Here is a 61,196-nt window from a genome sequence, read left to right as displayed (position 1 = left end):
TGAAATGGGTCACAAAGTTGGTACTGCACTGAAAACCTCCTGACTGCTTTGGTCACAAGCAGGTTGCAGGAGTCATCCGTTGTTTGCATGTAAGATGTCAACTTGCCTGCAAACACCCACTGAAACGTAAAAAGTGGAACTCAAACAAGAAACTGATACCGTTGGCCTTCAAAATAAAAGTTGCACATTTGCATTTGCCTGCTTTTTTTGACCACATACACTTATTCACAGAGACAATGTACATTACAATGTACCACATGTGAATGCGCCCCTGACTTCAAGCAGACTTCAAATAAGTGTAATAGGATGACTGCTCGGCCATGCGTCTCCAGCTGTCCGTGTCCATAATGGAGAAATATCTCTGTTTCTGGTTTGTCAGGTTTCCAGTCAATACTTGCTCAGCCAGTGATTGCAGCTTGCGAGTGATTGCAGATAACTTGGCATCTACCACGTAAACTACAGGCAAATGCAGCAATCTGCTAGAGAGCAGAGCAGTCTAAAAGAGGTTTTTTTGTGCAGCACCCTCTTCGTAGCAGCCATCAATCACTCATGAAGTGATGGGGGAATACACATATTTACCTACAACCACATGTTGCCAGTGGTTTGCAAACTGATTTATATTTACTTGCCTTTTAAGGTGTTCCAGTCATAGAAGGTATGTAAACAAAGGACATTGCCTCTGAGTCTGAAAGAGTGAAGTTTCTCAATAATTCTGCTAATAGCCAGCAGGGGGCAGCTGCTCTGGTTGCTTAAAAACTGACTGAACTGACACCTATGCCCAAACAAGCTTGCTGCTCACTTAGTCTAACCTTAGTAAACACTTTCCTGTTGGTTTTATATTTGAAATTGAAGGTTTCAGGATTGTTTAATAAAGCAAACTGTTCTTTTTATTAGGGTATAGTTTCATGTAGTGTGACTGTGATTCACAACTTGCTCTTTTGTGTTTTTAGGGCAGAACAAGAAAAATCTGTAAAAGAAGAAACAAAAACAGGGTGGTAATAGCTAAAGGCTTCAGAAAGGCATATATAAGCCAATGCATAACATCACAATGGCTACATCCATCTTTCCTATATAGTCTACAGCAGTAGCATCATTTATTTCCCAAGAATCTCGATGGAAATGAAGACATACAGCTACTTTTCACAGACGCTCTCTCAGTGTGAAAAAAATTAGTTATGAGGTGAGGAAAAATGAGGTGGCTAGAGCTTCTGTTTTGCTTGAGAGATAACTATGAGGAGCATAGTGAAGAGACTCCATAATGCAAGTTTGCAAGCTTTGTAAAAACAAATTTATTCCATTTTTCACCCACACGTTGCTCATTGTATCCTGCCAGATAAAAAATAGAGCCTTCCAGGAAACATCAGCGCATATCTCACATTTCTTTTCTGAGTTTTCACATTGCAAACTTCCTTCCTGCTTTTCGCTAAGCTGTTCAGGTCTCCCACAAGCTTACAATAGGCAGGTGTGACTCGCGACTGGTCTACATTATCTGGCAGCAGACAGCAATTTCAGGAGGGATGCTTAAGCAGCTTGGACAGATGTGCTGTATGGATTAGACCACCTTTGATCCGAGCGTGTCCAATCAATCATCATGATACTTTGCTTTATATAGTCTTCTGAATTATTATCAAGCTTAATATTATCTTTGTTAGACACTCACAGTGACTTCAGTTAAGCTGTAACAACTGTAAATTGTATTCCCTGGCTGTCACAACACCTCTTCAGAAACGTGCTAATTGGGAAGTCTCAGCTTATTCTCAGTACTCAAAGAAAAAGAAAAGAGAAAGATAAAGAAACGGAAAGTGTGAGACTCTTGACGTCCCATGCTCGGCTGTCATAGCGCAGCGTACCGCTGCTCCTCTGAGATTTGCTTCTGTGAAAAGCACACACAAAGGCTTGCAAACTCCTCAGTCGAGTTTTATCGTAGGTGTGAGGGAAGAGACAGTAATCAGGGCCATCAGAAGTGCATTCGCGAACCTCGTGTAGGTTCACATTAATTTGTTTGAGCAGTTTTAGGGTGACGTCAATGGAGTATTTTTGGAAGTCTCAGTTTTGGCTGTTAGGGTGATAACACCGATGCTTTATTTAACTCCATGACTTCATCATTATTTGTTGTGAAAAGACTGAAATAAGAAACATGTCACAAATGAGGTACAAGCGTCTCACATGGGAGACTATCAGAGTTCAGTGGCTGCTCAGAACATTTTTGATGTGACAGCATTGGAAATATTGCTGGCATCAAAGCTCCAAATTTTGGGGCAAACTCTTCCTAACGATGAATTCCAGCATTATGTTTTCATAATTCTCTTCAGCTTCATACAGCATTTGCGGACAGTGGGGGGACAAAAAGCACATGTGATTTTAAAAAAAAGTGCATCTCCTCATAACAAATTCATAAGCATGCATCTGTTTCAATTTACTCCCTAATTCCAGGAGCTCTAATCTGATCTTTAATCCAGTTGCATGTCCTCAGAGATCTGTTAGCAGCGGGTTTTTATAAAAGAAAGTACTGCAGAGTGTGACTTTGAAGAAGCCATTTGCCCCTGCAGTGAAAACACTACTATTTTTTTCCCCTTTTGCAGGAAATGTACTTTGTTGGAGGGGAGGAAAAGTTAGCATTTCATAACTTAGCTTGTATCTAATAAAGCAAGAATGAAAACCAAAAGAAAAGCCAGACTGATATAGTTGCTGGAGAACTGCCAGTCTTTCTCATATGTTTTATGAATGGGGTTAGAAGGTCTGGAAGGGGACATACCCTCAGAATGCACCAAGAAATATCCCCATTTTTGGACACGGAGCGAATGTTTTAAAACTTTTAATGTGAAATGAAATAATTGAAGACAACATGTCTGAACTCTCCACGCTGAAAGGAGCTGAAACTTTTATGAGCGCCATCCAGTTTTTTTGAAGCCTGACGTAGCAAGCTGAGCCTTCTCTGTGGCACACTTTTCAGACTTTATGAATAAAATATGACATTCACATGGGTGTGCTTAAGCAACAAAAAGAAATACTCTCTGGGTTGTTCTACAGTGATTTCAAGAAGATCTTTTGTGAGGGGGGTGGGGGGCGGTGAGAGGCACAAACAAACCCACTGTCACTTTCAAAGTATGTAGCCTTTTGATGATCAAAGCATCTGCAGGCATATTACCCTCATGTAAAGAAATGAATAAAAAGTGAAGATTTATATGGTTCTTGTGCTTTTGCATATTAGAGCCAGAGCAGTGGTTTAGGAAGACTTGATTCACTTGTTAGATTCGAGGCATGTGGTGATTTATAGGACATGAATTATGCTCATAGATATTTCGGTCATAGCGGCCTTCAGACATTATAATAATTGCATGACTAGCATGAGGCTAACTGAGTGCTGCTTAAGGACCAGTTTTTGTTAACTATGATTAAGATTAAATCCTGCTATCACAATCAAAGCTGACATGGTAAAACACTAAATGATAAACATCAGCACTACTGTGCCTAACAACAGCCTCACAGATCCATTAGCTCTAACGCATTATTCAAATGAAGGGACAATAGGTACACCCTGCTGAAACTGCTTGTCAGATAGTACCTCCCCTTTCCCTCCCTCTCTTTTTGAGACTTGTGGCGACCCAACATTCAGACCCGCTTCACGCAGTGATTAGTCAGCTGTGCAGAGGTGGAAAAAGAGCCAGGTTTTGATCGCTATTCTCATCCGGAGACACAATTACTTCTGTCACTTTTTATGTGAACAACGGAGTCTGATGCGATCAATCGGACCAGGAGAGAGTGTGTATGAGAGGATCTATTTAACCAATATCACATCTGCACTGCATCAGCTGGGTTTTTTTCACTCCTTCTTTTAAACAGGCACCAGTTAAACATCATCTCACAGAAGCTACTACTGCACCAGGCCTTAGTCTTGTTATGGACACATGACTGTTAAACACGATTGATTGAAAACCATCATTTTCGCTAACCTCAACTGAAGTACTTTTGTTGCGTAAACCCACATGCAAGCCATGTGCTGTGTTTGTGCCGCACAGCCACCACCCTGAGAGGAAGCTTTAACTGTGTTGGAAAATCTGTTGTGTGTAAACATGACTCAAATGCAGCGTGAACCGTTCTTAAAAACATGTTTAACCAAACAAAGTGGCTATAGGTATAAATTTAATTCTAGGAACCCTGCTTTTACAGACTTTTAGACTATGCTGAGTCCATGTAACATACGATTTACTCCACATAAGTTCATTGTTGAGGGCATTATCGTACATACCTCCACTGACCTTTTCCCCCCCACCTTTTCACCCAGTAGAGCTGTGTGGTGTTTGAGTACCACTGGGGATCCTGCAGAATATCTGTCAAGTTTTGATTGCCTCTGAGGAGCAGGGAGGAGACGTGCCTCGTTAAAAATGAATGTATCAGAGGAGAAAAATCGATGGTTACAACAACGGAATATATTTAGTGGAGACCCCACCATGACATCAGGGACATCTCAGTCTGCAATGATATGATGAACTCATTAAAATGATTGAAGCTGGTCTTCAAAGAGCCACCTTTCAAATCCCTGATCAGCAGGCTAACATGAATCAGAGCCAAGATACTGAAATCATGACCTTAATTCTTTCATTTAACAGTGTTCTTCTTTGATAACGGCAATGCTGAGCAGCAGCACCTGATATGGCTCCCAACCCTTGGTTATATTTCATGAACCTAAAGGACTTTAATTTAACCTGTTACATTAATTATGGTGAATTATAGGTTAACAAATATATCGTCTGGTTCTTGTAGGGTCTTTTTTCTTTTTCACTTTTCCTTTTTCTGGAGAGCTCCAAGCACAGAATGGCAAGGTGGAAGGCAAGCAGAGAGGCGAGGTAAATATAAAGTTTAATTCATTTCTGCAGCACCTTTCTAAGGATAGTCAATAAAAAAACAAGAGACACACTGCACACAGTGATGCACACAATGTCAATGAAAGTCCAGCTGGTACAAGCAGGGTTTCAAATGTCGATTAAAAAGTATTTACCCCGTTGACCAGCCCAATATCAATCCGAAAACCTGCTCAAGGTCTGAAACTTTCCCTTCTTTAAACCTGAACTTTAACCGCCTGTAGTATTTCTCATATCACAAATGAGGAAAAGAATCCAAGCAAGTGTTAAGTGGTTTGAAGGTATGGAAATTAGCAAATGTAAGAAAAGTTAATTTGTGTGGCACCTTTTGCTACAACCCAAGTGACATTTTGTTTTTAAAAAGAGGAAAACAGGGCTGAAAGCAGCGGCAAAAGAAAAGTAATTTAAAAATGGAGAGTTGGAGTGAGGCTCAGGCTTTCTGGAAGTTTATCCCAGTCTGTGATTCACAGAAACTAAACTCAGCTTCATGTTTTCTTTTCACTTTGGGAACTGTCAGCAGGCCTGGATGGTGCATAAAATATCAGCAGACCCGAAACTTATTTTGGCCCTAAACCATTTAGTGCTTTACAAAACCAGTAGCACTGTTTGAAAAATCAATTCACAGGAAGTCAGTACAAAGGAGCGAGAAGTGGAGTTAGAGTAAGTATTGCACTTGTCTTTTAAGACTCCAGCAGCAGCGTTTTGAACAAGCTGCAGCTGTGTGATCGACTTGTTTTTGAAAGACCTGTGGCAAAGCTATCCGACTTACAGCTTGTAGTTTTTGTTGAATGCGCTTGTACACCGAGCATCCCTAATTTAATAGTAGAATAAGCAGCAGATTTGTAGACATTCTCTTAAGTATAACAGTATAGCTGACAAATATTCACGACACACAGCAGTGCATACAGCCGGGACAGAATTTCATTACAAGTTGAAATGATGGAAAACAATTTTAAAAGTGTATTTTCTTCAAATACAATATCTGAAACACCGACATGCACAAAAAGACTGGTAATGTGCCGCAAGGCAGATAGGTGTTGTTAAAAGATGATTGAGCTTTGTGTGATAATGCACCTCAAACATCTATTCACAGTTGATTTAAATAGATTCTCTGTGTTTGGGGGGAAAAAAGTACCTCACGATATATTTTGCCACAGTAAAAATAACCTCATGTCCACTTCTTTATATTGTTTGAAAAGGCAGTTCTTTCACCTCAGCAGCTGCTTTGTGAATAATGAAAATCTCCCGAATATTGATATTGAATGGTTTCGCACTAGGTTTAACAAACCTTTCAAAAGTTGGGGGGGAAAAAAATCAAATTAAGCATGTTCTATATTTTCCACTCGAGTGTGAATACTGCGCAGCCAGAGATGAATTGTATCTGCAAATCTGAACTGTCAGTTAAGCCCGAGACTCTGGTTTTTGCTGCATTCTGCAATGATGGGCCTATTCTCTGCTCGAAAAAGTATACGACTCTCTCTTCCTCCTTTCATCATTAAAGTTTCATAAGCAATAACAGCACACTAGACAGTCAGTCAGCGGATCAAAAATTTCACTTTCCTACTGAAATATCTTTATTCAGTGAACATGATGGATTGGCACGCACTATTTTCTTAATTTAATTTAGTCTGGTAACTTTTCCTCTAAAGGCACAATTTGATTCACGTTTTAGTTTTTAATTAAATGTCAAATGTTGAATGGATCGGCCCTGAAATTTGGCAGATATTCATGCATCCTGCTGAGTAAATTCTAACTGTTAGTGCTAATTAAATGTTTGCACAAGCGCACGTGAAATTCAAATGAGAAACTTGGTGTAACTGCGTTGTGACCTAACGTGTTGGTTGCATTTACCTCAAAGAACCTCATAGAAAACTCTCACTAAATGCCAGAACAAGGGGTGGCGAAGCTAAAATTTAGATAAGCTTTATGTGCCTATGCTCCCTCACGAAATCCAAACTCTTCCAGTAATATTATTTCCTCTAGCACTGTTAAAAGCTTGAAGTATTCAATAACAATTAGATCGAGGGCCACGCTGGGATCAAGTTTAGGCGCAAATCACACGCACTGTGATTAGCTGGATGGTCTGAACTCCATCTTCAAGGACTTTGGAGAGAAAATAAGCAATTGCAGAGAGAAATGCGCTCGTGTCATTGCTTCTGCAAGAACTTTAATCTAATCTAAGAAGAACGGATGTGTTTATTTGAATCTTAGGAGAACTTTGTGCTCCAAAGAAGTCTAAAATATTCTTTTTTTTTCTCCCTGTCAGTCGAAACTCATCAAAAAGGATTTTTTTGATCTCTTAGATCTAAATCCAGATGACCGGGTTTGTTATATGAATAACACAGCATGGAATTTAAGATCACAAATACTTTTGTTCCTTTGAAAAAGCCCATGAAGATCAAACAAATAATCGAGCTCTCTGGGGATAGCGAAAAGGTAACAAATGATGCTGTCTGTGAGGGGGAAACCGGCTTTTCGCGTCCTAACATTAAATTTCTTTTTGACATTGTTTTACATTAGAAAGTTCTTGTACCACTCTTACGGCAAACTTATATAACATATAAGCTCTCACTCATTACAGCTCTCAGTGGACTCATCATCCACATCATCATCGCAGTCATTAAAAGTCAGTGAAAGTAACTTTTAATGACATGTTCCCCTGTTATTCTACAAGAAATAACCAGAAATAATTATGTTTTAAAAGCAAATGGTAGAAACTGACCTAGAAAATAGGCAATGTTTTTCAGCAAGTGCTCTCAAATCAACTCTCCCATCACCTGCGCTAACAAGGTTATGTCTTTGCCTCTTCTTATTACCATTATCATGTTCTGTCTGATATCTTAAAAGATATGAATGGATATATGTGATATTAGTTGGGGAGGTGAGCATTGAGCCAAAGAACAATTGATTACATCTTGGGAGTGCTCCAGGTCTGGGATTTCCATCATTAGACAGTTATTATTTTTAATCCATAACTATGCGTTTAAGGTAGATAGAGGATTGATTCCAAATTCAGAGGGTGTCAGGGTCAAAGAACCAATTTATAAACAATGTGATAGTACCGATGTCTTTAGCAGGCAGGTTTTGGCTTAGCTTCAGTCTTAAGTTTTATTGTGCTAAATCTGATGTTTCTGCAAACCTGGGCTTCAGCCAGGTTTAGAGAACCGCAGGACAAGAAAATGATGATCACAGGAGGGGATATGCCTTTAATGCTTTTCATTTTAATGAAGTTTGCTTTCCTTTCTTTACTTCTGTCTCCTTATTCTTTGCAGAAGTAGTAATTGCCTTACAGGGATTCTGAGGCAGCGCGGTACTCAGTAAGACGTTGTCTTAGATATCCATCTATGCCTCTGTTCCTGGGGTAATTAAGGTTTGGAGTCACCTAAGGAGATATTGTGGCTCCTCAAACTAGCTAGCACGGGCAATCTGTGTCACAGCGTGGGGAGTAATATATGCATGAGAATATGTGTGTGTGTGTGTGTGTGTGTGTGTGTGTGTGTGTGTGTGTGTGTGTGTGTGTGTGTGTGTGTGTGTTGTGAAGGTAAGGCCTTCTATTAAATGAGGGGAGTTTGAGGGCAGCTCCTGATGTGAAGTGGGTGATAAAATGAAGAGCCATTTTTACAAAGTTCAACGACAGGCTAAACCTGGAAGGCTAGACTGAGGTAAAGCGCCTCATTTCCCTTTGAGTGAGTCTGTTTGTGTCCTTTGCTATTGTTTGGCATGACTGAGACATAATTGTTTAACGAATGGAAACAGCACTGTCTTTATTATGGTGCTGTGGAAGGAAACAACTCTATATACTGAACAGCTTATAGCCTACTTTGGGTCACTTTAGTGGATCCCCCACTATTATATACATATTGATGTAATAAGCCTACCCATTGTCAAGCAAATTACCTGAATACAAACGTAATGAATCCCATTACACAAGTGACTGAAAGAGATTTTTGTTTTCCCAAATATTTCAGGATAATCATGAAAGAAGCAGCAAAAAAGAAAAAGAGGCTGAGCATTGTGCCACCAGTTATGATTATATCAATAAAGAATAAAATCCATCTATAATTAAGGAAGCAGCGCATCCCCAGTTGGCTCCATCACAACCACAGCAACAGTTAATTGCTTTGTGCCTGAGACAGCTTCTTCAAGTACTTGGGAATCTGGTCTGACAGCACCCTGTCCTTCTTCCAACATAAAGTGAAGCCCCAGCTGGGGCTTTGCCTTTAAGATCAGAGCTATTCTTCTTTGCCTCCGCGGTGAGCCAGGCAGGCACTGAGCTCTGGTTAGGAGGTGCAGAGAGCCAAGATCGGTCCACCCAATCGATACGGGGGAGTGTGCTTAACATTTTTATCCCGTCTGCATTTCCTTCGAAGGAGCTGTTGATGTAAATTACCAAAGCAAACTTTGTGGCGAGCGCTCGACTCGACTAGAGCGTAGAATGGCACGCTGCAAAGATTCTTGAATACAAAGACCCATAACTCCGTAGCCCCAAGAGAGAAGCTTTGATTTATTTCCAAACTGTTGGGCTCTGTGATAAGTAACAGCAGCTGAGTCAAAAACTGGTGGTGCACGCTCATGTTGGTGCCAAACTGAAAGCTCAGGAAACAACCAGAACTCTCATCTTTGATGTTTTATTTTTCTCTTGACACCAAACAGCTCATTTGTCCCAGACTTTTCCTGCCACTGCCATCAGATGATCATCCACTCACTGCTAGATCAAGGCTTTTCAAAGTGTGTGTGTGATTGGGTACATATTTTGAGGTGATGCCAAGGTTTCTGATGCCAGTGTTTCTGAAAAGTCAGAGTTACAAGTACAAATGTTTTCCTCTGTAAAGAATTTCCTAAAAAATACTGTCTTGCACTCGTCTGTTAACTCCTCCTTCCTTTCTTTTGTTTTAGTAATGCAGCACTGTGCATTTTGCCAGTAATAATACCTCAGTGCAGCATTATTCAGAAAAATCTCCTTTCCATTTAAAGCTTTGGGATTCAGCTTTATACCAGTCTGTTAACTAGAAACTGATTTAAACTTAAGGCACTTTTAACATTTCTTTCAGGCACGTCAGTGTCTGTGGGAGATGAAAACTATCTGGTTTTGTTTTTGCCATTCAGTCAGCGTACCTGACATGTGCAAGTATATCTCCATAATTTTCTGTTCTAGTTCATTTTTGTGATCATGTCACCACTTTTTCTGACCTGAAGACGATCCTTCAAATACTGAAGTCATGTTTACGCTGAAATACTCATGAATGTGATATTGAGTGAAAGGTTGCTGCAGAAAAAGCTTCCAGCTTCCTTTTTTATCAGCTAAATCAACCACCGTAATCACCTTTTTTTATATACACACACACACATACAAATATATATACATATATATCCTTTTTAAATTGGTCGCAATTTCTCGAGCAACCTCACAACACAAACACTGTTCTACAAACATCAAGGTGTTTCACCCAAATCTGAAGCACAAATCTCAGAGCCCAGAGCTACCAGCTACAGAGTGATGTTTTATTTTCTTCCACCGCTTTCAGTTTCTTGTTTTCTTGATTTTCCAGATAGCTGGTTTAACATGCACCAAAAAAAGAGCACGAGAGAGAGAGAGAAATACACCGTGTGTCACTAGAAAACAGGGGAGGAGAGGAGACGTATATTACTGTCATTATGTTTGCCAAGTCTTCACTAGATGGCAGTGTAGTGTAGCGATATTGCTTGACAAGTTTTATCACACATGGAATCATTTTAGAAACTTTCTAGGGCCTCCTTTCTCCCTTTTCCTTAGTCTCTCTGTTTCAGTGTCTCCATGAGTGTGTCTGTGCAGGTAGGATAGAAAATCAATGACTCCTCTGAAGGAACTTTCTGAGCCGCACAATATAGATGTTTATTTTAATAACTTGCTTACTTCATCCGACTGCGACCTTTGACTGGGGCCGTCCTGTGGGTGTGGCTCTGCGATTGCAGAAAGCTCAGGAAATTAATGTTTTATCAGCCTGCGCAAAGACAACAACAGCAGCGTAGTGGGTGGGAAAGAGAAACGTCTAAATTTAACTCATCAGCTGATGCCAAGCCAAATAAAATAAAAAGCGGACAGTTTCCTCTTGGTTTCTCTTCCAAAACATCTGGAATTTCATTGGGGCAGATCATATCAATGTTTGGTGGGAGTGTAAAAGTTATAAATGCCATGTTATTGCTATCACAGCAGAGGCTTGTTGACATTCTAGAAAATGGATTTTTGCACATGAAGTTAACATATTTCACGCTCCTTGTGTTTCGTGATGTGTTCCTAGTGTTCTTATCATTTTGATAAGATAAACTGTACCCAGACCCACAGATCACAGGCATGCATGGTTCGCTGTCTACCACATACGCTGTTTGATCGTCTGCCATCACGGTGCATTTGTTGCTCAGTCAAAACGGTTATTCGCAGTCTAAAGCTTGTAATTACCTTGCATTTCTACCTTCTTCACAGCGATAGAATGCACTCTTCAAATGCCTGATGTATTCAGGTGGTGGTGCAGTACAGAGGGAGAGCAACACATCCTACTCACTCACTGTGAGAGAGTATGTGGGAGGAGGTGAAAGCATGCAGGCAAGAATTCACTGTGTGCAATGCCCTCCTCGAAAGCAAAATTTAGAACATGAGGCACACTCAATATGCAGAGGAAAAATATGCCTGGCAGGAGATTGCTGCAGTTTTTCTCCATTTATGGTTAGATACAAATGCAACATGTAATTCCTGCATGATAAAAAAGCCTTTAAAAATAATGAAGAAAATCATACGTACTTTAGAGAAACTAGTTGGTGTAATATACAGATATAGATATATATCTATATATGTATGCCGGGGTGGAAGCTTGTCCCTCCCATTTTTTTTTTCAGTGCAGTCCAGTCCATTCAAAATGCTTGGTCAAGTTTTCTTCCATTCCTTTTGAGAATAGACAGCCGCTGTGACAAGAGGAGCCGAGGGAGTTCAGGAGATCAGAGGCAAAGCAGCAGTTTCCTCTCTTCTGGGAAACCAGATGACCTTCTTCAAAGTGATAATGTAAACAGCTATCCAACAACGGCTGGAATCGTGGGAGTTTGAAATAAAACGTGAAGAATTCTGCTGCAGGATAAGTGTAGAGACAGCAATCAATGTAAGTTGTGTTCATTTACTTTTTTTTTTTTTTTTTTTTTTTACCTTTTTATCCATGAGAGCAGGCATTTACTAGAGCTAAGATCAAAGCAAATAAGTTACATGGCAGGATGATTTTTTTTAATTATTTTTTTTCTATGCAAGCTTTGAAGCTTTTGGAAAGGAAAGTGTATGTTTTTAGTACACTAATAACAGATAAAGGACACCTTATGGCCCAGGAGAATGGGATTTCTTACAGCAACAGATTGTGATACATCCTTTGTGGAGTGATTTTTTTGTAAACACCATATGAAATTTCAGTTACAGCAAACCTGTAAATAGTTTCTGAGTTGCTGCTTTTTACAGAGAGACTGTGTTGCATCTCTATTTACTGCTTTTTCTAGATTTAACATGGTAGTCGTCTGTCACTGCCTAACTGGCCTGTTTGCTGCGGCAGGGTTACCTCCAGCTGCAGAGGCTTCAAACAGATGTTTTCAATTAGCATCACTCTCCAGAAACATTACTCCGAACAAGCATTTGTTGACTTTAGATGTGGAGCTAGGGCAGCACGGGATTTCATAATGTGTGTGCCTGGTGATGCGAGTTATAGACGGCCATAAAACCCAAAAGCAGGTCATGACCCAAACCCTATCAACCATGCAATCAATTGTTCCTGTTGCCGTTTACACTTAGACACAGTTTTCATTTTATGACGTTTTCACGTTAGATTAAGTTTTACGCTGTCATCATCTCCTTGCTAAATTAATTTGATAATAAATGGCTTTTACTGCACTGCATGTAGGTACTTTGTCAGTTTATAGTAAATGTCAGGTTTTTGCACAAATGTGAGAGGTTTATGGAAAATTTACCACATTACCACCTCATTTTTTCGTAGTTGTGATTTGAATGTGACAACATGCAAGGATCTGTTAGCCAGGCCACCACCTCAGCCTCAATTAAAGTGAACCACACAAAACCGCTAGATCTCCAACATGGAGGCCATCCAAAGACAACCGCAGTAGGGACTACAGCCAGCTCTTCCCCTTAGGTAAACAAAGTCTGTCTCTTTCCATAGTGCTGCGACGTGTGTGTGTTTGAATATGTCTCCGGCAGTGTGTGATCATGCGTGTGCCGACGCAGTTCTACACGTAAATGCAGTGAAGGCACCGATCCAACTATAACAATGTAAATTGTTTCAGGTTCAAAATGCGCTCTGTTGTTGCCACCCACCCTGCTGAGTGGGAGTAGCACGACCATTTTTAGCAAGACGTGGAGTGATATATATTTATGTGAAGTTACCAAAACAATGGCATTGTTTTGTAGTAGAAATTTTAAAGAAAATTTAAAAGGTTTCCTCTCCAAAACGTCTGTGTCTGAGTTTTTCTACAAACTAAGGTGTATTTTATTTATCAGAAAGATGTCAGTAGGAATGTTCTTGTTTCTATTTGGGACCTTTCATTTGATCAAAGTTTAAAGGACCTTGTTTAAAGGAATATGTTTTAGAAACTGACCATTTAAAGAAGTCACTGACATAAAGAAGGCTCTGATGAGTCTCTCAGCTTAAAAAATGTGAATTAAATAGAGTGCAGGACACTGGCTATCTTTCTGGCAACCAGTGCAGGTAGTACTCAACCTTTTGCCCTATGACAGCTGGGATAGGCTCCAGCATCCTTGCAACATTGAATTAGATAAGTGAAAGAAAATGAATGAAAGGATGGAGAGAGGGATGGATGGAGTTAATTCAGACAGGCCGTGAAGTCAAGTAGTAGCAGAACTCATTAATCCCTATTTACTGATCTCAGTGACAGCCCATATCAATGCATCTAGTTGGCAAATCTCAAAGAGCACCTGCTTTACTTTGCCTGTAGATGTTTCCCATCTGTAAGCCACTTTGCAACCCACTTTCATCCCATCTCCTCCTCTTCATGTTGTATCTGATTTAATGCCATGTGCAGTGGTCATAAAACAGAGCCATACCATGCAAATAGACAAAACTGAAAGAAATTAGACACAAATAAATTCAAAAAAAAATTCTTATTCATAATGTCTGCAAAACAGAATCACAAAATAGAAAGGGGGAAATAAGCAAAACTCTCTATAGTGTGTGCCTCTGTGTTCAGAGGCTAAATGTCTGGCTGAGTGAGTGCAACGTAATGGTTACGACTAATATTTCAAACATGTCTGAAAGTCAGAGCTATGATTTAAGTCTTCAAGGTAATCAGCACAGAATGCTTTTGGTTAAAAGAGAAATACAACAGGTCTTTACCCTGTGGCTTAATTATAAAGAAGATCCATCAGTCATGCAGACGGGGTAATCAGGGTTATATTTATGAGATGATTAGTTCGACTCTGTGTATTTCTGTGAAACGGTACAGTTTGTGTCGATTTCTAATCTTTCTTCTTGATGCCATGTTATCTGGCACCCATTCTCTCTTTCCCTTACTAATTTTGCCTCACACAGCATAAGCATTGGTTACCAAGGCAACCATGCTTGCAAGGACCTGAAATAAAGTTGACATCTCTCTCTCTCTCGATCGAAATTAGTCATCATGATAATGTTCAGTGCTAAATACTAGCAGTTTCTGACTGCTAAGGAAAAAGAAAACACTGATGATGACTTGAAAAAATAAGGAAGGAATGCTCTAAAAAAATAGCACAGCAGTTGCATTATGGGAAATGTATTATCTCATATTTTTGGCATTTGATATACAGAAACTCGAGATATTTTTACCTCATGTTGATCTAACTGTTTGGAAGAATTTTACAGGCATTAATTATTAAATTTTTAATCAACATATTAGTCATTTATTAATCATAAATCAGACTTCATTGATGAATTTGGTTTGAATAATTGCTTGCACACTTAAACACTCAGCATTCAAACTATATATATATATATATATATATATATATATATATATATATATATATATAATTTCACAATAGCAGAAATTGTTCTTTGTTGTGTAATAAGTAGTTTCTTACCTTTTCTGTCATCTATAGGAAACTATTTAAACTACAACTCTACGTGATGCCTATACTGAACAATCTCCATGCTGTGTTACGTACCTGTTAAAGAACAGAGATCCCTCTGTCAGCTTTTCCCTACAGAGAAAAGAGATAAAGCACTAGCACTGGTGTGATCATAACCCCCCAAGAAACCCATCAAGGGCAGAGATAAAAGATAAATCCACAGGTCAAAAGGTGGCTACACACATCCCAACACGCTGTGCCTTCCACAGGGCCAGATATCTTTCTTAAGTTCAACCATGACATGACACTGATCACCATTCCCTGTGCCTATGTCTCCCGGGTTTTACTTTGGGTTTACTCCAGTTCACACGCTGGTCCCTCATCTAGCATGACACCCTGAAAGCTTTCGCCTACTCTTCTCTAAGCCTTTAGAAAAGAAAGTCAGCTGTGACTTTTTGGTGTCATGCTTTGCAGTTTTTCTTGAGTTTATTGTTCACTCTGAAATGGAGTTTGCTGTGTTTGCTTTACTTTCTGAGTTTTATTTTATTTTTCACTTTTCACCACACAGTTAGTGGTTATAACTTAACTCTAACTATACCAAATCTCACCAATATGTTCTGCAGGAATGGTTTTACTTAGAGCAACAATTCTGCATCGGTATTTATATTGCATCTCTTTGATTAATCTTATAAGGAATTATACGATTATTTCCCAGAGTTTTACTCTACTGTAGGCTACATGCTTTCATTTGATCTATTCAGGCAGTATTTGTATGTCTGATTTCAATGTCACATCCAGCAGAGCAGTAGTAGGTTTTTGACAAGAAAAAGGTGGGATTCCAGTAGCGGACATCAGTATCCTCAACAGTAATCTGTATGAATGAGTCGTCAAGTAATAACACCTGACATTTGGTGAGTTGCTTTCAGGATAGGCTGGCCTCACTGAAAAGTTTAAATAGCCAGCAAGAATGTGGTGCTTGGAAGGTGGGAGGATGTTGTGCGCAGACATTTAAGCTTGCTTGTGGTTTCTGGTGGGAACCCTGCCAGTAACAGGGAGGCAGGGTTCCGAGCGGAGGGGGGAGTTTAGGGGGTCACGCTGCTCCAGAGTGAGAAAGTTCTGCTTTTCATTACATCAACCCATATGTCCACATATCTGCCCCGCCTCCAAGACTCCACTGTGTTTCCTGCAATTGTTGTGTCAGTCAGTGATCTAATCCTTCTCTCTCTTACATCTCAAAATCAAGATTTTGGTACGAGTGTGCCCGATTGTGCGTGAATAAAAGCGGTAATACATCTGTGGGCTGACGGAAGCCGTACTGAGAAAATTGGAAATTCCAGACTTGCATTCATTTAACAAGGAGTGCATTTGAATATTGCTACACTACAGCTCGTAGAGGGTGACCAGCAAAGCAGAAAAGAGTAGAGAGGTGGCTGCTCTTTTTAACACAAATCTGCACAGCCTTGCATTCAGTTGTACTTTGATCTTATTCCTTATTTCTGTTGAGAGAACCATCTTATTTCACTTAAAGAAAAGCAGCGTGTCTAAAAGAACCTTGCACAACAATGTGGCCGTTCAAAAAATATGATTTGTGCAGCCAGCACATTAAGTGGTGGTCTTTTTTTACTTTACAAGTGAAGTGGGCATGCTGTGCTTGTGAATTCGGGAAAAGTAAGTGTGATGTGAATAAAATAATGAGAATTGTTATAGTTTCTCGTCTTTGAGACACTTTATGAATTGCTTTCTGTAAGCAAATATGCTATATTGTGGAAAACTTTTTTTTTTTGGGGGGGGGGGCACTTATTCTGGCTTTGAAATATTCTGTTTTTGTATGATTGAGGCATACAGCTTTGATGTAAACCTCCTCGGAGCTGCAGTTGGATCACAGGCGTCTCAGTTATTTATGATATGAAGTGGCAGGAGTTAATGAATCACACACTGAGAGGCAGAGAGCAGGAGAGAAGAGTAATTTAAAAAACACACACAGACACACAAACTTTACTTCAAATCCTCACCAAAAATTATTGCAAGCCTGTAAGATATTCCCTGGGGGGGATTTTAAGAATAAGGTTTATTAAGTAATATTACAGGAAAGCTACAGTGTGGTTGTGGAAAAACTAAGCTCTGAGTGGCCATGCTTTTGTCCCGCTCAATACAAACGCTCTAGTGGGTGGATAAGTGAAGTCACATGGTCACTTTTCCTCTTTCCCACACCAACACACCCACACCCTCCTCCATGCAGCCAATCTTCACTCTTCAACTCACTACTTACCCGCAGCGGGCAGCCTGCTGCTTCGTCTGGATACTGTAGCAGCACAAGTTGCAAGCCTGTTTTCCCCCAAAACCATGCATCCGAACTGGGAATAATATCCGCGTGGCTCACCTTTATCCACGTTTCAGGAGATATTCGACGTCACGTCGCCCGGAGGTAGTTAGGAGAACTTTGCTTCAGGTAATTTTCAACTTGCAGTAACAGTTTTACTTTTGGGTTCATGTGCTCGCTTTGATTTTTTTTCTTCCGCTCGTACCTCTAGCTTTGGCTAATACATCCCCCTCTGCGTTACTTTTCGTTGCAGTAACGGTTAAAAGTTGTAATTTGATGCCACGCATCGAGTGGTTGATTACAGGCTGCCATGAAAACAGCTGTGAGAGTGTTATTTCTGCTTTAGTGGAGTGAAATTGTTGCGTTTCCCGGCCTAATGTGAAGTAGACCTAGCTGTATCTCCCTCCACCCCCACATCAGGTAACGCTGCAGCATCAAAGGCGCACGCTGCTTTTCAAAATATCTCATTTGCATGAGGCGACCAGGGCCGGCTGTAGCCTTTGGATTCGGTGCCCCTCGCCCCCCCCCCCCCCCCCCCTTTTTTTTTTAACAAAAAAAATGTTTTGGTTGAACGGCCTGCTCTTTTCTCCCAAAACAGCTAAGATTATTATAATTAATTATAAACTCAAATCTACTGCCTGTCTTTACAAAAATGTTTAATTAGTAGATTCATTATTTTAGACTTAACTACGTCTGTGTGCATTTCCAATGCTTCTGGGCTATTTGCTGTCATATTTCAAGTTAGTTACTTTATCAATAGTAAAGTTGCATCCTATGTAGTTATTGGAACTGTCAATAATGATGACTTAAATGTAGGCGGGTACATGACAAGAATGTTTAAATAAAGCTGTTTGACTGTTTTTGATTTGAATAAACCAGTCACATTTGTATTAACAGTAAAATAAAAATGTCTGGAAGGCAGATGTCAACAGTTGATTGAACAGTAAAGCCGGGGCTCTCTGTGTGACACCTCATTTGTTTGAGGTTAGGAAAAACAGATTTATTTAGTTATTTACGTGTCTTTTAAACAAACAAAGATACCACTGTGGTGTAAATGCCTGCAACTTTCTGCCTGTGGGGACACAAGTAGATGCTGTAGGTAACCCTGTGAAAGTTAATAAACTCAGAGGAAAGACAAACACAACTTTAGCTCCTGTTTGTTTTGTTAAATCGAGATTATTGGCAAACCTCTGTAACATCTTACGAACAAGTGCGTGTGCATAACTTTGGAAATTGTAAGTATGTAGATTGGTTCTGTTGCTGAAATCGTATCATTTTATCATAAAGTCTTATTATTTAGATTTCGTCCTGTGGACGAAAAAGGCTGTTCACCGATATCATTCTTTTCATAAACAAGGAGCTTTAAGGCTTCCTCTAATTTGGCTTGAGATTAGTTTGGATTGTAGGGATGCTATCATGCACTGGTTACATGGATGGTTACCTCATGATGGCAGCCGCTGTTTATTCCATCATCTTGTCAACAGTTCAGGGGATGGAGTTTGTGTTATTGTAGTTAAAAGACTGTTTTTGTTAATAAACTTGTTGCTGTAAGCATGATTTAACCAAAAAAGAAAAGAAAGCCTGGCGTGCCAGTTCCCCCTGATATTATGCACCCTAGGCAACCACCTAAGCCCTTCATGCCTGGCTCTGCTGCTGGCCATGCTTTATAGCTTCTTGATGAACAGAAGAGTTGAAGCTGTTGCTACTTTCCTCTCACAGTGTATAAATTGGCCTCAGTCTGTGTGGAGAGGAAGGAGATGTTGAAGTTTGGTGCTGAAACCCACTAAGTAACAGAAAACTGGAAATACTGCCTTTCAGTTGTATTTGTCTGCCAACCCGTAAGGCTGCAGTTTATATCCATGTCTGTCCGGACTTATACAACATTCGTTGTGAAGAATCTGAAAGAATCCACAATGGTGTCACCAATTTAATATCAACCAAATGTGAAATAGTCACAATGTTGTCTGTTCTTTAGACATGGTGTTGAATAATTGTCTCTGTTAAAAATGCTAATGACACAGTGAAGATGACCTAACTTAACCAAAAACTCCTTTTATCCCTGCACCGCAGCATTTCGCGCCTTTCAGGTTGTTGCGTGCTGTGTCAACCTGACGTGTAGTTACATTTCTCGGGCTGTGCACGTCAGGTTACGTAGAAGGTTACGGCAAACAGTTAAAAGGAGATCCCGGTAACAACACAAGTTACCGAGTGATTTCCTGCTGAAATGAAATTCATGCCTAAGGCTTAGAATAACTTGATGGTTAGATAAACTGTCGTTTCTGTCAGCAAACAATAAAACAGTGTTTACCTAAGTGTGAATCAATGGATTGTAAACAATCTGTAAGTATTATTTAGCTGTTTAACAGTAAAGTTGCAACAAATATTTCTAAAACTTTGGTAAGTACTGTTTTGTTATGCAAACGAATGACCAGTTGACATAAACACTATTAATCATTTACTGTTGGCAGTGATTATTACAAAGTGTTGCCAGTGTTCTCTGATAAAACATAATATACCGCTGAGGAATGATAGAGACAGAAATGTGTTGGTTCTGTGCGTGTTTGTGGGGAAAAGTAAGTAAAATGTACTGATCGCAATAAAACAAAAATGCTATTATATTCACAGTAGCTGTGACTAACTTGTCATTTTTGCAAAGCACCAGCTTTTGTCCTTTCCAAGCAGCACCAGTCACATAACAATAATCACCTCTCTTTTATCTCCTTCTCTGTAATTACTTTAGTCACTATTGCACCCATCCAGCATCTTTTCTGTTAAAACAACATCAGTTGCCTTGACAGCCTGAATGCGAAATGAGCTGTGATGTTTTCTCCTTTCTTCCAGAGGAAGAGTGGGAGGCCTTGCGGTGAGGATATGAGTTTGGTGGATGTGAGGCAGACGGTGGGGTCTCTGACCCTGGCCTTGTCCAGCAACGACTCCAAGGAGCGCTACTTTGACCGCGTGGATGAGAGCGACCCTGAGTATCTCCGGAGCAAGAATATGTCACCGGACCTGAGGCAGGACTTTAACATGATGGAGCAGAAGAAGAGGGTCACCCAGATCCTGCAGAGTCCAGTATGTAGCAAGAGGCTTCATACAAATAGCCTCCTACACACAAGCTTTCACTGTGTATGAGTAATAAACAGAGCTTTAAACCCCAGAGAGATACACTCTACCCTTTACTCAATGCTGATTGTAGTGCATGTATTTTTTACTTGTTTATGTGCACATCATTTAATATACTGCATTCTATTTTAATATGGGTTAGCTTTAGCTTACAGAATTAAGTGTAAATGGTTCTACCATTGTTACTGTCCAGATTATTAATATTATTATTATCATCATTACTTTACAAAGGGGGTTAGTGTTAGTCTGCTTCTTTTTCTGTGTATCAGTGACTCATTTTTAAAGTTAAACTACACTTGGAGGCATTTTTCACTATTTTCCTTAAAATCCTAATTGTAGCACTTCTTGTTGTCCTTAAGCCTGTGTCAGTTTATTAGGTACATTTCAGTTAAGTTAATAATAAGACAGCACAGCAAAAACTCAGCCTAAATAATGTAGAGATTCACCCTAGGATATAATTTGCATCATTTAGAGATCTGTTCTATTATGTGATCTGCTCTCGTTGACAAAAGACAGAATAATATAAACACCAGTGCATATAATACACAGTATTGCTTCAGTAAAAAATTGATAAAATGGAGAGCAAATGGAGGAGACAGCACACAGTCAGTGTAAGTACAGGGATGTGAAATAAGTACACACCAATGAAGTGCATGGAAATAAGACGAGCCCACACTCATCTGTGATTGCATAACCCACCAAACAAGTGGAGCTCATCACATCACCATGGGAACCGTGGTCGGATGAAGCAGAATGCCTGAGCTTAGTTGCAGCTCAGGAGAAAATGATGTCGTTTCAAGATTCACAGGCTACACTTGACGCAGAAATTGATGGTCAAGTTTAATGCCAGCTCCTTCTTCTAGTGAACCCCCTTTTCACAGATGTACACAAAGAGCTTTTTTTTAGTGGTCTGGTGATTTGTGTATAGTTGTTATAAGGAGCATCTGAAAGCTCGCTGTGCTTCCCCACACATCCTGTGAAGGTGTTGGAAGTAGGACAAAGATAGGCTGCGTATACATGAGTTGCTAGGTTTTAGCTTCTTTGTACCACATCTCCTACTATAAAAAAGTTTTATTTGGTTTTGTTTGCAGGTGTTTAAAGATGAATTAGAAGGTCTGATTCAGGACCAGCTGACTAAGGGCAACAACCCTACAGGTCTCATGGCACTGAGGCAGATTGCTGACCTGGTCATGGCCAGCACCACGGGAGGGGCAGGCCCCTTGACTGCTCCCATCAGTGAGTGGCCTCGTGTGCTCGTGTGTGCGTCTGAATGTATCCATTTATGTCCCTTTCGGCCTGTTTGTCATTCAACGTGTATCCTGCGTCAGTGTGCATCAGCCAGACTGAATATCTTCATTGTTGGAGGCTGAATTCCCCAACTCCTGTGACACTCAACAACCCTGAAACAGCATAAAATGCTCAATAGTGCTTTTATTAAGTAACTCTCATGACCAGTCTGAGTAATCAAGTATAGCAGTTTGCAGTGTTCATTATACTGGCCTGACCTTTTACCCCTGTGTTTCAGTGGGAGGTCACAGAGCTGACACTGGGAAGTTATAGTTTTAGACAGTTTAATGATCAAAACTGTAAATGTTTGGAAAATGTAAGAACATGCTTTGAAGAGTTGAGGCAGACCTGCGCCTTTAAAAAGCCAAAGTGGCTATAAAAGTTAATGCCCTGTATCATTAATGGCCTTATATGGTATTACATCCCCAAAATACCCTCAGATACACTTTGGGAATTCTGAGTAGGGCCCTTTTTTCAATCTTCAGCTGAGGAGACTCATGTTCCCCGGGATGTTTGACTTTACATACTGTGGAAACAAATCATGTAAACATGCTTGTACATTTTTCGGATGCACTGCAATGTACAGATGATGTTATGTGCTGTGGCAGGCATCGGGATGGTGACCCCAGTCAATGACTTGTATGGCGTAGAGTCTCCCTCCTTTGCCAAAGGGGAGAAACAGAGTCGCTGCAAGCTGGCCAGCCTCTACAGGCTCGTTGACCTCTTCAGCTGGGCTCGCTTTACAAGCTCCTACATTACTGTGAGTACAACTTCACAATCATGCTCCAGTGCACACCTGCTTATGTATGCAGCACGAGGTTTGTGTTTCTTTATGTGTGCTCCTTGTTCTCTGGCACCTGGAAGGCTTAAAGGGGAATACCACTTTATTTTCAGAAACTATATATTATTTATGGCATAGAAAAGTAAGGTTTGTGAATATGAAGCAAGAATTCACAACCATACATCTGATGTACACCTTGGAGAACATCAGAATGTTAGGTTCTGATATTCCCCAAAGACAAAGCAAAGACAGACACATTTTTGAGTTTTTCTAAGTTAAAAAAAAGCTTTTGTCTGTGGTTCAGAGTTTCTTTACCCTTGACTTGGGAAAATGTGTCTTCCTTCTCTTAGACAGTGTTAACCCCTCTTGAAAAGAAAAAAATAAACATTGTAAATGTAGAGATTTCATTCCTCATGGCAGCAGCAGTGGTGGTTGTTTTTTTTTTTACTTAGACAAATGTTTAAAAATGCTGCCTCAAAGCTTTTACATCAGTTAATTTATATTAAAGGATAGTCACAGGATATGCAGTGTATAAAGCCTCCGTCACATGGGCCTGGTCACCAGTGGACAATGCTTTTCCAACCATCAGTTGCTAGGAAAAAATGTGTATTCCCCAACGGTTTGGAAAAGGCTGCTGAGGTTTGCTGGCAGTAGGTAGGTGAGACTGGTTGCAAAGAGTCGTATGGTGCTACATAAAAAAACCATTGTCACCTATAGTTTGTATGGAAGATGATGATTTGACTGCCCCGCCCTCTGTGTGACTGATTTCACCCAGTAACAGCCAGCAAGCACTTACCAACCAGCTGGGGAATACACATTCTTACCTGGCAACTTGAGGTTGCCAAGCGGTCAATGATTTGTATCACCTGGGTCTGTGTGAGTGAGGCTTTATCTCTCACTGCTAACATTTATCTGCAAAACAAAACCAAAGCAATTTTTAAGCATTTTCTGCCAGTGAGTTTGAAATATTCCAAAGAGTAATGAAACCAGAAAGGGCAGCCACATTGATGCTACATGAAGATACATGTAGACTATATAAAAACAGACATAGCTCTTTTTGGGACTCTTGTTCTGAAGCCCCTGTTTTGCATTTAAGCCACTGTCCTCTTGATTTTTGTACATCAAACTTGAGCTTTTCGCCACTTTACTCATGTGTTTATTTTGTCATAGGTACGTGTCAGTAAAGAGCAGGACCACATTCTCATCAGTCCACGAGGTCTTTCTTTTGCTGAAGTGACGGCAGCAAATTTGGTAAGGAAAGTAGTTGAGTGTGTTATTTTTAGTTGGGAATATAGTTTTAGTACTACAGATGGCAGTTTATTTGGCCAATTCTGATTCCCATTTATTTGTACTACCAGTTTCTGTTGATTTCGATTTTCTTTCTGAGAACTAACTAAAAGCATATACAGACAAAAAAGTAACTTTTCATTAACGCCAAATATTATTTTCATGATTAAAAGAAATGATTAAACTTTACAATTTGCCTCAAACTATAAGTTTCAGGATCTTATTTAGAACAAGTGAAAATAAAGTGCTTTGCTACTGGAAAGCGGGACAAATAGTTAACTGAAAATTAGTTGCTGCTCACTCACCTTTACCATATACATATTTTGCCTTTCAAACAAAAGCAGTTGCATCAGCTTCATATAACAAAACAAACATCCGGTACTTAAATCGTTTCTAGTATTCCAGTATTTTATTGTAGGATCTCTACCTTAAAATATAAAACGTCTTGAGGCAACTGCAGTAAAACTGTACTGAATTAGCAGGATATTGACTATTTTCTTTTGTTCACTTATCTCCATTTTCCTCACGAATGCTTTGATCTGTTGCTCACGCCAGGCTGAGATCTGATTAGCTTTAGCTTTAGCCACTTGGCCTTTGTTAGCTTCTTTAAAATGTCCATGTACAGCTGGGTGAAAATGATTTAAGTGCCTCATTAAGACCAACCGTGGTTTATTTTGGTGAACCTTGTGTCTTCACTCACAGTGATGTGTTTCCACACTAACATCATTTTAGTGTGTGGCTGTGAGTGTGCTGCATGTTGTATATGCATGAAACGGACCAGTTTGTAATTGAACATATGGTAGGCTGACCGGCTTTTCACTGGTCAATACGTACATCTCTATTTACGACATGTACCTGGCAACAGATGTGAATTAATAATGATTGGACTGAATGTAAAGTACCGTAATTGTCGGGCTATAAGCCGCTACTTTTTGCACAAGCTTTGAACCCTGCGGCTTTTAGTCAGGTGCGGCTTTTCTATGGATTTTCCATGATTTTTGTGATATCGTAAGACGATTTGTTTTGTTTGTTCCGCTGTTGTACGGCACTACGTTGCCTGGCGGAAGGATCGGGGTTCAAGAGTGGTATGTTAGTCACATGTCCGTCCGCCAGGAAACGTAGTGCCGTACGAAGTAGCGCGAAAAACAAACTTCAAAGTAGCGCTACGCGTTCAGCGGGAGGCGTGGATGACGAGCGGCGATAAACTTGCGAAAAGCAAGTTATGCCCAACTCCACCGGTGGATTCTGACAGCGTGGAAAAGTGCGAAAACATCCACGATCACCAACGGATTTTGAAGGGCTGGACTGCTGCATGATGGAGAGGAGGACACCGCCACGGCCCTTCTGAGGGTGTTCGACTCTGACACTGACAACGAGGATTTCTTTGGTTTTGAAAGTGACAACGAAGGAGAGAAGCGGAGAGTGGATGACGAAGCCATCCTGAGCCTGTTCGTTTCCGACATTGGAGAAGAGGACTTTGGTGGTTTTAGAGCGCAGGAAGAAGAGAAAGATGGTGAATGACTGACTTTTCTTCTTGTTAAAGCCGTGTCACTGCACCTGAGCCTAAAAGGTAGTCTGAATCTATTTTTCTGGTGTGCTGTAGGTTACTGTTATGTACTACATGTGCAAATATGTACCCATAACTTGTTTTTCAAAATATTAATAAAAGGGGTGTGTCTCCAAACAGCCATCTCTTTCCTGACAATTCCCTTTGTGCATATTCTCTTACATATGATAAGTCAACATTGAAACACCTGCGGCTTTTAGTCAGGTGCGGCTAATGTATGTACAAAACAGGATTTTCCCCTGATTTTAGCTTGTGCGGCTAATATTCAGGTGCGCTTTGTAGTCCGGGAAATACGGTACACAAAATCATTCTGCAGTCACAAGAAAGGGCATTCACACACTCCTCCTGCAGCTGACAGGTGAACAGGTACCACCCCAATAATGTGACCAGCCGTAAAGTTTTACAAAATGATTTTAAGCAGATACACAGACGCTTTAAACATCAGAAATCACACAGTTAACAACAGCATAAAATCTGTGTTTGTGTTCTGTTATGACCGGAAGGGTCAGTCAGCTGTAAATTTACATTATTGCCAGTTGGCTCGTTCTCTTTCATGCAGTGGTCTTACACTTCCTGACAGCTGACGCACTCTAAAAGCATACGTTTTTCCTTAATGTTAGCTTTTGGTTTTTGCAGTTGTCATTCTAAAAATGAAAAATCGTCAAGAGCTCAGATCCTAATAGGATTTTTATTTGATTTACTTAAAGTAAACCAGTGTTAAATGAAGTCAAGTTCATTAAAAATGAATCCGAAACCAGTCGTAGTCTTGGGGAAATTTGTTAATTTAATTAACTGTTTGATTTTGAGACAATGGCATATCAAAGAAAGGATATGAAAAGTATCCGACACACAAGTGTGGTTCTGTGCTGTTTGCTGTCATCCACCTCACACTGTTTCACTGCTCGACAGGTTACAGAAGTAGTCATATTGCCCCCGCAAAAATAAAGGAAAGAAAAACAACACTGCATATTCTAAACTATTAAAAGAAATGCACTTCTAAGGAGAAGAAAACATTCTGCTAGACCTTAAGCATGCACATAATGTGTACTTGTAATTAACAATTGTAAACATGACCTTGTTTAGACACAAACTCCACAGGGTACCTTTAATGGTTCAGTCACGCTGCAGGCAATTATTACCTTAAGGTTTATAGTGTTATAAAAAAAAGCAAACCAGAGTTGGGTATTCTTTTAAAGTACTACGTCTACAACTACTGCTGACAATACTAAACAGCCAGCTCCCATTTCTCACAAATCTCTGCTTGTTGTTTGTTTGTTTTCTCCAATATTTAGGTGAAGGTCAACATAATTGGTGAGGTTGTAGACCAGGGTTCTACTGATCTGGGCATCGACCAGTTTGGATTTGCTCCCCATTCTGCCATTTATTCAATGCGCCCTGATGTGAGATGCATCATCCATGCACACACCGCAGTTACAGCCGCTGTAAGTACGCTTGGGGCAAATATTAAATGAGCTTCATTTTAATCAAAGCTGCTGCTAAATACTACTTTGGTATCACACGAAGAAGGCTGAGTTAAAGGCAGCCCCCTGCATGTCTAGTTATTTTAGATGCTGGCAGTCTGTAATGCAGTTTCTGTTCTCTCTCTCTTTTTTCTTTTTTTTCCTTTTTTTTTTTTAACCATTTTCTTTGAAGCTTTGCTATAAAATGCACAGCACATGATGTGTGCACCATTTTATTTGTGCCCGACAGCGAAAAAGGCTCCTCTGTTTATGCTGGTGTGTCACACGCTTAGTTGTTTTTATCCCATGCTAACAGGTGTCCTCGATGAAATGTGGAATCTTGCCCATTTCCCAAGAGGCTTTGCTTCTGGGAGACGTGAGGTGCTTTGGTTACCATGGCAGCCTGGATGATAAAGAGACAAAGGTGGAGTTTCAGAAAGCTTTGGGCCCGACTGCCAAGGTACTGTCAAAGCAAGGCACTCCATTAGTGGCAAGCTCACGTTCACGTGGGACAGAGTGGGCTTATTATGTTGTACTGTATGCACATGTGCTGGGGGTATTTGTACCACTGGTTGGTAACTGTAAATAGCTGAGTACACTAGAATATTTAGTTTGTTTAGATATGGAGTGTAGGTACAACAAATAGTCTTAAGCAGTTTGTTTAGCGTGTTTACCCATTTTAATAATAAATAAATAAAATAATAAAAATTAATAAATATTAGAACCACCTATTTAGGGACTACTCTGACATTTAAAGTAAAGTTAGATGAGACTATACCGCTCTCATGTCTGCCACGCAATCATTGCAAGCAGATGAGCAAATTTAAAGAGGTAGAGGCTGCTTAAACCAGCCGATCTAAGATTGTTCTAGGGCTCCCAGCCCAGAAATAGTCTGGTCTACCAAAGTGTTTTTCCTTGAAGCCTGCTTATTTATTCTTTTTTTCACCCCCAGTGGTAGTCCCATATATTTAGACTATGCTGAAAACTACAGCTCTGTGACTCATTTTTATTTATTTCTTTATTTTGGATCTCTGATAGCTGAAGAATGCTGCATATCACTGCCATTTTTTCACCCACCATCTAGAGTTAGGCAGTTTTATAAATATATCACCAAATGTTAAATCATTACTCAAAAACAACACAAACTGAATCGTCACCACCAGCTTCTTAATGTGCTGAACAATGACTACAAAGAGAGAAAGTTAGAAATGCTTTAATATCCTTGTCTGTACCAGATGGCATCCCTGGATTGCCACAATATTAGTGTGAAATGTAATGCTGAGAGCAATATTTGACTTGGGTCGACCAGCTAAGCAGCAGTCACAACATATTAATACTGCAGATATCTCATATATTAGTAACAAAAGATCCATAATGTGCATGAACGTAAACTCTAAAAGTGCAAAAAGAAGCTTTAATAGGCAGATTTGTTACTGTTGGACAGAACGAGGCTACTGTACTGCAGTCGTTATTTTATTTTAGCTGTAGCCTTGTATGGAACAGACAAATGTGAGAATGTCATTGAGCTTCTGGTCTAATAAATGCGTTCTTAAAAGAAATGTCTAATTAAACTTTTAATCATAGCCATATATTTTTCATTAATGCACATTCAGGATGTACTAATGTGGCAGTTTGTGTTTTTCAGCTGATGATCCTGAGGAATCACGGGCTTCTGGCTTTGGGAGAAACAGTAGAAGAAGCTTTCCACTATATGTACCACTCACAGCTCGCCTGTGAGATCCAGGTATAAAAATCATTATTCTTGATCCTACCTGCCCTTGGTAATGGAGTGTAATTGCGCCATTCTGGTCAAAGCAATTGGTTAACTTCGATGTGGCCTTTCTTCACACTTCATAAGTCAGTTTTATGCGTGTGAGTCACTGATATTATTTTCCAGCTTTTATTTGTTGAAATGTTTTTCCCCTCTGTCTACAAATGAGTCAGACACATAAAACAGAGCAGTGCCTGAAATGGAGGCAAAGCTAATATCAAGCGTGCTGCTTGCTTGAGTAAAGCTGATTCAAATATGTGTCAGTGATCTCTGTTTACAGACAGGTGGAACCCTGCAGTGTTCCTGAAACACTCCTGTTGCTTTGTGCAAGAGATCCTTTTGCAGCGATTTTTTTGTTTTCTCGACTGTGTTGGTTTTTCCGTCGTTTTTGACGTGTTCAGAGTTCACCTCACTTGCAATTGTTTAATTATATAATTCTATGATGGATTGTTTTGAAATTAAAATGATGTGTCTCAGAAAAGAAAGTTTTAGAATTAATCTCCAATTTTTATGAGTGAAATCCTCAGTAACTGCACCAAATGCCAAGTGAAAATTGTATTAACACAATCTTCGATGGTACAAATGGCTTTGTTTAGGTGAACGCTATGAGATGTTCAGGCGGCGCGGACAACCTCGTTCTCCTGGACAGGGATAAGTTTAAGCCCCTGACCCAGGGAGTGGCCGCTGCCGGTGTCGTCATAGACAACGAGGTCAAGTGGAAAATAGGCGAGGCAGAGTTCGAGTCTCTTATGAGGATGCTAGACAACCTGGTGAGTGAACCCTGACCTGTGCCTTTTACCCACAATGCTTTGAGTTTCCTGTCTCACATGCTTCCTCGGGAAGTTGCTGACTAGAGGACACAATGAAACTTCATGTGTTTTTTTGTTTATCTAATCTTAAATTGATTTTTTTGTAATTGGCTCATATTGTTTTATGATATTTGCAGATTTCATTTCCTAATATTCAGGATACTGTTGTTCTAGCTGTGAGAACAGAACTCCTTCTGCTGGGCTTTGTAAAAGCATACACCCTGATTTTTATTTTTATTTTTTAAGCCTCGCTGATAATGCCCAGGCCCTGACATGTTTTGTGGACACAGAAGATGTCAGACTGTCTGCTCGAGTCGCCTTCCTGCTAACAGCTCCGGCTGGAACAGACTGCAGCTGTGTTAGCTCTGTGTGATCAGAGATCGCCCACCCTCTCAAACATAGCTTCCAGATGGTGAGCCGTGCTGCGGGCAGTTACAGCCACACGGACCACACAGCCACTTAGTGCAATAACTCCCGTGTACTCAATTTGGAAATAGGATTTGGCATTTTCTTCCAGACTGTTGAGTATACCACAGGGCGAAAATGCCAGCGCAGTCGTTGCAACTGGACGCCTGACCTTCCCTGACAGAGGGTGGAGTTTGATTGTTGCCGTGTCAGAGATGATTCCCAAACAAAGACAACAAAAAAGCTGAGCTGCGCTAAAGGTCACAGCTAATGATGAAGGAATGGTATCTGACAGAAGGTGATTTAGAAATTGCATTGCATGGTTTTAAAAACGATTTAAAAAGAAAAATGCTCAAAGGAAAGACTTCTCTAAACCAAGCAATGAGATGGAAAGGTGAAACAGATTAGGGGTGTGGATGAGGAGTTGGCCTTTTAAAGTACCTGCTTAATTAAAAATATCCTCCTATCTGTCCGTTCACCTTTTCATTATATTAGATTCTGTCACACATGTTGGCAATAGTTACTGTAGCTCTTGCACTCCTTTGTACAGTTTGTGCAGAAATTTATGATGATGAATGCTACGACTGATACGCCCTGAATTGTATTTGTTTACTGTGTTTCAGTCACACTTAAAGCATTTTGAAACTGAGCTTTAGTTTCCACTGAACGGCTCTGTGAAAAATGGCTTGCTGGCACTGCGACGATCAAAGCTCAATGCAGAGGGGATTTTTCTTTTTTATTTATTTTTTGTGGCAAACTTGTCAAATTGCCTGTGCAGAAATGCCAGTTTTGATTGTTTTTAATGTAGCGTTACACTGCTTTTCTTCAGACCACACTTTTCTACATACTGCAAGGACCCATCACTAGTTTTCTAGTTGTCTCTCTCCATCTTTGATGTATTGTTAACAACACACTCCTTCAAACCAAAGTTGTGTCTTCTCCCTTTCAAACTGGAGGCGTCTGCAAAAATGCTGTTTGTATATATTGCGTTTAAATATTTAAAAGTATTGTGTAAGTGGATTCTGGGTGGCCTGTGAATCATTTGAATTGTGGGGGGTTTGGAGTTTTGGGTTAATATTTCTTATTTATCCCATGAGCAGAGAAGAATAGTGCAAAATATTTCAAAGACTAACTTCTGGCAAAGGGAAACTCTCGGTGCGTGTGCCGCAATAATATTTTCTCCTTGTGTAACGTGCTAGGGATACAGAACGGGCCATTCTTACCGGAACCCCATTGTCCGTGAAAAACCCCGGTCTAAGAACGACGTCGAAATCCCCGCCACAGTGTCGGCTATGCCGCCAGAAGACTGTGAGCTTGGCCTGCGGAGCCCCTTCAAGTTTATGGCGCAGAAACAACAGAGAGAAAGGACCCGGTGGCTTAATTCACCCAACAGCTACTTGAAGGTCAATGTTCCTGAACAGTCACCCAGCGGGGACGTGAGCCCGAGGACAAAAACCATGGTGTGTTGATTTTATTGTCAAAGTGTAAGAGGAAATGAAACGATTTGATCCTATCGGCTTTGGTGTCCTGAGCAAGCTCGTCTTTTGAGGTGCCCATTTTTATCTGTGTTAGCCTGCCCTCTTGTGGCAAGTTTTTTAAATGCACTTTTTTATATTCTGAATTCTTGCTATTAATCTATGTGTGTGTTTGCTTCATTTAAATTCTCTCAGTGGATGAAGTCCTCGCAGCCAGGCTACAGCGTTGGCACCCCAATAAAGATTGAAGACCCTAACCAGTTTGTCCCACTCAACACTGACCCCACTGAGGTTTTGGATAAGAGGAACCGGGTCAGTTGAAAAATGATCACATTTTCCACAAGATTGGTCCCAGATGTTACAAACCTGGGCGGTAGAAATGCACAAAGATTGGAACAGCTACACTGTCATTTGAATGTCAGTCATAGCATCTAATAACCAAAATCCTAAAGCTGAGATTCCTTTGTTGAATATGTTTGTTCAGATAAAAGAGCAACACAGAGGTGACCAGATGACCCCGGGACCTAAATCTCAGTTACTGGCAGGCATTGTTGTGGACACCATACCAGGACCAGTAAGTTTATGTATCATTTGTAAAAAAAAAAAAAAAAATTGCAACATTAGCAGCCGGATTTCATGATGCAGTGTGTGTTATGGTATTTTAGTGTGTTTTGCATTTGCCTAAGCACGTCTGAAAATAACGCACAACTCAACCCACATACTAAATTGCTGCTCAACTCATGAAGACATTTTTCTTACAAATGTGTCTTTCCAACGGACGGGATTTATTGCTAACAATCATTGTTAAAACAAAGATAATTAACTAAACACAAATTTGTGGCCTTGGAGTGAAGTCCATATACAAGGTCTAACATTAGATTATAGCTTGTTGTTTACACACCTATGTTTCTTAAACCGTTCAGTTACGAGTTGGTGATCCAGGAATTTTGAATCAGTCATCTCTCCACAAATTAGTATCAGGTGTAGTTCCCCTGGTCTTACTTAGTTTAAACAGTGTTTCAGACTGCAACACACACAGCAGCATTGTTCATCAGGATCATGTGACACGACTAAAACAAGAGTTGTTCAGGAATGGTTTGAGGAATTTGAGTCCATTGATCTACAGATCTTTCAGCTTTGGAGGCTGATAAATGTCAAGATTACAAAAAAAATATGTAGCCAAAAAGCCCGAACACACAGAAGTAAAAGCATAGCACACTAAAATATTCTGTCTGTCGTGTTTATTGAAATTTGAAAAAGGTCACACATTCTTGTAGATTTTGATTGCGGAGGTTAACGCAGTGTTTACATTTATTTCCTTATGAAAGCAACCAAAAATGCAAATATAAAGAGGAACTAGATTTTTAATTATGTAGATTGTGCCAATTAAACACATGTAGCAACAGTCATGATCCTTCCATAAATCCTAATTGGAACACCTTCACAAAAAGACTGTGATTATTTGTTATTTTATTTTGTAAGTAAATAAAATATAATGCAAAGAAAGTTTCTAGCTATAAGCATGCAAAGAATTTGAAGATTTTACCATCTATGGTACGCGATAGGATTAAAAGATTCAGGAAATCCACAGAAATCTCTGCATGCTAGCAGCAGTGCTGAAAGCCAGTAATAAATCATCTTGATCTTTACATCCTCAGGCAGTAGTTGTGTAGTGGAAACGAGTGCACGGGCTTAGGAGCACATCAGAAAACCACTCCGTTGCATTCAGAAATGGAAGCTGAATGGAGTTGGTGCAACTTGCTCATGTGAAGGCACCATTAATAATGAATGATATTTGGGTTTTAGAGCAACATGTACTGCTATCCAGATGCTGCATTTGTTTTTTTTGTTTCATAAGGGACGCCTTTCCTTATTTAAGCAAGAGATTTCTGTGCGTGTGATATCAGCGTGGCTCCATCATGAAAGGGTCTGGGTGCTAAACAGCCATGTCTGCAGTTCAGTCGGTTACCAGTTGAACATTTGTCACTTAACGAAAAAACAAAGTAGAAAAAAGAAGTCCTTCTATATTGGAGCAGCTGAAATCCTTCACCATGTAAGAAGGGGGGTGGGGGGAGGTGTTGTGCTTTGATAACTGTACAACAATTTATGTCAGAGCTCAAATGTTTACAGACGGTTTTAAAAGAAGAGGTGATGCAACACTGTGGTAAACATTCCCCTGACCCATTTTTGCTTTTAAGAAAAGGAGTTACCATTATTACATTTATAAAGCCCCAATATATTAAAATAAATAAATAAAACAAACAAAAGTTTTTACTTTCAACATTTGACATTCAACAAACTGTTTCAACCTTTTGGAAATAATATTGTGCATCAGCTGACTGCAACGGCATCTTATGTTTTCCCGTGTCTTTAGGCTTTCATCATTGAGGATGAAGAACAGACCCGCTCTCTTCCTCCCAATCCTTTCAATGATCTCACAGAGAAGGCGCTGGAAGAATACAAGAGCATGGTAGAAAGAAAGCAGCAAGGCCAAGAAGGTACTGTTCCCTATCCTTTATACATTAGTCAGACGCTTTACTGAGTTTGCTGTGGTTATTGTTGCCACACAAGAATTGTGCCATTAGGTTACGCTCAAGGCAGTTAATTAGCGCCAGCTTGTCCTGGGTGGAGGAAAGTTTGTACAGGAGGAAAGTTTCCTACTACTTCCTACTGGTGAGAGATGAGCTGTAGAGACACTCGCCGTGTCAAACTCCTTTTGTCTCATTGTGACTGTAAACAAAGGGAAATCTGTGTATAGGAAGGAAACATCTGTGCATCAAAGTAACTCCTTTGTTATTCTCCATCACAGAAATGCTTTACTATTGGAACATGTGAGCTAAGAAACCTATGGAATAAAGTTGTTAAAATGTGCTTGTGTTCAATACTTTTAGTTTGCATTTTGCATGCTGGCAGCATGAGTGTAGTGAGGTTTTTGGTAGAGTTGGGGATGTAAGTATTTGGTATACATGGTTAAGCAATGCTATGGCATAAACATGTATGGTTGCCAGTGGAACTGGGCCACTAGTGTTTAATGATGATGTAACTGCTGATAGAAGCGGTAGGATGACTTCTGAAGTGTACAGGGCTGAACTCTCTGCTTAGATTCAGCCAAATGCTGTAAAACTAATCGAAGCGTGCTTCACAGTGCAAATGGATAACGACCCATAGCATACTGCAAAAGCAACCCGAGAGTTTATAAAGGTAAAGAAATGAGATGTTCTTCAATGGCCGAGTCAGCCAGCTGATATAAACTAAATAGGGCGTGCTTTTCAGTTACTGAAGACCAAGCTGAATGCAGAAAGACCCACAAACAAGGAGCAACTGAACGTGGTTGCAGTGAGGCCCTGGCAGAGCATCTCAAGGGAGAAAACACAGGATTTAGTGATGTCCACGAGATCTAGACTTCGGGCAGTCATTGACTGCACACGAGTTTCATCATTGGTTTGTCCAATTATGTTTGTGTTGTGTATAAAAATGATGGCAATTTTCAAACAGTTAATGCAATACTTTAGTTAAACCCCTTGCCTTAAAGATCAAAGTCTGCAATTAAATCACATACTGAATGTTTGAGTTAAAATCCACTCGGGTAGTATACGGAAACAAAATTACAAAGGTTTTGTCAGTGCCTAAATAATTATGGGAATGCTGAAATGCTATCTGGTCAATCTCAACATTGACCAGACAGAAAAAGGACATCTCCTAACCTTTAAGCTTGTGCTACCATAAGATTTTACAAACACTTTTCATGGTAGATATTAGTGGCGTCCCTGCTAATACCTAACACAGTTGAAAATGATGACCAATCAGGTGCACTGTTCATACCTTTGTATGTGGAAAGAGGGGTAGAGCTAGTTGCTTTTAAAAATACTACAGAGGAAGGATACAAATATTATCTGGGCTAGTAATATGGCGTAATTGTCGTTGAAGGTAAAACCAGTATAACCAGTCATGGTGGTAGAAAACAAAACAAATATTGCAAGATATTTGAGCGGTCCCCAGGGCGTTATCCATCACTAGAAACAGCTGTGGTGATGAGGAAGGAGAGCCCAAACAGAAAAGATAAAGTCATAACAGGTATAATAGCTTACTTTTATAACTGATACGGTCTGATCAAGAAGTCAGTGTGGTTTTCTGCCTCATTGATTCCACAGCCTCAACATCCACACAGTACAATAAAGCCTGGTATTAGATATTTCAAGTTTTCAAACTAAAACTGGGTCGGCAGCATTTCCAAAAGTCTCTCTTTTTGGTTTCCTAAAACGTGGGAATGTTGTGGACATCGAGATGTTGCTAAAGTAAAAGATATTAGTGTAGATGTGCTTTTGATCTTGGCTCTGGATGCATAAAGGGAAGTCTGAAGAGTGCAGTGCTGTTGTCAGTTATACATCCATACCTTCTTTGCTGTAAGATTGCAAAATGTGTGCTGCCGGGGAAAATTTCTACTGATTGATTCCTGGGACATTTGTTCCAACATTCCCGTTCTCCCTCTGAATGAATTGTGTAACCCTGTTAGCTGTTTGTAGAGTGCCGACATCAGCTTGGGATTTTATTTGTTCATATAATAGCCTAAGCTGACTCATACCTGCTTTGTTAGATGACTGACCCCTATGAGCTTCAATCCTTTTACAGAAGATGATGATGCCACTGATGCAGATGAGATGACCACATTTGATGGCTCGACTATCTCCCTCTCCCTCTCTCCCATAATGACGCCAGCTAAACAAGGTAATTAGCAAGTGAATGGGTGTTTCAGTTAGTGAAAAAGGACAAGAAATGCCTCAAATGAAATGGATAATTTAACGTGTTTTTATTCGCATCCCTCTCCGTTGGCTTCATCTCATGACAGACACAATACCCAATGGGAAAGACCACTTGGCAGAGATGGAGGAGGATCTGAGCATCGAGGTATCCAAGCTGAGCGTGAGCACTTCAGAAACGGTGGAAATCTCCATAACAACGAAGGAAAAGACGGGGGAGCCTCAGACCCCGGAGAGCCAAACCAAGTCTCCCAAGAAAAAGAAAAAGAAGTTCCGCACACCTTCATTCTTGAAGAAGAGCAAGAAAAAGAAGGAGGAGAAAGAGAAACTAGAAGCATGAGCGAATGAACCCGAAAAGCAATGAAAACGTCTGAATTGCCTTCCTAATTTTCAGTTTGTTGAAGGGAAGTGAAATAAGCCCCCCAGGACATTGTTGTATTTGAACACCCAGTTCCCCACATTCACAGCTATTATTCAATGTGAAAGTTTTTCAGAGATGTGCCAGTAGATGGTAATGCGGAAGGTTTAATTTCCTGTGAGATTTCATTTGACCACTGAGGGCTCAGCGGAGTTTCATCAAATCAAAATGCAATGCAGGACTGTTTTTGTTTTGGTTCTTTGTTCTCACCCATATTTTTTAACGGGTTTTAGAAATGGGTATCAAAGGAGACGGGGGTGACTCAGAGCCCTGGAGAGCCAAACGCAGGCCAAAGCTTTGAAGTTAATGCATCCGATCGGACGTGTTACATATTTGTGAATTTTTTTTTTTCCCCCCTTTTTGCACAAGTTCATTGTTGAATGTATACTGACAGCTAAGAAAATTGTTTAGCAATTTAAAAAAAATGTAACTTCCATACCAGTAGTGTAACAGCGGCTGAAGATATTCAAATTATATGACGGTTAGACTTATAAGAAGTACGAGTTGTAACTGAACATAGTCATAGTTCTACTACCTTGTAATAATATATGTCGGTTTATATTATAGGTATTAACATTATAGTGTTTGAGAGATGATTTCTTTGTCTATTTACATACTAACTCTTATACTTAACACGCAGTGATTGATAATTCAGTAATAATTCATGTAGTTTTTAACACGTGATATTGTTCCCATGGTTGCTGCTTTATTGTAATTGTGACAAGGAATTGACTGTGACTATCAGAAAGAGCTCAGCAAAGCGAGGATTGCCGCACGTTGTTTAGGAGTGACAAAGAGTGACTTTTTACAGAACTGACGGGGAAATCGCTTCATTGGATGAAAGTGGCACGTCTGCGCTGCAGAAAGTGAAATGAATGTGACGGATGCTGATGGCAGATTTTGGCTAAGTAGTTGGCTGATGGAAAGCTTTTCTTTGTAGCCACTGTTAGTTTGATATAAAGTATATTAGAGGGCCATATATTTACATCCCAGTCAATAATGTGAATGATTTGTTTAAACCCAAAGGGAGTGAATTCTTTGCCTTTGTAAATAGTTTTCTTTTTTCTTTTTTTTGTGAAGTTCTTTTGTTACGCTAAACCAAATGTTAAACAATGAAATATAGAGATGTGACAGTACAATCAAATAACAATATTTTAACACTTCCTCTGTTGTTTTTGGGGGTTTTTACCCACCTTAATTAAGCTCCTTATTTACTGAACATGCAGAGCGCTTTGTGTTTACAAACTGTATTACTTGTGTAATTAGTGTGCTTAATGCTGTTCTTCCTCTGTTGTTTACATTGCTGTTTGTATCACCTTTTTTTTTTTTTCTTCAGTCGCCTTGCTTCAAAGTCAGCCTTTTAACAATGCCTTGATTTAATGACCTGATTTAATAAAAGCTGGGATATGTTTCCATAACTGTTCTGTTTCTGTCTCGGTTATTAGCTGAAGGATGCTCGATCATTTAAAGCAGTGGTTCCCGATCTTTTTGCACGCAGAATTGTTATACAGTCAAAATTTTACATGAACTGTTTTCGTCATTAAATCGCTTTATTTGAACTCATCTTAAACTAGATCTGTTTGATGTTTAAACTGAGATATCTACAACTTTAAACTATTCACCAACTGCATTTAGCTATGACTCTGTTTAACAGTCATTTATTTCATGACTTGGTGACAAATTTAAACGGTTAATCCGCTTTGTAACATTTTACACACACTTGTGGTAAAAGGTGCACCATTTGCCACTTCTAAAGTATTACATATCAGGACATTATCTAGTCCTTATTAGACCTTAAAATTAAGTAAATGCAACTTCAAATGAGCAACAACATGAGATTTATTATACTGCATCACTATTTTTTTTTTTTAACTGAGCAAAATGCAGAAGCAGTGTGTGCAAAAGTAAGTACTTCCTATGATTCAACGCCTTCAGCAGCAAAACTTGTAATTGTTTCCTGCATGACTTTAGTCTCTGAAATTGCTGAGGAATTTAAGCGTACTCTTCTTTGGGTCTGCAGCCATTCTGTTGTAGATTTGCTGCAGTGGGATCATTGTCCTGTTGTACGACTCTGAGTTTTAGCAGTTGAACAGATGGCCTCACATTTGACTCTAGAATATTTTGGTATACAAAGGAGTCCATGGCTGACACAATGACTGTAAGGTGCCCAGATCATCTGACTTCAAAACAAGCCCCGATCATCACCCCTCCACCACCTTGCTGTTTTGGTTCTCTCCAAGTGTCGAGCTGCGCAATAACCACATAACTCCACCTTGTTGTTGTGTATCCAAAAGCCATTGTTCCAGACATCTTATGAGTTGCTGACATGCAACTTTTTTAAAGGGTAGAGGCGTTCTCCTGGGAACTCCATAGCTTTTCATACAAACCACACTTTCATTTGTTTTCTTTTTGTACTTTCATGATCTTTAACATTTAACATGCTAACTGAAGCCTGCAGTGTAACTGAGTCCGAAATACACCTCTTGGGTTTTTGTTAGTTGTCTTGAAATTGTCTTATAACCCATCGGAGATTGTTCAGCGGCAACAATTGCTTCTCTAAGATCGTTAGCAACACAACCGACTGCTCCAGACCGTCAAACTGCCAAAAACGACTGTTTTTAGTGGAGGTGTTCATACTTACTAATTAGCAGCAGATAGCTCCTACTTTTAATTCCTATGGAAGAAGTAGGGGTGTGTTTAGTTTTTCATCAGTGCTAAATTTCAGCTCAGTTTTTGATAAATAAATAATTACAAGCCATAATATGTAATGTGTTGTTGTTCATGTGAGACTACATTGATCACATTATAAGATCTGTTAAAAGCCAAGATATTTTCATGTCTCATTTAAAAGAGGTTGTACTTTCTTAATATGATTACTGCAGTTTATACTGTTAGCCAATTCTTCAAAAGTTAATCCATGTCTTTATACATCTGTTATCCATACTGTTGGCTAACAATTTTAACTGTTTATCAATACTCTTATTCAAACTGTGACTCTATAGCATTTAGCTAGCACTATAGAGTTTTGTTTTTATTATTTTATTTAGCCACATATGATTTTTATGTATTTATATTTTTGTTTATTAATTGCTCTAATAAAAGTATTTTCTAAATTTTGGATAAAGCATTTCTTTCTTTTAACTTTACTTTCACAGTTTCAACAGTTTATCCATGCTAATATTTTGCTATTTTAACTGGTTAGCCAAGATTTTTAGCAAACCATTTTAAATGCCTGGTTTACTTTTGGGAAACAATGTCAGGAACTTATTTATACTAGTGAACAATCTTAGCTAGTTATCCATAGTTTTAGCTTGCCATTTCATTTTAAAAAAAATGTATTACTTATTTGTTTTTATGATTTCAGTCTTACTTTTAGCTGTTTCCTGGTTGCTTTTGTTAATTATGACCTTGATGCACAAACTTGTCTAGATCTACTTAATTCTATGATTAAATTGTAATTTTATGTTGTCTTTTAGTTAGCTGATCGCCTCTTCACAAACCTACTGGCTACTGCAGAAGTATGCACAAATACCCTGTGGAGTACTTACATGGGAATCAGTTAAACATGAGGAGATTTTTGATGTTGTTGGACAGTGATGCATCACAAAACTTGAACCATTTTCACCAGATGGAGTAACACCTCTTATATTAAATACATCTTGGGAACTGTTTACACAGCCTCTGCATCTAATTTCAAAAAACAAAAAGCGAGCTCCCCTAAAACAATATATTCTATTCAGAGATAATTGTGTGAAGCTGTATAATCAGCATTCAGCCATGATATGAATGGGCGTTGTCATAGTAATCCACTGAGAGGGGGGAGATGCAGAGACAAAGAGAGGATTTGGTGTCTCCAACAGGTGTTCATGTTGGGGGGGAGTGACAGGATCTGAACCTCCACCAAACCCCAAACTACACACACACACATCTCACCTTCTATGAGATGTAATAGGGAGAAAAGTTTTAAGGCAGTGCATTTAACTGTGTAAAACCACCACCAACAACAATAAAATTAGATAATTAAGAAAACATAAACATGATTTTAAGTTTAATGTAAAAACAAAGACTGATGGTTATTAAGAATAAATAAGGGGGGGAAAGCTTGCCGCTGACCTCATCCACATCCTGACAGTGCTAAGGAGAGGACGGAGCAGGTGACACACGTCTGGTCTGCTTTATTGTCCTACTGTGACCTCGGGGCAAAGTGCAGCTATTGTTTTGAAACAACGGGAGACTGCTGTGGTACAATGGATAGTCTGAAAACATCATCTTAGCAGGGTAACATCAAATAGAGTCCCCTGCATTTAAAAAAATAAATAAATATATTTGCCTTTTTGACAACACCCAGAATGGATTATTCTCCCTTATGTGTGATTTTTGTCATGTTCTTTTTCATAAAAGCAAGCCTATACACACTCCAGCACTGTGTGACTTTGCCTCCTCTGTGACAACTGAGCCACTGGTGTAATCCTCAGGCTTTTCAGATTACTCCAGTTGGGGTCACATTCTACACCAACCTACAGCGGGTCAGCTTTCCACAGTCGCTATCAGTGTGCAGCACGCAGAATCAGTCTGCACACAAGCCTCACAGCACAGATGAGTCTTTTCCTGGTAAAATGCTGTCAGTTTCCATCCCCCACTGAACTCTCTGTCCATGTCTCACTCTATTTGTGTGTCCTTTTGAGCATGTGCGTAGCAGTAGATGATGTCTGAGTGCACACTGGCGTTGTTGTTTTATATGCTAAACATGCTCCAGTAACAAAAGCCTTATTGCATATTAGGAGAGAAATATGCAGTGCCTATGAGTCAAAACAGACCTGTATTTGCAAGAATATGTGTCCCTGAAGTGTGCGTCACTGTTTCAGTGTCTATGTGAGAGGCCTCGCCAGGCTTATTAAAGCCTCTATGGGATGGTGTACTCTCTCACAGGCGTCCGTTACAGGCCAGACCACATCTGCAGCGGGCCAGCCATCTGCACCCATTGTCTCAGAGGCACAACACAGCCCTGCACGCATGGCTGGCCTTGTAAAGGCAGTCCCTTTCCCCCCTCTGTTCTCTTCCATTCCTCCCAGTGTGGGGCAAAATGACTTCTTAATCTCTCAAAAGGGACAACAGAAGTGGAGCATCAAGCTCGAAAAAGGTTCAATTTCAAGGTTAATTTTTGAAAATGGCAGATAACTTTAAAGTTTAGTAAAGTAAAGACATTTCTACACAAGGATTGGCTGTGCCTGTTCCTAAAAATCCTTTCACTTGTTTGCAACTTTCCTTTTAATCTCGATGTGAGTTTAGACTGCTTTGGAACCAGGAAAAGACACACAGAGGGGCTGAGGGGGGCAAACAATGAGATTATTAAATGCAAATAATGGCAAACAAACTGCACCTGAACTAATATGAGTTCATTTGATTTACGCCAAGAATCCCCCTCCCCACCTGCACTCCCCTGACAAAACTCAATTTTCCAATCCAGCAGGAAGTAAATGAATCACCTAAAATTATCACATCAAACACCTGAGTTGTACTGCATTCAATCGGCTTTCAAATGTCGCACAGGTATCTGTTTTTTGTGAGGATGGGATGACAACGCGGTGCAACATGAAAGCGACACAAGTAGCTCTCTAAACTGCTATCCCAGTGTACAAATGTGTAAAGATGTTAATTACAGAGCACATTTAAAAGCATGTGGGAATAGAGTGCGGTTCCAGCATTGAAGCAGGACCATGTGGGGCCCTTTAACAACACAAAAGCCCCAAGTGATTACATATTTATAACCAAGACCAACCCTGGCAGTTGTCCCCGGTATCCAGGTTGAACTATTGATTAGATCTGCCGTTTGATCTTAATGCTTTTTCACTTTTAAACTCTGTTCACATACATATTTAGAGATAACTGAATGCACATGGGAAAAGGAGCATTCGTCATAATTATCCAGTTTATGGCAGCTAAAATAATGCAGCTTTATTACAAATGAAAGCAGTCATTATTGCAGAATGTCACTGGACACAAGTGTGCTATTTGTTACTCTCTTGCAGTATTGATAATGAGGATTTATTATGGCACGGTTGACAATGAATGCAATGTGCATGCGTTAGTGGGAGGGATTATCCACCAAGTAGGGCAAGTGGCTGAGGCTAAGGACTGCAATTCCATCCAGCCTAGTTCATTTCAGTCATCCGCTCAGCGCACAGACGGAACAAGGAGAGCAATTTCAGCGCTGCGTATTTGTCAAAGCCCCCCCAAAAGCCTAAAGTTAAAAAAAAAAGAAACAAAGAAAGAAAGAACAGAAAAAATGGTAAAGTACATGAGACATCACAGCGAGCTGAAACCCGAAGAGGTCATGTCGGAGTCTGATGCGTCCATGGACCAGCAGGATTTCGGAGAGATGTCCGACTATTCTTTCAGCGACGTTATATACTCCAAATGTTCCGCAATGGACCAAATCGGCACTTTTATGAAGAACGTGCAAGTGCTGCTCGATGCAGCCAATTACATTGAAAACATTGAGAAGAACAACGGAAGTAAGTAAACACGGGCTGCAGGGGATATTAACACGTAATGCGCCGAGCAGACAACAATAGAGGCGAAGGCGACAAAAGACGCGCAGCCCGACAGCAGCCCGTCATGTTTTACCTGCTACTGGGAAACCGTGCCGTCTCAATCGGCCTCACTCTTATCCTGCGTAATATGACCACTCGAAGAACTCCAGAAATCACCGAAATTTGGAAGTCGGGAAACAATCGCATAGCGGAGACAGCCTCGCAACAATAGCCTTGCAGCGATCCGCTCCCATTAAAACCGGTGTTTTTGCAGACCGTGGGAGACGCAGCCCGGCTCATAACGCACGGTTCAGTGTATTCATTATATGAACTAGCACAGCCATGCATGTGTGCGCATTTACGTTCATACATGTAGACGTTTATGACACGAGACATCCAGTTTATACTTCTTTTTTTCTATCATTCCCTCACAGCTAATTTTAAGATTGCGCTCCTAAAATATCATATCCACTCGGAAATCTCGCATTTACGCCCTCTCTGATCTAGACTGCAATGTGGGTTTTTTAATTTCCAATGAAAATTCCTAATTCGAAATCCAACTGCGGGTTTGCTCGGCCAGCATCTGCTTCCTTGTATGTGTTGTTCACATGGTTTCCACATGGAACAAATTGCAAAGTTCTCATTGGTCAGGATCCATGTTTCCAACGCGAGTGTCACTGCAGTTGACCAATCGCGTGCAGGATTTTGTCTGGCGAGGTTTCTGGGAACAGTAGTTCTTGTGTGATTTGTTAAATTCTTCTCGCTTGAGAGCTGTTTCCAAGCGTTTGCTCTTCAGTCTGGACTGTTCTTGATAAGTTTAAATTGACTTGCTCTAAATGAAACTATATGTATATATGCATGGACATTTTTTAAGGTGTGCTTGTGCATTGCACCGAATTTTAGTCATTCCAAGGATGTGTTGCCATTGCTCAAATCCAACCATCTTCTTCCTTGTAGCATATTTAATCCTCTTTATCTTTTTTCTTCTATCACCAGAATGTGAGCACGGGTATGCTTCAACATACCCCGCAACCCAGATTTCACTTCAACAGAAACAACGCAAATTAAAGAACAGGAAACTGGACAATATTCACAATAGGTAGGTTAAAGTCTGGAAATATATTTATATGCATATGCTGTATTTTGCATATTTAAGCCATGTGACCGTTCTGGTTATATATTTATATACCTATTTTCAACAGGTCGGCACACAATGAACTGGAAAAGAACAGGTGAGTGAAAAATCACAGAGGAGGTCACTTATATGCATGTTTAGGTTATAAACACATAATGCAGACAGGTGAAGACTGCACTAAAGAGGGTAAAATAAAGACAATGAAATATTGCGAGTCATACTTCCTTCGTTGCTACCTATGCATAACAAGTTGACTGTGAGGATGAAGGATGGAAAAAAACCCAACAACACGCCCATAGTTGTTAATCGTCTGTGGCAGTTTATCTCAACAGTCGGTTGTTTCGAAATGGAGCTTCAAACTGTTTGCATATCTAAGTCATATGCTAAATATGTTGGCCATGCATTTTCAACATGACTCGCACCAGAGTTCTATAAGTCAGCATGGTATCATCATGGGATTATAAAAAAAGACCTTTTTATCAACAACTCTGATATTTCATGAGTTGTGTGTGATAGGAGAGTGCGTTTTGCGAGGCAAATATAAGGGAGATGTAAGCAGCACTGTTCCTAGAGGACGTGCAGACATTTCCCCAGTCAGCAAATGGGAACCGTCTGTTTCCAGACAACAGGGCTCCTTCGTGAGAGATTCTCAGCTGCAGGTCTAACTGCAGCTTGCGTCTGTAGCTCCAGGATGAGGCAGCCTCTGCTCTGAAACAAATGTCAGGACACATTTATCCTAAAATTAAATGCCCAGCCATGTGTGACATATTCTCACTTTAAATGATAAATGAAAAGAGGAAGAGAGCATCTTCAAGAAGGCTCATAAAGGACTGTTTTCTATTACAAAATGGTGGCCAATGCAGAAGAAAAGAGATGACATCATGACTTGACCTACATTTTACACCATTTTTTTGAAAGGATAGTGAGTGTCCTTTGCCAGTTTCTGCATTCATTCAGACCACAGGCTCAGAGGCTTTGGTGGATCAGAAATAGAATATCAGGCTGACCTCGGCAGTTTTTAAATCTGGGACCAGACAGATCCATATTTAATTGTAAGGGAGTCAGATGGCATAGCTTATGAGCAAAAGGGATAAACAGATAAAGTGCCAGGATCCATTAACACTTACATCACTCATCATCCTGAATAGAATTGATGAGGAACAATCAAGTAGTTTTTGCTTTTTCTAATAAGATACAAATCAAATTGGATGAGGAGGTAATAATCTGACCGGATGAGGATCAGTGCAAATGAATAGATTACTGTGCAAATTCATCAGTCAGTTTTCTGTTCATGTATTATGTTGAATAATGCAGATTGCTCTATGTCATTTACAGGCGAGCACATCTTCGTCTGTGCTTGGAGAGGTTGAAGTCCCTCATTCCTCTGGGACCAGACTGCAGTCGGCATACCACTCTGGGACTGCTCAACAAGGCCAAAGCACATATCAAGGTGTGGTAGTCTAAGGGAGGAGTGTGGCGCTGTAATGGGACTAAGAGCTGATTTCCTCTCAAAAGTAGTAATGCAACCATACTGACATCGAGCTTTTTCTGCCTGACTGCCGACGTGTTAATAGTTTGGTTAATATCGTTTTGGGAAAGCAGCAGCAACAAGATAACCGTTTAGTCAACATGCCGAAAAAGGCCTTATTCACAGCAGGGGCTTTGACTTGTCGTAGCACGAAAAACACAGGTGATACTAATAACATAATGTGTCCCAGCAAGCCATAGCGGTGTGACGGCGAGCCAGCATGAACTGGCCTGAAATCAAACAGAACTGTCTGCTGTGTTTCTGCAAAGTGGTGAGATTCAAAGGCCTGGATACAGGCAAAGTGTGACTAAGAGCAGGACCCTGAAACCAAAGCAACTAAATTCAGTCATGGGTAATTATCAGTAACAAAAAAGAATAATAAAAGAAAAAGAAAAGGCCTGTTGCTGTCAACAGCAGTGCCGGCATTCTGTTTACAGCAAATTGCTTTGTATATTGGCTCAAACAGGGGGAGAGAGCTGTGTTATTTCCAGCAGCCGCTGCAGGATGAAAAGGTTTGATTTTAATTGTAACTGACTCAGTTCAAACACTAGGAAAGGAGAAGATACGACTAGATAAACACAACATTTATCATAAACTGGCAATAAAGCAACGCTAAATGCTTGCGCGCTTATGGTTTACATGTAAAGTAGGGATTTTTCAAGCAGAGTCACTTTTCCCAGAACCCCGAGATGATTGGACCTTAAGGCAGCTGCTGTGTGGTTGTTTGAGTTTTTCTTCCCCTTTGAAAAAATCTCCCTGGGGATGTTTGCAGGGCTCACTTTTGCAAGGTTTTGAGCCTTGGTAAGTCTTTGATTAGAACTTGTGTCTTTAACACTGCAGGATAACATCAGAATGGGACACTTAACCTTGGACTTAGGAGCACTGCAGCTATCCTGCTATTAAAACTAGTTGACTGACTGAACTAAAAGAGACTTAAAGATTTCAAACATTCAATGCAATGGCTCCCCTGAGTACAGCAAGCAAACTCAGATCAAACTTTGGTGGAAAGATTGGTGCTGTTTTTTTGCCCCGTCTGTACAGTTTCCAGCTGTGAGCAACAGCTAAAGAATGACTAAAGGCTACAATATGAAAGCAATCCTGGCTTGGCAACAGACTCTGAGAGTTTATCACAGTCGGGGTTAGTGAGTAAAGTACCTAAGATGTCAGCTGTTGACTTTGGACTTGCCTGTTTCACATCCAGGAAATGAGGCTTTTGAATGCTGCTGCTTTGTATTTTTGGAACCAGGGGTTGTGCAGTACAATAAAAGGTGGAGCAGGTGCAGCCAATAATAAGCTCTGTTGAGCTGCAGAGAGAAAGGCTAGCACTACTGTCACTTATGTGGAGGCTCCATTATACCAAATTCAATTATACAAACACAAGTCTATTTAAACGTTACTCAGAACTAGCAGGTCAAAAGTCTTACCCTTCATAATATAATACCACAAATACATTTTTGTCATATTTATGTAAAATGAAGCAGGTGTCACAGCCAAATAAATCTTTATTTATATTTCAAGCTAATATGTCCCAAATGCTTATTATCTTAACAATATAATAGGGGACATTACATGAAATGTAATACACAGCTTTTGCCAATAGGAAAAGCAGTCCTTTTTCAATGAATTACTTTCCCCCAAAATCACTGTTCATTTTACACATTCTGCCACTTGGAACTATAAATGTGCAGCTGTGGAGAAATTACATTAGTTTCAATGTACACATAAGCAGCAAATCTTGTTCAACTGCTGGTTTGTGTGCAAATTATCCAGACTGTGCTGCTATAGTTCCATACATGAGCTTTGATTCATGGGACAACTGGGCGTAATGACCGGGATTATGTGATCTTATATCCGTATAATTACAGAGGTTCATAATTGAATTTCAGGACTTTGGTTATTTCTTAGCTTAACAGCTACAATTGCAGTAAACAACTTAAAGTACACACATCCAACAAAAACTACTGGAAATCATAAGTGGACCTAAACTGGACTGGAGTCCAAGTTGGCGAAGGTTAAATGCATAAATTAAAACTAAGAGGGCCAAAAGCAAAACGCTCTTGTCCAAAGCAGGACGGGGTGACCTTTAGATTCATTTGTATAGCGAAGCTCATAAAATGAATTCTCTTCCTTCTCCATCCAGCCATATTTCACTTTTATCCACCACACACAGGCACCATCTATTCCCTTAGATCCCATCCAGCAACTTGCTGTCACTGTGTTAAATAATTTATTGGAAATATCGCATTTTACAGCAGCCATATATATGTACATATTACCACATTATCAACTCGCTGCATACATGAGAATTCTGCCATGCTTTCCATATTATGTTAAACATGAGGAACATTTACAGAGGTGTAGTGATAACGATATCTTTGAAAATGCTTTTTGAAAACACTGACTGGGATGGTTAAGAACCTCACAGATCGCCTGACATTGTTGTTAGGTTTCTGCATAATGCAGTGCTTTTAATTCTTACTCGTGCCACTTTTTAGAAACTTGAAGAGATAGACCGGAGGAGTCAGCACCAGCTGGAGACCTTAGAGAGGGAGCAAAGGCACCTGCAGAGGCAGCTAGCTCTGCTGCAGACCCACGGAGAGTGGGAGCGCGTTCGTACGGACAGCCTGGGTTCCCGCATGGACTCTGATCGCTCAGAGTCTGACAGAGGTTAGTACTTGCACTAAAGGCTTCATTTCATTTCAAATGCAGAGACTGATTTGTATTCATTGGCTTTTTTTATGTGTCTGTGTGTGTTTGAGCAGAGGAAATTGAAGTTGATGTGGAAAGCACTGAGTTCTCCCATGGAGAAATGGACAGTGTAAGCACCAGTGGTGCAAGCGACCTGGATGACCATAGCAGCCGGCAGAGCTCCGCCAGTGATGAGGGCTACTCCACTTGCAGCCTGAAACTGGCCTTTTCTGCTTAAAGCACCAGCCTATACTTTCATTAAGCTGCAGTCTTTTATGGCTTTTACCTGTCAAAGTACCAGCCTACAGCTCCAGTCTCCCTTACCGTTTAGCTAATCTGTCATCAGAAGAACCAGCCCCTATCCTATCTTTACCTGACAAATGAAACATCTCCACCCAAGAACCAGCCTTAAGTTCAGCTCAAGTCTGAAAGTCTAAAACAGTCTCCTTCCAAAAACCAAGCGGCTCCAATTTACACAACCACAAATCTCCAGCAATATACGGTTTCCTTACTTTAAAAGATGACTTAATCAATCACCCGAATGTCCCTTTACCCATTACCAGCTTGAAGCCGCCATACCTGCACTTGATAGTGATCCTTTAGAGGACCCATGAATGCACCTGTGTCAAACACTAAAGGCTAAACTGTACCTTTAGTGAAGTTGATCCTCAGAAACCAGCAAAACAGACAAAAAATCCCAAATACCAGCTAGAAACTCACCATTGGGAACGTTCGCTCCATTGCCTTGTAAAAACAAAAAAAACATGGCCCTTTTTCTTTGGATAATGTATCCAGATAGCACTTCTTGTCAGTGTCCAAGTCAGAGGAAAGGGCTAAAATGTCTGCATTCCAAAATGTTTATCATACTTCTATAACCTCTGCTTTAGGACCCACCAACATCATCGATCCATGTGGCGTCCCTCTTCTTAAGTGACATACAGTCAGATACAGAGAGGTGGTGCAGTCCACCCTTGTTATTCTAATTTATTTTGCATATAATATTTATTTTTGGTATATTTAATTGTACTGTAGCTAGGTCTTGGTCATGCTTGAATGGGAAAAAAACCCTTGCTGTTAAATTCTTTTATTATTTTCTGTTTCTAAATGTTTACCAAACTTACATGATGTAAAATCCCCACTGAAGCAGTGCTAGTTTAATGCATTACTCGAAATGCTTTCACACTGTGCGTGAATTAAATTTTTTTTAGACAGTAATAAGCTATCCCGCACTTGTCCAAGCACAAAGCTCAAGCAATAATGCCTCTAGTTTTAATAGATCTTCAGTGTTGGCTGGGTTTAGCACATTATTCTGTCCGTCCAACTCCAAATTATAGTTTTCCACTTGCTCCAGCGGTAGTACCAGCTATTCATAATCAACAGTGAAATGATTGTAATGGACTCGAAACGCTATGGTGCATGTGTATTTGAATGTAGCCTTTCTAATCATGTTGTAATGTGCTTTGGATTGAGTCTTACAACCATGTGTGTAGCATGAACCACATAAACACCACAGATTTTGGTTTGTACTTCATTGTTTAACTTTTTTGTTTGTATCGTAGCAGAAAAAGCTAAAATCCTTGAAATCTGGAGACTTGATAATTTGATGTGTATTTGATGCAAAGAATTGCACTGCTGAGCTATTCAAATCCATGAAACCAAATGAGACCATTTATCTGCATTCTTCTGATCCAGTTTCTAAGTAGATCACCACCAAATTGTGTCTTAAAGTGGGTATATGACTCTTGCACCTGTAACCCCCAACATGTTTGGGAAACTATAAAATGCACTATGAAAATGACTTTTGTTAAGGAAGTACGTTGAAGCACACCCCCAGAATGTTTTTCTTGTGCTTAATCAGCCATCCAAGGTGACTTTTTTGCAAAACATGTGCTGCTGGTCCCCTGCTTTGTTACAGTTCCTGATAACTACCCTTGAAATCTTAATAAACCTCTACACAGAAAAACCCCAATCCTGTCTATTTTAATCCCTACTTTTAACGTTCAATAAAGTCATAAGAGTTGTATTAGAACAGAGCAAGTTTCACATGCAAGTCAGGTCTGTGGTGTAGCCAGTTTGCCAATGTTGAGCATCTAACATGAGAAAAGAGAAAAAAAATAAAAAAAAAATCATGTTACTCAAATGAGAAAATCGGTTGTATTCACAGCTGCAACCTGATGTTGACGACATCGCTTTGCCACCACCTACAGGACCTGACGGGGCCACGACTAAAATACACTGCTGAGATGGTGAAATGATGTAAAGGATCAAATCTTTAAAAACTGAAAACAATGTTTATTTCACTGTTATATGTACATGAGGGAAAACTTAAATTCAGCCAACTCAAAATCAACACCATTATTAATTCAGACTTTCCTAGAACACGTTAATGTTTAAAATCCAGCCTCAAATGCAAAAACCACATCTACAGGCGCATGTTTATAAATAAAACAGATGGTATTTGGCCTCAGTGGACAAACCGCAAACTCTATGGCTTTTCTAAAACACCATTTCCTTTTCTTACATAATAGATGACCTTGCTCCAATGGAGGGCAAGTCCCTCATATGGATTGTATTTGTTGTGCCTAACAATAATAATAATAATAATAATATATATATATGAAACTACAACAATATTTCAAAACATTGGTGTGCAAGCACTTACTTTCAAAGCTTACTTTACTCGAGAAACTTAAATCATGTATAAACACAATGGAAAGCACTGATACAGCTAGTATACAGTGGACTATTATGTACAGGTCATATCAGGTCATTGTGGCATTAGATGTCTGACATTGTATTTGGACGTGTCATGGTACTGGGTCATAGGCTTGTCTGCAATACCACACGTTCCCACTCCCACCTTGCCGTTGACGCTTTCTGGAGATGCAAATATGCTCCTCTTCACCTAGAATAAACAAAAGCACATGGAAATCAACATTAGTACCTGTTGCAACAATGTAGTACTGGAAAATTTGTATTAATTATGCATTACAAAGAACTTAACAGTAACCTATGGACACATGTCACTAGTTTCAAGCCGATATCTTGGTTTTCTAACACTAGCCTTAAAAATAACTTACCTGGCCTTTCTTGTTCTTTGAGTAGGCTTTGTTGTTGAACTGCTGCCACTTTGACTTTTGCTCCTCTCGTTCTTGCTCCAGCTCCTTCATCCTCTGTACCTTCTTCTGAGCTTTCTTCTTTTTATACTCCCTCTGCTCTGCTATCTGCTCTTTCCTAGAGAGACAAAACATATTTCATAATAAAGAGCTTATTAGATGGGGAGAATTTTCCTTTAACTGCTGTAAATTAAGGGTTGTTTTCTCACTTTATTGAAAATAAAGTGCTCTGCTACTGGAAAGCGGTACAAAAAGAATTAACTGTGTGTTGCTGTACACCCAACTGAATCTGACAGATTTTACCTTACCAGCCAAAAGCAGGTGCAGCAGATCTATTCAGCAAAAGACTTTCAGATACTTGCATCATTTTACAATGTGCCTATAAATTTGCCTGGTAGCAGGACACTGTCCCTTTTCTTGTTTATATTCATCTCCACCATTTTCCTTTTAACAGCTTAAATCCCTTGCTCTTGCTGAGACTGCTGTCTTGTGGCTGGCTTTGAGTCCTTGATACTTTGAGCTACTTTCCCTCTGTTAATTTCTTTAGTGTCCACATTTAGATGTCTGATTAGGTTTGTTGTTACAAAGGTTTTCACAGCGGTCTTTGGCAAACTTACTTCCAAGCTTTGTTAGCATATGGCTGTGACTGCAGAAGTGACTATTTGTCTGCGCTGCTGTGCGCAAGTTGTGTATGATTGAAGCAGACCAGTTCTTAATCAGCCATATGACCAATTAATGACGACTCCAGAACAAGAATACTGGAAATTTGCCAGTTCCGGTCCCTCGAATTTTAGCCCTCGTTTATAGAAACAATCTTATTTTTCTACTTTCTTCTTTATTAGTAGAGATTGATGTGTTTCTACTAATAAAGCTAATTGCTACAGATATATGCACTGTTTTAAACTGATGGTTAAATAAGAAACTTTTTTTCATGGATAATAGTAGAATTTCCTATTGTCTTCTTATAATAATAATAATAATAATAATAATAATAATAATAATAATAATAATGGTTTGCATTTATATAGCGCTTCTCTAGACACTCAAAGTGCTTTACAATTCCACTATTCATTCACTCTCACATTCACACACTGATGGAGGCAAACCACAGTTGTAGCCACAGCTGCCCTGGGGCAGACTGACAGAAGTGAGGCTGCTATATCGCGTCATCGGCCCCTCTGGCCAACACCAGTAGGCGGTAGGGTGAAGTGTCTTGCCCAAGGACACAACAACCAGCTACAGACAGAGTTGGGGATCGAACCGGCAACCTTCCGGTTACAAGATGAGCTTCCAGACCCAACCCCCTGAACCACGGTCATTATCAGGGAATGATAATTCCCTGAACCACGGTCACCCCCGTCATCATCATCATCATCATCATTATTATTATTATTATTATTATTATTATTATCATCATCATCATCATCAATAATTAATTTTATCTGAAAAGGTAACATGTACAATATTAACAAAATGTTGCCATTCCAGGCATTGTACCAGAGTTAGCTTAAGCTAATTTGCATATGTAGTCCCACTTTACCCATTTTATAGACTAATTAGTGTGCGCAGGCCTCTGCTACCGATTTGTACTTGCACTTGTTTCTCATCCTGCCTTCAAAAACAACTGACTGGACCGCTTCAGTCCCACGGTCCAGTCAAGCGTCAACACTAATTGCCGCAGCTGCTTTAGGGCTGCTAAGCTATCATTTTAGGTTCCTATAATTTACTGTTAGCAGTTTGCTGCCCTTTTTCATTGCTCTGTACGGTTGATGCAAAAGTTACCCATAGCTTGATAGTAAAATTCTATATTGTTTTTTCCTAACAAACTTTTTTCCTAATGGCGCTACATCCTTTTGTGTTAAGTAGCATGCAGTTAAGTTTAATTTTGTTATTTTCTTTTAATAAGATTAGCTAAACCAGACCTTCCCAAAGTGTGGGGCCCGGCGTGGTATGAAAAGGAAAAAAAACAAAACAACGCTTGGACACTGCTAGTACGGGGCGCCCACAGAAACGCAAAGCAGGAGATGAAGCATCGCTGAATATGTTTCCAAACCAACTTCATTCTTAGCCAAAGACTAGAAAATATGGTGAAGCATATCTACCCTTTCGTTTCACCTGCACAAGTGCTAAGGTAGGTCTCAACGGCAGAATTGGTTTCCCTTGCGTCGGGAGCACGCGCTGGGCTCTTCAAATCACAAACAAACAGTATCCCACATTCTTGATTTTTAGTTCACAAACACTTGTTGTAATGACTAACTACTCTGGACATTTTGGAGATGTTAGCTCTTTATACAGTAAAGTTACAGCGGGATACAAATAATATCAGGCTCATCCTGCCACGATTTGTTCCCCCTGTCTATTCTTGTAAAACAAAGGGGGGCCCAGCAAAAAAAAGTTTGGGAACCACTGAGCTAAGCTAAGTTCGGCTTCAATCACTTTGAGTTATGCAGCACCAATTCTTCAAAGTTCTTGTGTTGTTAGTTCTAAAGATTTAAATCATTTAATTGTGTCTCAATTGTCCGTATGGTTGATTACAGTTGTTCCCATTCCTGTCCTTGATTTAAGTTCAGTTTTATATGCACAGAGTTTCATTGAGTGAGTTAGAGAAGAGTTTGTTCATACCTCGACTTTGGCTTCATACTCCCATCCTCCTCCAAAAGCTTTCCTTCCTCTACTGCCTTGAGGTTCTGTAGAGGAATCACTTCAGCATTCCCATATCCAGTGAAGGTAACGGCTGCAGTGCCGTTGTCTCGGTCTATCTCCTCAATCTCCGCTTCATAAATCCTGCAAAAAAATCCCGTCTGTAAGCAGGTGAGTATGAGCCAAATACGCCAGGTCTACTTTATAAGTAAAGCCTAAAACTAACATATAATCTGTCTGTTAAATACAACTACACATCTTACACCATTTTCCATTTTTACAATATATATTTATAAAAAAAACTGTACACTTGTTTCCTTGAACATGGCTAAATGTGTGGATTTAAATCTAAAATTGTTGCTTATAATATTGTTTTTACAATGCTGTCCCATATCAGTATAAATAATCTCATTTCCTTGACTCACTGAACAAGTACAGTTGGAAATGTAGGTATTTGACATGTGCGACTAACATGCATCTACAAAAATAATAAAGTAAATAATAAAACAGCTACTACAAATCAGATGAGGGTTTAAATTGCAGCGCTATAAAAAGTATGTGGACACACATAATGTTTTCATTTAAAGAGGCTGCTGACACTCACTGTCCGTCCTGACTCCACATAGCCAGACACTTGTCTCCCACTTTCCAGCCATGCTTCACAGGAACTGTGTCCGAGCCACTTGTTTTGGCAACAGTCTCTGCCGGCTGTGAGGTCAGGAGGTCTTTTGTCAAATCAATGACTTCCTGCAAAATACATAAAAGGAAATCAGATTTTCATTCTCCATCAGAAAATATAGTTAACAGTAACAAGTCGCTGCAGTTGTAACAATAAAAAGAGAGTGACAGAAAGTGCAAAAGTATCATAATATAAATCACTGTGGCACGCCCCACAATTAAGGTTTAAAACATTAATCAGTTAAGGAAATCAAGCTCAACTGTAAAGACAGTCAGACAGAACTTTAAAACATTAAAATAGGAATAACACAAAATATTGTCTTTTGAAACATTTCAGTTTCCTACAAGTTGGAATGCATGCTATTGGTGTAATTTGTTAAATGGGATATTCTCCACATAGGATAAAACCTTATCAGGAGATCATCGGTTCTTTTCCACAACACAACATCAGTCCACACACTAGGGAGCGTCAAATTATTTTTATATATATATATATATATATATATATATATACTCCCAAGCTAGGCGAGTGGCTTCAGCAGATCCCGGGAATAACATCGGAGATCTCTGTCCAGAAGAGCGCAGTCCTGGGAACAGCTAAGATACTGCGCAGGACCCTCAAGCTCCCAGGCCTCTGGTAGAGGACCCGAGCTTGAAGGATAAACCGCCCGCAGGGGCGTGCTGGGTGTTTTTGTTTTTGTGTGTGTGTGTGTGTGTGTGTGTGTGTGTGTGTGTGTGTGTGTGTATGTATATAGTAAGTATTATTGTAAGTATTTAAACTGTTGTAAATGACTTGTTGAACTATAATCTGTGAAACATCTCTCCTGAATGATAGCAAATATTTTTGAGTCAGAAACAACATTATATAAATTATTTTTTTTACAGTGTTTTTTTTTTTCCATTTATTCAAAACTTATAAATAATTCATTTATGTTTTCGTTGTGTTACTTTAAAAGTAACAGCAACACATCACTTGCTCACCTTGCTTTAAAAGAAGCAATTGTCTACTATGAGTAAATTAAACAAACCTGTAAGTCTTTTTGGAGTTTAAGAAGGTCTTCATTGTCTGGATCAGTAGATAGAGCGACTTCAACTTGCTGCAGCTGGGCTTTGTAGTTGCTCAACTGTTTAACCAAGTCCTCCGACATCTGTGTTGACAAAACAGGGAAAATGGCTACTTGCGTTAGCACAAATCCTATAATTCAGTGACAAACGGAATAAATATGCGTGCTAGCCTGGATTAGGCATATGCCGAATGTACAAACTTCTAACGTAGGCTGTGTAAAACCCGTAACGAGTGAAAGCTGTGTCACAAAAATACTAAAGACCATGATTTACGTTTTGTCTCATATAGCATCCGCGCTAACATGGCGCTAAACGATTAGCAAGCAGGGTTCCCTTGGCCCTAAAATTGCGTAAATTTAACGTACGTCGGCTAATGCTAACTATAAGCGGCACACTGGTTGAGAGACAAAAATAACAGATTACTGTGTAATCTTACCTCAATATCAATACTCTTTGCCGATAAATATAGTAAGCATTCAACTCTAAACCTGATATCTTTGTTCAAAATGCCTGCTTAAAAAGAAAGAACAGTCCACTCTCTGTACTTCCGTCGCGGACAACCAGCCGGAAACACATTGAACACGCTCTCGCGATAACAGATGGGCTCTGATGTCGCCAGCGCCCCTGACGGTGGTAATAATATTGTCTCTTTGCATATTACAAGTGAACCATACCCTTATCCTATAGGATGAAGATTATAAAATAAAAGCTTAAATATTTTGGAGACTCCAAGGGTAAAACGATAAATCAAAAGATTGTTTAATTCAAATACGAATCAGGTCCACAACAGAAAAACTGAACTTCCTACAACTCACATACTATGTATTATGTAGGGATGCATTTTTGTAAAAAGTTTATATATGCTCATAATGGGCATGAATGTCACGATAATTTGTGGCTTTAAATCTTTGATATCTTTGATCAGTCCTTTTTCCAGAGTGGAATGATTCTGTTGATCCTAAAGACTTTAAAAAACAAAAACAATAATTGGCTGCACAAGTTTGAATTTCTCACATTCTTACAGCATTTCTCTAAACCAAATGGGGTCAAGATTATACACCCAGATTCAAAAATACAAGCAAACTCATTTAAATCCTTTAATAAGTGGTGCTCTGTTCTACAATATATTTTAACTTGACAAGGCCAAGCCCTATTAACCTTTTATTAGTGATCATGATTGACTAAAACTTGGTAGTTTCTGTTTGCCAGCATAAAAAGGATTTGTTTGACAGCATTCATTGGACAGAGCAATACTCAGAACAATGGTAAAGTCCAAGAAACTCAGTAAAGATCTAAGAAGGAGAATTGTAGATTTTTGCAAGTTGGGAAAGTCTCTTGGAGCCATTTGTAAATAACTGCAGATTTCAAGATCATCAATTCAGACAATTTTACAATTTTAAGTACAAGTTATTCAGCTCATGACCACTTTGCCAAGGTGTGGAAAATGGTTCAAATTGTCACCTCAGATGAGAGGAAATTGGTTAGACTGTTCAGGAATGACCCAGGAATCACCAAAGTTCAAGCCATGAGGTCAAACCTAAGAAAACTGTACCAGCTGTCAAGCATGGTGGTGTTACCATCATGCTCTGGGATAGTTTTGCTGCCAGTGGTAATGGTATATTGTGACTGGAATAATAAAAATGGGGACTACTTCCAAATTCTACAACTTTACCTCAAACCAACAGCTAGAGCGTTGAAACTTGGGCACAATTTGAGGGTTCCAAAAGGACAATGATCCCAAATACACATCAAAACTGGTTTAGATTGAGAATAGAATAGAATAGAATAGAATAGAATAGAATAGAATAGAATAGAATAGAATAGAATAGTCATTGAAGATGTACAACAAAATTGTGGGTGCTTTACACCAACTCTGATGAAACAAAATAAAGCTGGCTTCATTATTCTGACCTTCCCAAAGCCTATGGCTTTGGCTACTAAAAGCATCTGGTCGAGGTGCAACATCCTAAGAGACATTTAACCAGATATTAGACCATCATAGACGTTATGACGATGCAGATGTTAAATATTAATATTAACAATAATTCAGTGTCCAACAACCCTGTTAACAACCCTCAGGTCAGTGGATCAGAGTTTAATGGCCCATGTACATATTTATTGGCTTTTGAAAAAAAAGCTTGTATTTCTATATTTTTAAATATGAATGCAGTTTAGTTAACACAATATTTGATACTATTTCACTTTCATTGTGAGAAATGTTATGAACGCCTTGAGATTAATATGGTCTAATACAGTGGTTCTCAAACTGGTGGTGCTTGGGCTCTCTCTAATGGTATGCGGAAAAATCTCCAAAAAGAATTTTAAGATTAATTAATATACCATTGTGGAGGCATTGCACAACACACAAGAGTTCCTGAGGCTCTTCTGGGAGTCGACCAGAAAAACGTCTCCCCTCCCGGAGCGTGAGTCCTGTGTGAAGAGCACCCTTTCCTTATTGCCAGTGATCGTCTCTGCTACAGAGCGCTGGCAGGCTCATTTCCCTGTTTTAACCATCATTTTTAAATGGACAAAACTTCAGTCAAGAGAACTACTGATATAATCCATCCACAACACGAGGTTAATCATTAATATACTGCTGCATGGGCTGTAGTTACATTACAGGTTTTAAAAACTGAGCTTTAAAATGAATAGTGGTAATAAAAACCGAGAGAGGCCGACAGTGATCACTGATTGTTCAGATTAAATAGAAAAAGATACAAAGCATTAAAACATGTTAAAAACACAACAGCCTTAATAAACACAGAGCAGCTCGGACCCGCAAGCAGGTTTCATCACGTCATTGCTTAAAGATTGGATATCCCACCTGCTGTGAATGTTTTAATATTGTTGTTATTATTATCACTTGTCACGTCCTGTTTATGAAGGTTAAAATAATAACATTCATATAAGAAATATAACTGTCTCGTGTAAACTGTATATGGTGATAAATAAATAGGTCTATACTACTATACTACATATATTTTATGAGGTGGTACTCATTGTGAAAAGTTTGAGAACCACTGGTCTAATACACCCCATGCCCCCCTTTAGACTTACCCCTGTTTGCTGCAGGTATTGCTTCCATGGAAAATAGGAAGGCTACTGTATCATTTAAGCACCAGCCTGTTATCAGACTAAGTTAACAGTTCATGTGCATATTTTAATAACTGGAGGCTGCAGATTTTTCTCAGTGTAAAACAAAAGGAGCAGCTTTAAGTTTGTTGCTTTAAGTTTGTGCTTTGATGAAAGACTCCCGCTAGCTTTTTCCCAGTAAACGTTTTTATTGGTGATTACAGGAACTGCGTCGCTGTTTTGCAACTTTACAAACACGTTTTCTTTCACTCGACCTGAGCTCACCGTCTTGGAACCGGCCCCGCCCCTTTGCTCTTCGCGGTGTGTAAACAGACGCCAGCTCCACGTTCAACACGTTAAACTGTGCCAACGTCATCGTCACTGCTGCCGTTGTGTTATGAGTGTTTCGGTTAAAAACTGGCGGTTGTGTGGGCTTAATGCAGTCAGACCTTTTATTCACACGCTGCTCTTAACTACGTTTCTATTACAGCTCTGTTTTTAGTTACAAATGTCCCTGAAACGTTCGCGGTCGAGTTCCCATGGTAACAGTGGCGCGCTACCGAGCCGTGCATTAAACGAAGCAAAGAATTTGTGTGGACATTTCTTTACAATCGAATTATTCGAATTACTCGATGAACCGTTGCAGCCATAGTTCTTTTGTTTGCCATTTAACCGTCATTGAGTGGATTTTGTTTTTGTTGCACAATTCAGATCAGCTATGGTTGCAGACCATCTCCCTACAGTTGTATTTTTCAAAATCAAATCAAAATCAAATCACTTTTATTGTCACAGCACATGTGGAGGTACACTGGTACAGTACATGTGAGTGAAATTCTTGTGTGCGAGCTTCACCAGCAACAGAGGTGTGCAAAAACACAATAACATAAGAACAATCGAAATATAAGAATGGCCAAATCTGAGAGTAATATGAATAAATATATGTAGCCCTGGCTATATAAGTAGCTCATTATTTAAATTTGTTCATTAATATTGATAGTTAATTGCAAATGTTTAATGTGTTCAAGAATGTATACAAATGCCTGCAAAGTATGTGATGTGTGTTAGTTAAATGCACAACCTTTTTATTTGTATTTTGAGGTTTATGTCATTATTTTTGATATGGTATTGATATGTACTACAGCTCCAGTGAACCCTGAAGTAGTCTCAGATAGAGGGGTGGAAGTAAGTGGGGAGCCGTGTGCACTCTGCAGGAAGCGAGAGAGACGAGAGCTGAACAGTGTCAAGTGAACGCGGAGTTTAACAAAACACCATATTTCTGTCATTATTTTAAGGATGTGGAAATGTACATACATTCAATATCAGACTCCACCAAAAAAAAGGCTCTCAAAACAATTTATGTATGTGAATTTTTGCGTGTATTCTTATAATTGTTACCTTTTTCTTTTACCCCTGGTTTTGTGTGTTCATGTTCTGTTTTGTATACTTCATCTGTTCGTATGTTGTATACTCATTGTTTGTTAAATAAAGTTTATAAAAAAAAAACTGAACGCAGAGTTCATAGAAGGGCGACCGACGTATTTTCGGGTTGGCGGATAGTTAACTGGAGTCGAGAACTGTTGTACCCTACTGTGAGGTAAATGTGAATTTTGTCTGACACTTGAACCCAATGTTATTGTGTAAAACGGGCTAACTGCTAACCGCGACTAGCCGCTAACATAGCCGCTAGCGTAGCCTAGCATATTCGCTAAGCTCTTGTTCTGCTCATCTAGGGTTTGAGAGTAACGAAATTTCTATTCTCTGTATGTCCTGTACATGTGGCAGAATTGACAAATAAAGTTGACTTGACTTGCTCTGTTTTTATTTATTAAGCTAATGCTAAGATTGAATGTTATCACATGTGAACTGGCATTTAGCGGGGTTGTGTGATTCAGTAGGAGGAGACGGACGTCTTGCTGGCGTGTCAGAGAGGTCCCTTCTGCTGGTGTGCTGAAGTTATGTGTTCACGTGGGAGCACGTGGAAAGGACGACTGTGAGTGCTGCTGCCGCGGCCTGCTGGTAGCCGTGACACAGTTTCTCCGCTATCCCCTTGAACTGCCTGGAGGTGTGAGTACTGTTGTTTGCACGTGCTTTTTATTTTTACTGCTTGGCAACAAGTGAAGCGACCGGGGAGAGAAAGATGGCGGAATAAGCGGTTGTACAATCTGCGGGTCTGATTAAGAAACGTGATTTTGATGTCCTGTAAAATACTTTACTGACAAACTGTTACTCCAAAGGAAGTAGAACGCAAGCGAAACCCCCTGGAAGTTACTTTGACAGACCTTCAGGCAGACACAAAGATAAACTTAGAGCGATAAAAATGGCTAACCCCAAGCTAACAGGT

At 39.7% G+C, this 61,196-nt stretch overlaps 3 protein-coding genes across 5 annotated transcripts; 2 read left to right on the top strand and 1 right to left on the bottom strand.

Moving 5' to 3' along the window:
- Nucleotides 1-11,699: 11,699 nt before the first annotated feature.
- On the top strand, nucleotides 11,700-37,818 carry add3b (adducin 3 (gamma) b). Of its 3 annotated transcripts, none has more exons than XM_004551545.5 (15): nucleotides 11,700-11,989; nucleotides 20,102-20,332; nucleotides 21,475-21,619; nucleotides 22,279-22,430; nucleotides 23,622-23,702; nucleotides 26,598-26,747; nucleotides 27,082-27,225; nucleotides 28,411-28,509; nucleotides 29,133-29,306; nucleotides 30,950-31,210; nucleotides 31,421-31,537; nucleotides 31,710-31,799; nucleotides 33,600-33,723; nucleotides 35,855-35,950; nucleotides 36,072-37,818. In XM_004551545.5, exons 2-15 carry the CDS (start codon nucleotides 20,132-20,134, stop codon nucleotides 36,320-36,322), a joined length of 2,085 nt encoding a protein of 694 aa, XP_004551602.1. In that variant the 5' UTR covers nucleotides 11,700-11,989; nucleotides 20,102-20,131; the 3' UTR covers nucleotides 36,323-37,818. The 3 variants fall into 3 exon arrangements, with proteins under 3 accessions (XP_004551602.1, XP_076747736.1, XP_004551601.1); XM_076891621.1 differs by lacking the exon at nucleotides 11,700-11,989 and adding an exon at nucleotides 17,169-17,389 and having other exon boundaries at nucleotides 35,858-35,950; XM_004551544.5 differs by lacking the exon at nucleotides 11,700-11,989 and adding an exon at nucleotides 17,171-17,389.
- A 4,717-nt stretch (nucleotides 37,819-42,535) lies between these two features.
- LOC101483773 (max-interacting protein 1) lies at nucleotides 42,536-50,247 on the top strand. Its single transcript, XM_004551543.2, has 6 exons — nucleotides 42,536-42,915; nucleotides 43,930-44,032; nucleotides 44,136-44,165; nucleotides 45,404-45,518; nucleotides 48,092-48,263; nucleotides 48,359-50,247. The coding sequence occupies exons 1-6, from the start codon at nucleotides 42,687-42,689 to the stop codon at nucleotides 48,520-48,522; spliced, it is 813 nt and encodes a 270-aa protein (XP_004551600.1). The 5' UTR covers nucleotides 42,536-42,686; the 3' UTR covers nucleotides 48,523-50,247.
- Nucleotides 50,248-50,555: 308 nt separating this feature from the next.
- Nucleotides 50,556-56,377, bottom strand: smndc1 (survival motor neuron domain containing 1). The gene is made up of 6 exons (XM_004551542.2): nucleotides 56,220-56,377; nucleotides 55,747-55,866; nucleotides 54,645-54,787; nucleotides 54,023-54,184; nucleotides 51,365-51,518; nucleotides 50,556-51,189 (listed from the first exon to the last, which is right to left on the bottom strand). The coding sequence occupies exons 2-6, from the start codon at nucleotides 55,864-55,866 to the stop codon at nucleotides 51,052-51,054; spliced, it is 717 nt and encodes a 238-aa protein (XP_004551599.1). The 5' UTR covers nucleotides 56,220-56,377; the 3' UTR covers nucleotides 50,556-51,051.
- Between the last annotated feature and the right edge of the window lie 4,819 nt (nucleotides 56,378-61,196).

Source organism: Maylandia zebra, linkage group LG13 (genome assembly GCF_041146795.1).
Source record: "Maylandia zebra isolate NMK-2024a linkage group LG13, Mzebra_GT3a, whole genome shotgun sequence".
Lineage (NCBI taxonomy): Eukaryota > Metazoa > Chordata > Actinopteri > Cichliformes > Cichlidae > Maylandia > Maylandia zebra.
The sequence above is the reverse complement of the archived record's forward strand: the minus strand, read 5'-3'. Positions and strand labels throughout refer to the sequence as shown.

What these genes read in the sequence shown, in the direction of transcription:
- add3b (XM_004551545.5), top strand. Translation starts at nt 20,132, where the DNA reads ATGAGTTTGGTGGATGTGAGGCAGACGGTGGGGTCTCTGACCCTGGCC. An exon ending in ACACCGCAGTTACAGCCGCT is followed by an intron (nt 26,748 to 27,081) that starts GTAAGTACGCTT and finishes CCATGCTAACAG; the next exon opens with GTGTCCTCGATGAAATGTGG. An exon ending in TTTTGGATAAGAGGAACCGG is followed by an intron (nt 31,538 to 31,709) that starts GTCAGTTGAAAA and finishes ATGTTTGTTCAG; the next exon opens with ATAAAAGAGCAACACAGAGG.
- LOC101483773 (XM_004551543.2), top strand. Translation starts at nt 42,687, where the DNA reads ATGGTAAAGTACATGAGACATCACAGCGAGCTGAAACCCGAAGAGGTC. An exon ending in CTGGACAATATTCACAATAG is followed by an intron (nt 44,033 to 44,135) that starts GTAGGTTAAAGT and finishes TATTTTCAACAG; the next exon opens with GTCGGCACACAATGAACTGG. An exon ending in TCGCTCAGAGTCTGACAGAG is followed by an intron (nt 48,264 to 48,358) that starts GTTAGTACTTGC and finishes GTGTTTGAGCAG; the next exon opens with AGGAAATTGAAGTTGATGTG.
- smndc1 (XM_004551542.2), bottom strand. Translation starts at nt 55,866, where the DNA reads ATGTCGGAGGACTTGGTTAAACAGTTGAGCAACTACAAAGCCCAGCTG. An exon ending in AACTCCAAAAAGACTTACAG is followed by an intron (nt 54,788 to 55,746) that starts GTTTGTTTAATT and finishes TGTATTTTGCAG; the next exon opens with GAAGTCATTGATTTGACAAA. An exon ending in ATGTGGAGTCAGGACGGACA is followed by an intron (nt 54,185 to 54,644) that starts GTGAGTGTCAGC and finishes ATTTTTTTGCAG; the next exon opens with GATTTATGAAGCGGAGATTG.